The sequence below is a fragment of the Haemorhous mexicanus genome, chromosome Z (genome assembly GCF_027477595.1).
Source record: "Haemorhous mexicanus isolate bHaeMex1 chromosome Z, bHaeMex1.pri, whole genome shotgun sequence".
Lineage (NCBI taxonomy): Eukaryota > Metazoa > Chordata > Aves > Passeriformes > Fringillidae > Haemorhous > Haemorhous mexicanus.
Genome location: NC_082381.1, coordinates 47538938 through 47611026, shown reverse-complemented (window position 1 = coordinate 47611026; position 72089 = coordinate 47538938). Strand labels below are relative to the sequence as shown.

General features: G+C 37.3%; 1 protein-coding gene across 2 annotated transcripts; it reads right to left on the bottom strand.

The window, feature by feature from the left end:
• Positions 1–32194: 32194 nt before the first annotated feature.
• Positions 32195–48724, bottom strand: DIRAS2 (DIRAS family GTPase 2). Of its 2 annotated transcripts, none has more exons than XM_059836586.1 (2): positions 48604–48724; positions 32195–36259 (listed from the first exon to the last, which is right to left on the bottom strand). In XM_059836586.1, exon 2 carries the CDS (start codon positions 36218–36220, stop codon positions 35621–35623), a length of 600 nt encoding a protein of 199 aa, XP_059692569.1. In that variant the 5' UTR covers positions 36221–36259; positions 48604–48724; the 3' UTR covers positions 32195–35620. The 2 variants fall into 2 exon arrangements, with proteins under 2 accessions (XP_059692569.1, XP_059692568.1); XM_059836585.1 differs by lacking the exon at positions 48604–48724 and adding an exon at positions 48383–48556.
• Between the last annotated feature and the right edge of the window lie 23365 nt (positions 48725–72089).

The following is a 72089-nucleotide window of genomic DNA, read 5'->3' as shown; positions in this document are numbered from 1 at the left end:
GTTGTAATTACTGTGTGTTATTTATAAGATAATTTTTGCAGGATTTAATTTTTTGGATACTTTACCAAAGTTCTTCTTACCAAAGTGCTTTCAAAAAATTTAGGACATAAGAATGACTCTTAACTGATGTGATTTCAAATTATGTAATTAAAGAAAAATATTTCTATTCATGGTATACAAACATAAAACTCATATTTTCTTTTTTTCTCTCTAAGCCTGAATTTCAGAATGCATCCTTTTAAAAACATAATCATACTTTCTAGAAGTGCAGTCTTATATCTGTAAAGCAATGAGGAATAAAAGAAAAAGATGAAATTTTGAAAAGATCAGCATATTGCCAGGTAAAGGCAAGCTGATTGTGCTGTATTGTTAAGCTGAGATAAAAGTCATGTGAGTATATATTTGTTTGAGTGGGGTTTTTTCCAGTCAAATTGATGCTTTTCACGCTGGTTTCTGTTACCTGAGCAATACATTTCAGTGCATTGGCTGTTTTTATGGTTTTGTGGGCTGGAAGTTAGGCTGATGATAAAGAGCTCAAAGAGATTCATTTCCTTGCTCTGAGTTCTCAGTAATCCCAGAAAATTTGATAGCCCCTAGCCCAAATGCAATATTTCTTGCTTACTCTCATCCATAAGAATAAGGAATATATAGAAAATAAAGACCATACTCCTTATTTACTAATTTATTAATGTAAGGACTGTAGGGGTTGATGCAGTTCCAAGAGCAATTTTGCTGAGCAGTGTATGCACAAAGATTTTTAAATTCCTTAAATCTGAGTTTTAGCTGCTTTTTTGTGGCACTTGGGTTAACATTATATCTTGATTTGTTAATGGCTTTTTTACATTTTTCTTAGCTTTATTTTCTACAGTTGATAATATCCCTGCCTATTTTTCAAAGGAACACTTCCTCTTTTTAACCTAATGACAAATAGAATGAATTCAATTGCTTAAAGCTCACTCAGAGGAACTCAGCCAATGGAGGGAGCTTTAAGTGACTTGCGTATGAAACCTCAAGAAGCTGACTGTGTGCTGTACAAAGTGCTGACCAGTAGATAATGCAAACAATGCCAAAAAGGCCTTTCCTTTTTCAAATAAGAGACTGTACCTTTTAGAAAGTGGCAGCCACATTTTGCAAAGAGCTTGCATTCCTACTTCCTGTGTCATAGTGCATAAGATTTTAGTGATGTCTTCAGGGAGACAAATAGTAGGGGAAGCTTCCTAAAAGCTCTTTTCTACTCAGAGGCTAATTGATTCAGCTTCCGAGTTGGAAATTTAGCACCGCTAAAGGGCTTCAACTTTCTTACTGGCTGAGTCTATTTAAATGCTTTTCTGATGGGCCAGTTTAGAAAGCCTGGACTTCAGCTTATGCTCAAAAAAGAAAATAATATTTTTCAAAAGTTTGTTTTCAGGATGCTGCTGCATAGTACATCCCAAGTAACAACTCCAGAGACAGCAGCCTAACTTTGGGACTAAGCCATTCAGTCCCATGAGATCTCTGGAAGCCATTACTTTCTATGTACAAAGAGAAGGAACTATTAAGAATGCAGTGTCATCTGACCAGTTTCTCACATGTAAGTTGACACTTTAGTTAGAACATTTTACTAAATGCCACTTCCATCTTTGTCTCTGGTAGTCTCTAAGGTGTTCTGCTTCAGCTGCATTTGGAAAAGAATATTCTTCTCACTTTCACCTCTTTCAGTTGTGAACTAACTGGATTTTACTACAAATACATAGCATCTGCTAGGTTTTTAAACAAATCTCTTCAAGGACAAACAACAAAACAGATCTATAAAGGAGGATGCTAAGCCTGCAGGTTAGGGACCAGCATGCCATGCATGTTGGGAGGTGTGACTGAAATGCAAAAAATGGATTACAGCCCTACATCAGACCAAGCTGGGCTTTCAAATGTTCCTTTCAGATTAATAGTGGAAGTTTCTTCTTTTTTTAAAATAAATATGTTCTGAGAATGAGAAGCATCAAACTCTGTTTCTGAGGGACCTACCTGTTTAAACAGCTTGCATGTGAATGTGTAGTGTACATGAAACCACCTAAACCAAAATTTTGCTTTAATGCTAGAGATATTTCAATCTATGCTCATCAGTTTCTATTAAATGTGTGCTTCTTAACTTATACCTATAATATATTTTCAGTGAATTTAACATGGTCTTTATACCATCTCTGTAAATGTTACTTATTTTAATTAAAAAATATAAACATAAAAATGGAGCATTTAGTGTCTCTAATGCAGTTTTTACTGTAAAATTTTAAATGTTTATAAATTTTATTTAGAGTCTGTTAATTCAATTATATTAGAATTGAATTAAAATTTAATTTTTAAGATATAGAACACTTTTGTCATCTTTTATGATTTTAATCACTCTTCATTGTTAATGGAGATATTTAGTGCTCCTTCAGCAGAAAGATCCTCTTTTCCAATGGATGCACAAAGGATAAGTACATCTGACCACAAAAAAAAAAAATAGAAGGGTAAATAATGGTATTTCAGTACTGGCTGAGTTAAAAAAAAATAAATTAAAAGGCGCATATTTGATTACAGAACATGTCTTTGCTGCTACTGAAATTATGACTGTAACAGGCAGGTGTATTTTTTAAGAGTTTAACTAATTTGGATGGCATAGTGGTGAAAGAATTCATGGCTCTGGAATCACCATGGCTGAGCAATCCTGAAGCCCATTTGAATAAGAATATACTTAGGTAGTTTATGTCAAGGTCAGTGCATCATGTCATCTCTGCTATTGTTTGCCCAAAGCACACACGTTAAATAGCCATAGGAAAACACCTGGGTGGTCTACTTCCAGAGTTTTGATGTAACTTAACCTTATGCTTGAGAAGTCCTTTCAAACATGAGATGACATGGACATCTTCTTTTGGAGAACTTATTTTAAACTAAAAACTATGCATGTAACTTTTCCCACTTCAGTTATTTCCTTCCTCTGAGCAGCATTCACACTTGCTATGACAATCGTTTTTTTTACAGCTCTGATGGAATCAGTCATCCACTCCTATTTATTTTTATAAGTTTACTGCTATGGAATCCATGCTCCTTTCAGTATCTCCTGTGAAAAAATATTCATTCCAATGGGTAAGAGGAGAACTGAATCCACAGACCGAAAAATATTGGAGCTCAGCCTAAGAAGCTTCGGTGGATTTATCTTTCAACCAACTGATATGTAAAGGTTTTGTGAAAGAATAATTCTTCAATGCTGCCATAATAGTACTTTAGGTGGAATAATCCCAACAGTGTGAAGCAGTGTCAATTCAAATTTTGTCAGAAGGTTTTAGCTGACATAGTTACTTTCTTGAAGACTTTTCCCTGTGAATAATTTTGAAATCCCTGTTTCTATTCCAAATAAAATCAGCCTTTAATAGAAATGTGATAAAATGTAAACAGTATCATGAAGAAGAAAACCTGTCAGTATTTAGGCAAGTCTGGAAAGCACTAAAAAAAGAAAGTTTCTGTTGCCATCTCTTACCACAATATTTCTTACTAAAGGATGAAGTCCTTATCAAATAGAGACATTATTCAAGGAGTTCCTACGTGGGACAGAACAATTTCTATCTACCCAATGCTCAAGATGAGAACCATAAGTTCAGATACAGATTTCCAGGCTCTCCTCCACATATTTTTCTGAGTTAAAAATGCACCTCAGAATAAAGGAGCCTTGATCTTTGAGATCATACAGGAATTGACTGGATGTTGTGAAAGACTTCATCATGCTAAAGCATATATGGTGTCATATCAACAGATATTTTTTCATGTAATTTGCTGAATTATTGGTCATTATTGGTTGAAGTACATTTGGTTTCTTTTGAGACAGAGATACATATACAGGAGTGATTTAGCATTGCAAGTTGAAGGTTTTAATGGAATGCAATGGAAATCAGGGAACAAAAGGAGAGGGTTGGAGGAGCTTTTACTTCACACTTTTTTGTGGCTTTTTAAAAGTCAAGTTACTTAATTTAATTAATTGAATTTAATTTTTCATTTTAATTTTATTCTATGATTTAATTAACTTGCTTATTTCACAGAAGGAAAGGTGGTTCTAAGAAATAAAAAGAATGTAGGAAAATATGTGGTGTCTGCAGGGTTTTTATTTTCTTCTACTTTACCCTGTTTACAGTGTTTCAAGAGTAGCAAGTATTCCCTTCCTCCTGACAGTCCAGGCTTCTCCTGCAAAGACTAATGAGATATTTGCCAAGATAATGTGCCATGCTTGATGTCAAGAGTCAGAACAAATCAGTTCATTAGCAGTAAGTTATTTATAGTATTCATACATATGTCATTTCTGATTGCTTTGCTTTCTGTCCTGCTGGAAATCTAATTCAGTTGTAACTAGTGTGATAGTTAGCAGTGTGTGATGTAACCTTTCTTTCCCATTCATTTTGTATCCGAAGTATGTGGGGACGGCTTGGGCATGGCTACCCATTATTTCAGATGCAGTTTGGCTTCAGAGAGAAACAGCAGGAGCAGTGACCATGATCTGACAGAAGTGTCCACTGCTTTCCCTAAAACTCTTTCTGCTGTCAAAACTGAGGTGTACAGGCTGAGCAATTATTGGAAAGGAAGGACAGCAAAGGTGTTTAGATTGAATTATTCCTTATTGCATTGCTTTTGTCTATTGATAGTGTGCTAGACTACTCTCAGGGTCTCGCTCAGCTCTTCCCTCCTGGTTACTTATGATGCAATTTCTTTCTCCATTTAATTCCTTTTTCTGTGTTTCATGCTACATCTTTTTCCTCTCATTTTTCCTTTCCTTCATTTTCACATAAAGTCTCTGAACACCTTCTACCAGAAAAGAGGCAAAGGTGAAGTAGAAGAAAGAGTGGCTCAAAGGTCTGCTTAGTGGTGTGGAAATGCACATGGTATTTATGCATTTCCCTCTAGTTCTGTATATAACAGCTATTCATCAGTAGCAACTACACTGAAAGTAATTTTGGTATAAAGCCAAAATTAAAATTATACTTTGTATTGTCATTTTACATTCTTCTTTTGTATTACTTTAATTAAATCCAAAGATCATCAAGAATTTCATGTTGAATTATTTACTTAAATATCACATAGCTTCACTTACTTCATCTCTCATGTAAGTAGATGTATTTAATGCAATGATTATGAAAGGCCTAAATGTGATATTTGTGAACATACAGTTAGAATTATCTTGAGTGCAAGTGCAATTAAGATTGCACGCGTGCTAACTTAATTTTTATGCAAATAAGTTTTCATGCACAGCCTTAAAAATATGGGCATTGCATATTCCCCTCAGAACTGGGTTGCTCTATACCATACATATTTTAATAAAGTATTCCTGCCCTGAGAAAGTATAATAGGCAAAATTTACACTGAAGACTGTGCATTCCAGTTCCAAATGAAGAGTGGAAACTCCTATATTTCTACATTTATTTTGTATATGATTAATCACGCATGAACACAAAACCCCTAAATGGAAATGAGTCCATTTACTCATCTCACTGTGAGTTTTAATAAAGACAGGTCCTGTGCTTCTGGTAGGAGCTTAGCAAGAGTAGCACAAGTGAGTGAAATTCAGTGAATGCTGCCAAGTGTCGAGCTCAGACAAGAACAGACTGGTTATATAGCACACCAGGAGTAGATGATGGATGGAAATGATGGTACACTGCTGCAGGTCACATATACTGAGACTCTTGGGGCTCTACAAGTCATAGCTGGACCCACACTTCACTCCTAAAGTAGGCAATTGAGCATTTGGCTACATTCAAAGGTAACTGGGAGATAATACATTCAGAACTCAGCTATTTACTAGTTTTACTACTGTCTAAATTAAACAGGTTTTCACAGCAAAAAAAAAAGGTTGCTATTCCTTTTTCCTTTAAAGGGACACATGCCTTTCTGTGTGTCTACACCAAGCTGTCTGACCCATTCTTTCATTTCCTCTAGGAAAACAGGTTCAGCCTCGTCCCTGAAGTTTTTGTAAGGATCTTTCCCATAGAAAAGAGTATTTGGAAGGTGCTCTGTCATGCTGTTTTTCTAAAGTTTGAGTAATTTTTGTCTGTGTTTTTCTCTTATACAGAAGACAAAATTTAAAGAAAGGTCAAAGCCACAAATATGCCTTCATGCATACAATTTCACTAATCACTTAATCCTGAGGCACTAGATGTTTAATCAGAAGTGTCCGAGTGTGGGGGTAGGGAATTTAACAGGATTGTTGCAGCAGAGGCTTTCAGTAAAGCACCCAGTTTCAGTTTCTTCTTTTATCTGGCAGTACTTGCTCTCAAATTACAGAACTGATGGTTGATGGTAGCAGATTTAAGGCCATACCAGATGTGACAGAGCTGATATCTGGGAGTAGTTAATTAAATAAGATGTGGTCTTCTGAAACAGCTCACTATTATTTGAGTTCTGTCTCCAGTGTGAAATCTGAAGCACTGTGAGAGGTAGATGACTCTTCCAGGGGAGAATTTAGCAATAGGTTTGGTTCAATTTTCTGACCCACCTTGTCTCCTGAGAGTATTTAAAGGCAGTATCACAAATAGAAGTTGTGAGGTACACCTTCTACTAAGAATTTTGTTGTCATTATGCATGTTTTGTCTTATGATATTTGTCACTATTTGATCCTTTTAGTGACTGTTTTAATGAGTCAGCAAACTTTCAGCAATTGCAACATCTTGGTTTGCTTTTAGTGGTTGCTTTATTGCAATTATTAATTCAGCAAAAAGTAAGAAAAACAGATTTTTTTAAATCTGTAATTTAAGTGGTGACAATGACCAAAGTGACGTATGGTTGAGGATTTTAAACAGGTTGTATCTCAAGTAGACCAGAATTGATGCTTGCCCTTGTGTCAGGGAGGGAGGGCACTTTGTGCAGTGTGGGCATGGCCGGGTTGTTTTTCTATACCTGGAACATCTTTGCAGGGGAGCCTGGTTTCAGGGAGAAAACTGAGTGCCCACCAAAAGTACATCATTTTGCCTCCTCCTCTCCAGCAGGAATTTCTTGACCCCAGACCCTTCAACAACTGGCTCCTACTGGTGGTGCCCTCCCGCCCCCCAGCCATTTTCTCTAGAGCACAGCTATGACACATGTAGCTGAAAGGGGAACAGAAAAAATGAAAATTCCCACTAGGGCTGAACTAACAGCACTGGCATGGAGCCTGCCACAGGAAAAAAATGGAGGGCAGGGACCCCAGCCCAGGTGAGATGGCTGAACCTAGTGAAGGGAGGCCCAGATGAGCCCAGAAAATCCAAGCTGAAAGGAACACATCAGAAAGACTGGAAAAAAACAGCAGCCACCCATGGGATTGCCCTCCAGTGCAGCATAGTAGCAAAAATGGTGGTGCAGGCACGTGCCTGGAACTGAGCTCAACAGAACAGTGATGTGACTGGGATGACATCCTGACTGGGATGACTTAGATTTGGGGGAGTTTTTTGCCATTGTTTGCCATTGTTTGTCATTGTTTCAGGCTGGGGGCTGGGAAACACTAGCTGTGGGAACCACCCCACCATCCTGCCTTAGGTCCTGATGGCTTGTGTGTGGCACGTGGGGACAGTCGCCGTAATGCCCTGGTGTGGGGAAGCCACGCAGACATGACCTGCAGGGGGTTGTGGCATCTTGGCTTTGTGTTCCCAGCATATTTTTTGCTATTAATACTGTTGTTACTGTGTGGATCTGATTCCACTGCTTTGTGCTTTCAGTAAATTGTTATCTCAACCCATAGTCTCTGCTTTTGTCCCTCTCTTACTGGAAAGGGTGGGTGAAGGGGAGTGGCTATTTGGAGTTTATTTTCTGGCTGGTATTGAAACCAGCACAACGGTAAAATTGGCTCTCGTTAAAGATCTTTTTTTTGTGAAAAAACTGGGAAAGAAAAGCCTATCTGATATTATAGGAATATAATTACATCTTTTATGGTAAAAAAATGGCAAAATAATATGTGATGTCTTTCTCCATGGAACATGAAGAGAAGTAGTTTGAATTATGCACACATATTTCAAAAGACAATAGTGTTTTTTTTTTTCAAGACAGCTTCATTGTTTTTAAATACAGGAATGAGCAAACGGCATACTTTGCAGTGGGTCTAATAATTTAATTCTGCTTCTTTAACCTTATGCAAAAATGAAGTTGTGAGGATAGTCACTGAGAAGGGAGGAAGATCTTTGGAAAATAGTTTTGCAAGGAGTCAGATGATCTTCTCCCAAAGTGTTACTGACATTTCCTGATGTCTGAAAATAATGTCTGTATTTTTTTGCAAATATTAATATCTACACAGATTTTGTCATTACTTGCTGTAGCGGTTTGACCTTGGCTGAATGCCAGGCGCCATGTGCTCCATCACTCCCTTTCTCAGTAGGACAGGGAAGACAGAGATGGAAAACAACTAGTAGGTTGAGATAAGGCAGTTTTCTAAAGCAAAAAACAGGAAAAGCAAAAGTTTGTGCTCACATAAGCAGAAGGAAAAGTCAATCTCTACTTCCCATCAGCAAGTGAAGTTCAGACCCTTCCTGGGAAGCAGGAGCAGCGCACATAGCAGCTGCTCCAGAAGGAGAACATTGTGGAACCACAAAGCCCTGCCCATCCCTCCTCCCTCCCTTGCCTTTTCTATCTGAGCTGGTGAGATATGGTGTGGAATACCCCTTTGGCCAGTCTGGGTCAGCTGCCCTGGCTGTGTGCCCTCCCAGACCCTGTCCCCTCCCAGCCCTTCGATGTGGGGGAATGTCAGAGGGACAGCGCTGCTCGGCAGTAGCCAAAGCAGGGCTGTGCTGTCAACACCCTGCCAGCAGCCAGTGCAAAGCACAGCACCGTGAGGGCTGTGAACTTCACCTCAGTCAGACCCAACACATTTACAAAATGTGCTCAGCAATGAGTTAGACATAGCAGCATAATACGGGAATGATAAAACAGGATAATGGTAGAATCTTATCCATTAAGTCTAATTTATGATAATTTAGCAACATTGTTGCTGGTATTAAAAATACTGTTTATTGGTAAAATAGACATACTCCAAGAAAATTATTGGGTTTTTTAGATATTTTGTGAATTTTAGGGAAAAGACTAGTATACATAGACGGCTATGTGTACATAAATGAGTTTAAGTGTAAACAGAACTTCATTTAGTAATTCCTCTTCAGTGAGACAGCAGTGGTATCATAGTTCATTACAGGAAGAACAGAATTCTCCTCCTCCTCTTTTTCAGAAATTTAAAAACCTTATTGCCACTGATGTTTTATGGCATTTGGCAAAGCTTTCTTTTTTCCTCTCTTGTTAACGTCTTGTAGAAGTTAATATTTGTCAAGTTTCCATTTTCAGAGTTTTTGTGCACCAAAAGCATGCTGACTTAGCATTAGTTATGCACACAATTAATTTGTATCAGCAGATACTAATGCCACAACCTAACGAGCACTGCAAGTTTGTCCTCTTCAAAAGGACCAAATCTAGGTTCACTGACTTTGGAAAGATTCCCACTGACTGAACATAAGCCATGTTCAAGCTGCTGCTGGTTGTTCTTTCAAGATATGCCAAAATCTTACACCACCGACAAAATCTGTCAAACCACCGTCTTGTAAGAGACATCCAGGCTGCTAGAATTCAAGTTGTCTGGGTGCTTTTATTGAAATACAGACTACATTGCAGAGCCTCTGTCTTGGTATGATTTCTGGAGTCATTATTTCTTTCCAAGAAGTTACCCCAAGGTCTTTGAAAGCGCTGATGTGATCTGTCTTTCAAACAATGAGCAGAAAAGAAGCTTCAGTCATTAATTTGCAATTAGTTCTGACCACAAGCTGTATAGGTAACCTCAGGCTTGAGTTCCAAAGAAGGAATCAAGGATGTTTGTGCTGACTTTTACCTAAGCTGATTATAAAGCAGCAGCTCTCAGAGCTGGGATAGGGCACATCTCTCATTTTCTGAAGAGCTCACAGAATTCACTGAGGTACACAGATCCGTAAAAGCTGGCTATCATCTAATACAAAAGCAAAAGCATTTTAATTGGGATTTTGTTGAGCATTTTATTGGGATTTTTGTTGGGTTGTTTTGGTTTCTTTCCTGTCTAGTGGTTAATGTGGAGATGTTTAGAGAAGAGCCCATTGAGATACTCTGGCACTTCCCTACTGGACCTGGCTAAATTCTGGAACTGGCAGTGCTAAAAAATGAAAATGAATAGAAAATAAAAGTTAACCACACTTTTTCATATCTTGGATACGATCAATCTTGAATCTGAGTCATAGGGTAGGGAGATGTTCCCAAGAGAGCTTATCCTTTAAGACACATGAGCCAAGATTTATAGAGCTATACTTTGTAACAGTGCAATAATATTTCAATATTTTATTTTCTTTTTTGCCTTTCTTTCTCTCTTTCTCTAATAGAATACTAGCTCATCATCTATAGGTCTCTTATGTACTATAAAAACCAAGTCTAGAATTTTCACTCCACTCTATAAATTATGGCTACATAGATGTGACTCTACCTGACTTCAGTGACACTGCTTCAATTTAAAACTTGGGGGAGGAAGAACGCCAGATCTTTTTGTGTTTGCTGAAGAGAAATCTTCACTTCCTTTTACACAGCAAAAAGTTCATGCTGTATTATTTTCTTTATTCCCAAAGTCCTTCTCATAATCAGACTTCTATAAGATATTTTCTTAGCCGTAGGTGTGCTTCATTCAGGGGAGAAAAAATCATGAATTTGATCTGTACAGAAAACAAAATTAAGTAGAACTGAACTAATCTTTCAATAATGTCTTTGCTGTATGATGCTGCTGTCATGATTTCAATGCATTAGTCCTGCTTGAATTTGTAGCTGAGATGTGACTTTATATGAATTTATATTTTCTGACACGGCTTTTTCAGATTTTATGTTTTGGTTTATCTCTCATCATGATTTTGGAACTTAACTGTTCAGGGGACAGACTATTGTTCCTTAACTTAAAGAGCCTAAGTAAATAAGTCAGCTCAAGTACAGAACTTATGACCTGTTAGAAGTATTAGGTGACAAGGTTTACACATTATTGTTAAATATAATTTCTTGAGGAACAGTAATAACTGAGGAACTTAAATTAAGAAATACAACTTAAGATCCACAAATAATTTTTTTTCTGATATATACAGGTCATTTTTAGGCTTCCTCTACCATGACAAATAGATTTAGAGTTGAAGAAAATATACTGAAGTTTACTAGGGGGTGGTGATTCATAACTGATTGTCTCAGAGTTGCTTGTTATCAAATTATTCACTCTTGAAATGCAAACATGCTGTAAGAGAATTTTTTTTTCTATTTATTTTTCCTCATTGCTGCAAAACAGTCACAGCTTAGCCCTACTCCAAATCTAAATAAAATAAATATCCCAGGAAGAGGTATAATGGTTTTAATTTTCTCAGAGTCATAAAGAAATTGAAGCAAAATGTAAATATATTATATAATTAAAAAGCATTCAGCTCTAAATCAACTCTATCTAGTGCCTCATAAGCAAATACTGCACTACTTCCATAAGGTATTTTTATACCAACATGTATTGCTACTAACAGCGGGCAAATGTCTATCTCATTGTTAAACAACAAATTCAATTTTTTAGGAAAATTACAACTACAAAGCTTATAGTTCATTTCTTATAGTCATGAAGCATCAGTGCTGCTCAAATTGAAAGGAATATTTGCATGAAAGAACCTCAAGTCCTGTTCCTCAAAGCTAGTACTTCTGTGGTGATGCCATATGCCTACACTCTGTTCTTTCTAGAGCAAACAACTAATCATTAAGATTTATGAAGTCTATTAGTCTTAAAAGACAGGGAATGAAAATCTTTAGAAGCTTCAGCTAGAATGATCCATTAACTTGTGAAACTTCTTAAGAACAAAAGATGAAAATTAATTATGCTAGGTGGTTACTTTTCCTAATTTTGCTCTAAAAGATTTGAATCTGACCACCAGCAAATACTTAATTAATTTTTAATTATTTTTCTTAGGCATTTATCTCCTAACATTCAGTATTTAATAGTTCCTTTATAGAAGAGTGTACAGATTTGCTACCTATTGTGAGTTTACTCATACTTGTAAAAGATAGATACTTGCGATACTATATGACTTGGAAAGAAGGTATCACAGTGCTTGAGAGCAGAGGGGAAAAAAGTTGGGTTGTTTTTTTAATTTTAGGTAATTTAATTGGTTTTATGCATATTTTTTTATTTCCATCCAAAATTCTATAATTCTATAATTCTATAATTCTATATTATATAATTATATAATTTTTTTTCTATTTATGGATATTCTTAGTTTACCTCTTCAACTTTGTTCTTTTCACATTTTGACTCAGTTTTCTTTTTAGTTTTTTTCTTTCAGCCAAGGAAGAAGATGAATACTTCTTTCCAGTTTAACTATTAAATAGCACTCAGAAAAGACAGTTATCTTTTCCTTATTTTCTGAAGCACAAAGCACCATGGCCTTAAGTACTGCAAGGATGCACAGGGACATTTCTGAAACTTAGGGTCTGTGGGGTCGTGCCTGCTCTATAAAACAGGAAGGGAAATATTAAGGAAGGGGCAGCAAGAAAAAAGAAGAGACAGGTCAGTAGCTAAGTTTAAGAGGAGATCTTGCACCAGAACCCATCCACCAATTTCCAGTATGGTGGGAAGCTTGGGTAGCACTGGCCAGGTCATTACCCCAAGATCTGAGGGAGTCTTGCAGTAAGAGCTGGGGTCTCCTTGGGAAAGGCACTGTGCACTTGCCATCCTGAGGAAAATATGCTTTTTACAAACTTTTAATTTTAGTGCTATTCATTAATTTCAGAATTTTGGAGTTCTCCTTGCTTTGTAAAATTTCATTAGGTAAAAGTCAAGCTTAAAAGCCATTCAGTTACATGGAACAGATGTAATGCAACAGATTTATAAAAACCAAAAAGCCATTTTGCAAATGAAAATTTGCAAATTTTGCCTAAACATTTATATTTAGGATTATTGTTCCCATTTTATAACATGTATCTTTATAAAACTGAATCTAAATTACTCTTTTAGCGAATGGACACAGCAACCTAATTCTGACCTAACAATGAAGTGAAACTGTAAAAATTGAACTGATCATCTCAAGTTGGCACAAGCTTTGGTTTAAATCCAGAATATTAAAGAAATAAAATCATATTTCAGGCAATTATTTAGTTGAAGAATTAGTAAAAATGTTCTTTTGTCTTTCACAGGAGGAGGAACTATTTATTATGACAAGATTTCCCAGATAATCTCCAGTTGAGCTGCTTAAAGTGTATCAAAGAAACTATTACATAAATCTCTTAACCTTAATACCACATAAAAGTAAAGAATAAAGCAGTAGTTACTAAAAAAAATTTTTAAAAAAGGAAATTTTATGCTGCTTCACCAGCCATTTTACTCCTTCCACAATGGAGTGAAGGGGTTTTGATAAAAAATGTATCCTAGTGCGTAAGAAGAGGATGCTACTCATTCCAACTGAAATGAAGCCCTCTGACAGATTTCTAATGTATGCAAAGGAAAAAAAAAAAAAGAAAAAGAAGTGTTCTCACTATTATCAAACATGACGGTTGCATTTAGCATGGACAAGAATAAACAGCAAAAAAATAATTAACCTAAAGTAAAGCATATCACATTGGAGAAATTAAGATTATTTGTTTCTGATAGTTTTTATTACAACTGAAGCATTTTGTTAATAGAATGTGCTTATTTGTCCTCCAGTAATTTATTCATTCTTTGTCACTTCCAGGAATTTTTTTGTTTTTATGGCAGCAAGAAATTCAGTTTTCCTAACTGAGAAGGCATTGCAAGGGTAAAACGTGACATTTAGCTGCAGATTAGGAGAGTGATACTTTCTCTATAGTGAAGTAGGGCTGTGTTGGGCTACTGCACAATCTTAGCTAGAGCTATTTGCCTTTTTTCAGGTTTACAGTGGATGACATTTAATGACGCATTGCCAGGTTACATCACATTATTGTCAGAATTAGAGCTTTTATGCTCCCTGCCTGAGGAGGAATATCTCCATGGCATTTCAGAAGTGTATGACAGAATGAGCAACAATGGGCAGAAAAGAACAGGGCAGGTTCTCAGTCACATTAAAATAAGGAAATGCTCAAGAGCTGAGGCCATGCTACAGAGACGAAATATAATGACATTATATGTCAAAGAGTCCCGTCTATTTCTGCTACCACAAGCTTGGCGCTCATAAGCCTTAAGGTGACTTGAGTTCATGAAGTATTCCTGCATAACAACACCCAGATAACTTCCACAGTAGATTGAAAATAATTTTTCTGTTTCTTGTCTCATGTAATATATAAATGTTCTGTTGACAAGCAGGGTTCACTTCAGCCACAAATTGATGTTCACATCACAATCTTAAATTAGATATTCAATAACACAGTACTGTTATACAGATATGCCTGCTAAAAGATAATGAAGGGTTTTCCCTGAGAAGTTATGCCTTTAATTTGCTTTTGAATCGTAGAATTATTTTAAAACTTAAAAAGATTTTGTACATAAAATGTATGTCTTCAGTTTGAAGTCAGACCTGAAAGCAGGTTTTTTGGTTGGCATGACCATAAGCTTTTCTGATTCCCCCCCCCAACCCCTCCTCTGGATTAGATGAATAATAAATTTAACATCTTCTGTTTCTTCTAGAAAGGCTGTTAGTTGTGAAAAAAGCAGGTCAAAGTCCTGGAATTGATACTGTGCTCTTTTATCTTTTTTCTTTTTTCTTGCTCCTGAAACCTTATGGCTTCTATAAAAGAAGAAAAAAGAAAAAACAGAAAAAAAAAGTAAAAGGTAGTAAAATACTAAGGGGAGCTTTATTATCTTTATCTAAAAATTATATTATTTCATCTATCATATCATTCTGCAAGGGGATTGTACTAGATGTGTGGTAAAATAGGCATGCTGTAGGGAAGGGATACAATCCAGGAGAACATCGATAGGCTTGTGAGTCAGGTCTCAGAGAAGGTTCTTTCATGAAGCTTAAGAAAGCCAAGTGCAAGGTCCTGCATCGTGATCAGGACAATTACAAACATAATACAGGCTGGGCAGAGCACCCCTGATGAGAAGGACATGACCCAGCCATGGGCACTCCCAGCCCAGAAAGCCAAACATGTCCTGGGCTGCATCTAGAGCACCGTGGGCAAGCAGGGCCAGGGAGGGGATTCTGTCCCTCTGCTCTGCTCTTGTACCTGGAATACTGTGTGTAGCTCTGGGCTCCTCAGAATGAAAAGGACATGGACCTATTCAAGTGAGTCCAGAGGCAGGCTGTGAAGGTGATCTGAGGACTAGAGAGCCTCTTCTGTGAAGAAAAGACACAAGACCTGTTGTTGTTCTGCCGGAGAGAAGAAGGGTTCAGGAAGACCTTATAGCAGCCCTCCAGTACCTGAAGGCAGTCCTACAACAAAGCCAAAGAGGGAAGGCCCTGGAAGTGTTCAGGGGAAGGTCAGATGGGGCTTTGGGCAACCTGATCTATTGGCAGGGTGGTTTAAAGCAGATGACCTTTAAAGGTCCCTCTTAACTCAAACTGCTTTATTATTCTGTATAGTTCTGATATATTCCAACCTCACATTCACCTCTTTATTATTTCTTTGGTTTACTTAAATGAAGATTTACAGTGCTTTTCTCACACTTAGGTATGCTAACTGCTTCCCACGTGGAATGAAAATATTTCTCTGCATTTCAGTACACAATTTCATTAAAAAAATTAAACATTCAAAATTAGTGTGCCTTTGCTTTGTGGCAGGAGACTTCAATAGCAATTTGGCAGAAAAATCTCTGATTATGGTATTTGGCTATTTCACACATTCCTTTCTCTGCTTTAGCCCATTCCTGCTCTAGAGTTGGCTGGTTTAGACAACTAATTTTTGGAATGCATGGTGCATGTGTCAAAGCTCATCATGTTGCTCATTGAGTTGCTATGTTCCCCTTACTTTGCTGCCCCAGTAAGATCAGTGCTGTCTTTCTGGAGTCATGTCTACAGTACAAAATTTTTGTATGAGTGTAGACAACACCGTCTTAAAGTGAACATTGATGTATAATTTTCATGGTTATTGGTAGGGATCCTAAGATGAAGTCTAAATATTTAGATTCCTCTATTTAATTGAAGATAATATTTATTTTGGTTATTGGTTGGGGGTTTTTTTGAGTAAGTATTTCATGACAGCTATCACTTCTAAAAAGTAGTTTAAGGATCCCTGGTCTCCTCAAATTCCTTCTTGGCTTTCAGGATTTTGGCTCCTGGGTCTACAGTGGACTCTCTGGAAGTCCTGAGTGACCTAGATCCTTCTTGAAGGACCAGAACACTTAAAATTCCCAGGACAGAGCTTTCTTATCCTTACTAGGGTGTATATTTAGACTGGATTCTATGAAATACACACACATATACAAAGAAAATCTTCTGATAAATTGGGTCAAAACTGCAAACTACTGAAATGAGTTCCTTGCAAACTAGAAACACCATATTTCATCTGTCTTGGAAGACTACTTTAATGGATGCTAGATGAAATTAAATTTCTTTTTTTCTAGTGAGCTGTTACAAACTGCAGTTAGGGAAAAAGAATGTTATTTTAAACAATGTTTAATATTGACCCTGTAAAACATTCTATCCTAATTATTCTAATAAAATGTGAATCATATATGCCAGCAGCACAGACTAATTGTGCAATAGTAATCCATGCAAGCAATTTTGTAATTTAACTGAGGGCAGTGATGGTCCAGGTTTAAAATTATGGAGTATAAGGGCAAGACACCCCTTTCAGAGCAACTATGGGAACACCAGCATTATTTGAAAAGAAAGAAAAAACTGGGTAGAACCTAATCTTGAAATCTTTTTCTAGAACTTTTTTTTTTTTCAGTCACCAGTCTGGGCTCCAAGTGCGATTCAATCAAGTCAAAAATTATTATAAGATTTTTAAATTTTGTTCTCATCTATATAGTATGCCTTGCTCCAAATTCTGCACTGAAAATACACCATCCATCAGTCAGTATGTTAAAAATGCAACATGTACAGGATGTGAGATCACTCTCCTTACGAAATCTCCTCATGGTCATGTAAAAATTATGCACTCTTTGAGGGAATTGGAATGTTGCAAGATATAGAGAATCAGAGTAACTATTTATACATTTCAATGAAGTGCAAGACAGCAGCATTTAAAAGAGAGATTTTAAATCCAAAACCCAAAGAAGCACTTCCATGATTTATGGCCTAAATCCAGTTTGCATGAGCCAAGCCAAGTAATTCGGGAGAGTACTTCTTCTACCTAAACTGAAAGAAGTACTTGGTCATATATAGCTTAACCAGCGTGGTATAACTTGGCCCAGAGGGGGAATTCTCACTGCTCTGGATGCATCTTTAAGGGCATTTTATTTGCTGGCTCCTTGATGCACCTAGCTATTGGAGCACGATCAAAGCACACAGTTTAGCTGCTGTGTTAGAAGGAAATATTAGGATACCCGGATTTTAATTACATGCTCCACTGCATCACAGAATCTCTGCCCGTAAAGCATATATATTCAAAAATAATAAGGCTGGAATAGTCAGCCTAGATTTATAAGGGGCATCATGTATATGACCAGCCTTACTGCCATTGCTTGGTGTGTTTGCTAACAGGTGGAGAGCAGCAGCTATTTTTAACCTTCACCGTAGTTTTTCAGAAGGGTCCCTCTCATGCTCATAACCAGGGAGAGGTACAGACTGAATGAATGGACTGCTGGGGAGTAAAAAAGTGGCAGGTTTATTATGCTCAAAGGCTAGTGCTGACCAGCTGGAAAGCTGGTTACAAATGCTGTCAGGCATTTGACGGGCTGATCCTGAAGCCAACACTGTTTAATGGCTTTAGCAACCCACTTGATGGGATGTATTTCCTTGGCAAGTTTGCAAATGAGACTCATCTGTGTGGAGCAGTTGACAAATTAGACAGCAGTGCTGTTTAAAGGGACAACTAATGTCAAAGGGAACTCAAGACTATTATCTGAGGAGAAGACAGGAATTGCAAAATGCAACAACAATTGCAGTCTTGTCCATGCAGTGAACAAATTCAGTACAACCAGATGACAGTTCATCTTCAAATGGACTTTGAAGAAAAAGTTTTGAGGTCCTAGTGGACAACAAATTGGAAGATGGGTCAGCAGTCTGTTTTTGCAGCAATGAAGGCCAACTGCACGCTAGGTTGCACTGGCTAAGTGTAAGAAGCAGGTTTAAGGAAGTGGCTGTTTGCCTCTATTCAGTTTTCATAAACTTCAACTGGATCATTATTCTGAGTTTCGTGCCTTCCAGTTCAAACAAGATATTGACAAATTTTAAGATGCCCACCAAGATATCTGGGGAACTGGAGTACATTTAGTAGGAAAGACTGAGAGTACTGGGTTTGCAGAACATGTATAGTGAGATCCAGGCATGCCAGGAAGCAGAAGTATGCAGCAACAGGATGAAAGGTAGCACGCCAAAGTTACTGCAAGGGAAAAGGAAAAAATTTCCATTGTAGCACTTCTAACCTAGGAGATGTGGAGATTTGACTGAGAAAAAGTTTTATTGAACATAATGCACCATTGATTTTTTGCTTTTATCAGGAGATGTGACTGGGTGACCACCAGAAGTGCCTTCCAACCGATGCTTTCTGTGACTATGCACTGCATCATGCTCAGACCAAACTCCTAGTGCTACAGACAGTGGCTGTCTGGATGAACCAAAATTTTGCTCATATCAGCATTTCCCTATCTTCATCTGCTCTATCCATCTCACAGACTTCCATAGCTCATGTGCTACTACCACTTGTATGCTGTGACCATCTTCAGCATTGCAGTGGCTCCTACCAGCCAAGGAGGAGGTTTTCAGAAACAGATGGGACCATAAATTATGTGATTTCATCCTTTGTCAATCTCTATACAAAAATGAAGCCCAGGAATCCCAGCCTTCCACTTGGGATACTAATTTCTGAGGAGATGCTTGTACAACTATGTTGTACAGAACTTACAGACTTAAAGCAAAGAGCTCTGAAAAGAGAATTCTTCATTTACCTGTAAATTGTACCTTGAATTCCAGTTCCAAAAATTTGCACTTCTCTCTTAGCCTTGACAACTTTTTCTCACCTTCTACCTTTTCTTGAGTGTCAACACTTACAAAAGACTAGGTTTTGCATGATTAGCACAGGCAGCTTTCACAGGATTAACACAGTTTACGGTCGAAGGCTAATTAAATCTCAGAAACAAAGCTCAAAGCATCTGCCTCTGGGAGCCATATTTTTTGGGAGATAAAAATTTGTGGGACCATAGTCCACCCAGAGCTGGACAGTGGCTGTAATTTTCTTTTATTTTTTTCTTTACCGTTGTGAAATCAAGTACAATGTGCAAGCCTCTAGCACAGTAGCTACATCATATCAACAAAAGTCCCGCCTTTGTTACAGTTTGTTTGTGTCAGCTGGTCCTCTGCCCAGAGGACAATAACTCTTTTTGAGGAAGGGTAATGGGGAATGGGGCTTCTCTATTCTGATTACATTCAGTAGAAAGTGCTATGAGAGTGATATTGTAGTAGCATTCTATATATCTTTGGTACATATGCACTTCCTTTTTTTGCTAATAGATGCTTAATAAATTGAGCATGTCTGTATGAGTATGTCAAGTACTTTTTTAGACTTTATTTTCTTCCATCCAAATTGAATAAAAAACCTAATTTTTTTCCCTACAGCTAAATTCTCTGACTTGTGTTGCAGACATCTGAACAAAAAAATGGTATCAAACATAAAGGATAGACTGAAAGGTGGGGGAAATAAAAATCTCACACACACACTACGCTACAACAGTTTTAATCTGAAAAACACTATGTTTCTGAGATGGTTTTTGATCTTGTTAGACTGAATTTTTCTTCAGCTGATAGCTGTAGCACAAAATTTATGGCCATGTCGTGGTTTGACACAAAAAAGTCTGCTGGCAATATTCATTACACTCTTCTAGATTCTATGTCAAAATTCTTATCTACATTTCTGTAGTTTTAAGGCTGTCCCTGGACAGTCAACAATATGAACAAATTGTTGTGTCACAAATGCAAGCATATTTTAATCTTAAAGATATTTAAGAGGGAAAAATTAATCTGAAAAATATTAAAGAAAGTGATTTTTCTTAAGAATGTAGCTGAATTATTTTTTTTCAAAAAAGAAACCTTATCATCTGTATTAAGTATATAGAAATATATTATTCTGAAATATGGGAAAAATCTAAACTAAGCTGATTATCATGTGATTTGTCACTGTGGGTTTTACAGTATTTTTTTAAAAGCAATCTGTAATGTAAGGGAGTGTCACTCATTTCAAATGTAAGAGAAAATTATTCTCTAGCCTTGAAGCTAGAAGTGGTGAAGGCAAAGATTGTCAAATTAAAATCTTCAAAATTTATTTGCCATAGCAACTTTTAAATGTACTTATTGGTGCATGCAGTATAGGACTATTAATTTTAAAAAGGTTATGCAGCTTTTTCTTCATTTTACTTAAAATCCTTCAGTCTGTAATCATCAATAATCTAGGATTATACCTATGTTGGATTATCCAACAAGCTTTCTGGGTATGGAAATTAATTTTTGCTATTACATTCTTATGTCTCATTTAAAATGACGCTGTTAAGAAGACCACTCAAATTAGTTAGCATCACTGTGAAAATGGAAGTTAAACTTCTATTTCACTTAACTATTGCTCATGTTTAGGGATTGAAAACTTTTAGTCTAAACCTTTAAGCACATTAGTAATACTGTACATCTAAGTGAACACCTCATTTTTACATTTTACATAAAAATATGTCTGATTTTGCTACATCAATTAAATCCTGGGATGTCCTTATTCATTCTAACAATTTGAATTATATAAAAATTTATTTACTGTGAAATGAACACTTGCAAGTACCATATAAAAGAACATTTTCCCCTGCATTTCTTGACCTTGTTAATTTGCTCTTGATTTTAAAGTTGTCAGTTTAAAAAAACCATCATCTAGACTTTAATATAAAAGCAACAAAGTAGCATGATCCATTTTAAGAAAACAAATGGAATTTTCCAGTGCCAGACATTTTCGCACTGCTCAGATAAAGTGATAAAAATCTAGGACAAATCACAATAAGAACTAAACGCAGTAATCTGGTCTCATCAAAGAATTTATACATACTAACAACAAATACTTCCAATATTTGTGTTCAATCTTTGATTTTAATATTAGTGCTGAGATTTGTACATAAAAGTTCCAGAATAAACTTATTCTGCAATAATCACACTTTATCTTTTCAACAACTTGAATGTGCAAGTCCATTGACTGCGTATCCAGAACTATAACCACAGTATTATCTGAAGAGCAGTGAAGCTGAGTAAGGATCTAGAGGGCAGCTGCAGGAACTAGAGATGTTTATCCTCTAGAAAAGAAGGCTGGGAAGGGATGTTATTGCTCTCTCCAACCACCTGAAAGGAGAATGTTGCCAGATAGAGGTCGGTCTTTTCTCCCAGGCAGTGAACGACAGGATAAGAGGAAACAACCTCAAGATGCAACAGAAGAGGTTTTTATTAGATACTAGAAAAGGATTCCTCACTGAAATGGTGGTCCAGCATTGGAACAAGCTTCCTAGGGAGGTGGTGAAACAGCCTTCCCTAGGAGAGTTTTAAGAGTGTGTAGGCTGGGGCATTTTGGGAAGTGGTATGACCGCAATGAATGACAGTCAGGTCTTTGTGTGCACATCCCTACACACACCTTCTGCCAGGGTGGGAGGGAGCTGTGCTGATTGGGATTGACATTAGCAAATATCTGCTTGCAGGAGGGTGTACAGTGCTGCTGGATATTGGGCAAAACTGGAACAATTGTCTCCAGAAGTTGCAGGCATCTTCTGTGTGGGTCCTCTCACTGTCAGAGTAAGCCCAGGATGCCTTTTAAGAGCAGCAGACAACACTATTTTGTCTTTATATCAGCAGTATTTATATTATCTCACATTGCCTCAACCCACTAAAAATAGCTGCGTTAAAGTAAATCTATTAAAACATATTTAGCTGGGTGATAACAATTATGTTCACACAATGTATTTCCCAAAGATTTTGGAAAGATGACTGGATGTCCTTGAGTGTTAATACTACCTTTCCATGTGATACAAGAGATTTCAGGTTTATTGTCTCTTTTTCCTGACATTTAGCATCATGCTTTGCTGGCCACAGCCTTCTGCATGTCAGATATTGTCAGCTCTCCACTTGATTTGATGCCATGTAATTGAACAGGACATGATTTCAAGTGGTAGTATCTTTCAGACAAACTTTTTATAATTGCATTTATTCATCTGTCAGTAAATGGGTCTTTAGAAAATAAATAGTTGTAAAGTTTTTACATCTTGCAAATACCTAAAGTTTCATTACTGGTGCAGCTGCCTCTCCATTTCTCTCCTTCCCTGAAGAAGTCCCCATTCACAACTTGGGATGTGGGATGGTTTTCAAGAAGAAGGCTCTGTAAAGTTTCTTGAAACTAAGGTGTATTTACTTCCCTATGCCAGCAAGGAACTTGCTGTCCTGGTAATTGCTGCAAGTGTCCCTCAGCTCTTCAACCTCCTTTGGCCATGTTGGCAAGATAATTGTATCCCATCAAGGATATCTGGACAGCAACTGGATCATGAACTTGCTGATTTTCTTCAGTTTGGAAGCACATTTTTCCTTTATGAGGAGAAACTTTTAAGTGACGCCTGTCACCCATGGTGCAATACCTTGGCTTCCTATTCATTGCATCCCCAGTGAAGGAATTTAGCAGGAGCTCCACAATAGGAAAACTGGCTTATCTCAGATTATGAAGAACACCTGTCAATGAGCTAACAAAAAGTATCATCACTGACCAGTGAAAACAGAGTGCAGAACAACACAAATTCTTGCTTGCTTCTTGGCAAGGCTGGGCTTGCATGAGACTGTTATCTCTAACGTGAAATTGGGATTCCTCTGTGATCCTCTTTTAAAACTTATATTTTTAAGGATTGCAAAAGAGCATTCTTCCAAGAGCGTGACAGCTGTTAGCAGTGCATATTCTGTCACTGACAATAATCGCAGGAGAATATATTGCTGACTGGGTTTGTTCACCCCACATACAAGTGGTATGCTTCTCTGCGTGGTAGGACAGGTCAGCTACATCTGATGCTGTCCAGAACTGTGAATCTAAATTTAGGAAGACAATTCATCTAGTCAGATTCAATTACCTCATCTATAATTTGGACCTAACTAACCAGTGCAAAAATCTCAATTTTCTGCTAAATTGTATAGAGTTTGACTTTTTTAGTTTTCTTCTGCTTTTGTGAAAGGTTTTTGTTTGGTTGGTCTGTTTTGTTTTTTGGGGGTTTTTGTTTGGTTGGTTTTTTGGTTGTTTGTTTTGGGTTTTTGTGGTTTGGTTTGTTTTTTTTTTGTTTGTTTGGGCCTTTTGTTTTTGGGGACTAGGGGGTTTGTTTTGTTTTGTGGGGGTTTTTTTGTGTTTTATCTTGAAAAAATTCTCATAGTAATACTGTGTAGCATCAAACAAAAACAGCAAATTGATATTTATCTAGATGAAATATTGTTACCTACATTATCAGTGTATTTCTTGATTATCAGTTAGTGACTTTTGAAAAAATATTTGTAAGATAACTCCTCAGGTAATTTTGAAAAATTCTATGGCTATCGTCACCATAAATCCTCAAAAAGTTGTGCTTTTAGAAGAGTTGAATTTGGCTATTACACAATTTTGCAGTCTGAATAACTGACTAGAAAGTCTGAATTAAATAACATGTTTGATTTGTACTTGAAGCTGACACTTTAGGCAGTAGTTATTTCAGAAAGCCCTGATATTACTAAACTTGGAAAAGCAATTGCCTTTCTCTCAGACACTCAAGAAACAGTGAATAAGAAATCAAGAACCTTTGAGCCTGATGATCCTACATGTTTATCTTCCTGGTTCTGAGTCAAGTAAATCTTCTCAGCTTTGTAGTTATATATATATTTAAAATATACATATTTTAAAAATGACCTGGCCATCTATCCTTCAGATAGGCAGAAGAGCACTGTGAATGCTGGAAACAATCATACGTCTTCTGAAAACAAAGCACAGGAAAATGAAACAAAACCTGGATACTAATAATTTTCTCTCTCTTTAGGTATCAATAATACCTCATGTAATATACACAGAAGCTTCTCTGTATTTTATATATGTAGAGGGAACCATGGTACATCTCTAATTTTTTGTGAATTTTTAGATAGTGCATTTAAATCTGTACCTTAAAAAAATACTGTCATTCTAATAGCTACATTACTTTTCCATAGCAAACTGACTTTCAAAAGTACTAGGTAATTATATTTAATAGCCCACTGTCACTAAATATAGGTAAAAGAAAATGAGTTTTAGTAGGAACTAATAACAAATTTATGTACTCTAGCTTTTATTGCTCTCTATAAAAAAAATTTTAAAACTGCTCGAAAAATCTTTAATCTGAAATCCTGTAAACTACATTGGTTAGCACAGTCCCAAGTGGAGTAGTGAACACCTCAAAGTATCACATGATGTGTTTGAATGCACAGGCTCATTAAAACATAAAAGGCACATATAGTGCTGAAACGAGACTTGCCCTTTTCAAGTCCACAAAGAATTCTAATTTACAGGAGAGAAAAAAGAACTATTGCAACCAAGCCAGTAAATCAAAACTTTATTTTTTCGGTCACTGAAATATAGCAGAATTTAAAAAAATTAAAATGATCTTCATCAAATTCCATTAGATCTTCCATGCTCCTTCCAAGAATGCTTGGAGATGTTAAGAAATGAAAGAATAGTTTCACAAAAATTATCAACACATTTGAGAGACATTCAACTTTCTAGATAGGTTATTTTGTTGTTTTTACAAGCTTGGCTTTTTTTTTGTGCAATGAATCTCTCATGATTAATCTCCCTTTGAGATTGCTTGCAATACTAATCATACTGCCCATATGGCGTTAAAGTAATTTATAGAGTACTATGATTCTTATTCATCCATGCTTCATATTTCATAAAATAAATCTGCCATCATTTTTGCTAGAAAACACATTTGAGATTCATAAATGACTAAATCCAGTCTATTTTTACTCATATCTGAAAATACAAAAGATAACAAAAAAATCCAGAAAGTAATCCTCTGGCAGATACTTCTTCTCTGCGCAATGATGAACTGAAAGATAAAAAAATGCAGCGTAGGAGGATTTTCCTGCCACACTGCTGCCAACCTGGCAACCTCTGTTGCCAGGTGAGGATTTTTCTACTTTATCACAGTATGTCCAAAAGCCAGAAAAAGCCCATTAACATGGAAACTGTAATACCTGAAGAAAGAAACCTTGTGTGTATTATCTTTCCAAAGTTTAGCTGTAGAGTGAGTGAAGAGAGATGGAAAATAATTATGAGCCGTTACTAGGATTTCCCAGGATCTTCTCTTTAATTAAGGTAGAATCAAAAGGACAAAAATCCAAGCAACATGAACTTAGTTAAAAAGAAAAAAAACACATTAAAAATGCAGTCTGAGAGTTGCCTTTCTCTTTTTTTTCTGTTTTTATTTTTAACAAAGTCTAAACTCTATTGCCCCTGGCATTTGGAATTAAGGGAAGAAATCCCCTTTCAGTTTTTGCTTCTCAAGACTGAATAGGCCCAGCTCCCTCATTCTGTCCTCACAGTGATGCTCCAGTCCCTTAATCATCTTCTTTGCTCTTCATTGGACCCACTCTAGGAGCTCCATATCTCTCTGGTATTTTGGAGATCAGAACTGGACACAGCACTCCAGCTTTTGACTCCATTGGAGAGAGAGCATTACACTGAGAGAGAAAAGCTGAATTACATCTGACCATTCACTAGTTTGCAAACCAAGACCAAGTCTTTGTGTGATATTTTTCCTAGGTGTTAAATAATATAAATTTTCTTGTTAGTCTTTTGTTGTAGAAAGTCTTATAAAGGTATTTTTGCTATTCAGGTCTCATTCAACTATAGCAACAGAAATTGCTGATGTCTGATATTCTCATGCAAATGGAAAAAACTGAAGGGAAGACTTTTGATATATAATTTTCACTGAAGGTCGTTGGCCAGTGTTATTCCCAGAAAGAACACCCATTCAGGTTCCTTCATTTGTCTGTCTCTGAAAGCCAGCTCTATGGATGTGTCAAAAAACACTGAAATTTTTCCCAGTGCATCTGGTAAGTTCTACTTTTGCTAGTTGGAAATATGATCTTCCAAAAATAAGGCAAGCTGACCTGTTCCCACTAATTTGGGGATTTTCTATTTATAATCCTGTACAAAGTCATAGGGTAAGAGAAGAGGAGTGGTACACATTAATTTACTTTTTTAAAATAGGCACTTTATCAAAAGTGAAGTGAGCTATTGGTCAGTAAGTGCCCATTTCCAGTCAATGAGCAAATCTAAACCAATGACTGCTTAACTTCTCTCTACTTAAATACTCTCCCATATTGAACATTTACAATTTACAATTTGCATCACAATTCTAATGGGAATATTGCCTCTTTTCCCACATCTCTTTTCATCTCCTGCAGGGAATTTTTACCCTTCAGTTGCTTTCTGGCTTTCTCACATCATGGTGCAATTAAGACATTTTGTCATTTTAGCCTTACTTCCCATATGCAAAGCCAATCATGCCAATGAAAGCAGAAGTCAATAGGTTTCTGTCATTTTTTTTGGGACTTATATGAAAACTCTTTTTTTCTCAGCAAAGCTATCTTCAAATGAAAGCTCAAGAAAGCTTTCATCTAACATGGCCTTTCATCTTTTTATAAATTTTATTTTTAAGACAATCTTCTGGAAGGAATACCTATATAACGCCATATTTTAGAAACTAAACAAAACTTGAGCATGAGAACCATGGGAATAAGCACTGGTGTATCCAGAGGGAATAGATTTTCATCCTGTGCTGAAAGTTTGGAAGACATTATAGACTTTGAAAAATTGACACATTTCATAAAACAGTATTAAAAGGACATAGAGAAATACAGTTTTCATTTTATATGCTTTGTACATTTCCTGCAACTTCAAGAACAAAAAAAACAGTTGCTACAGTTCTACACAGGAGGAATTTGGATACATGGGTATTAGTAATTTTGCTATAGTTCAAATAAATTTTGAATTAGAAAACAGAAAAGAAAAACATTTCCTAGGAGTCCTCTAATTGTAAGTTAGAGGTTTATCTGCCTCTTCCATTGTGAACACACCAAATACAGTGTTACTGAAAACAAACTAGAAAACTTCAGGACACACTTATTACAAACTCAACCCAGAATAAGTTTCATCCCTAGCATTTAGAAAAATGCAAACTTGCACATACTTCTATGTATTTGAAAGTTACAATACAAGCTAAACCTGTTCCTATTCAAACTTCTGGTGGAACTTCTGGTGCTCTAAAATACTTGTTTTAGTGATATTTTAAACCATAAACCATATTTGGGGGAGAAAAGGATGACTAATACTGTCTCTACAAAAGACTGTTAAAAATTTCTGTTGAATTACAAATTCTAATTGACATTTAATATAATTTAAAAATCTCTGGCTGAAAATAATGTTGATATGAAAGTTTGTTTTCCTAACCTAACTCACATTAGGATTCAGTAGAAGAGCACTAATTTCAAGCTTCTGAGGAAACACAAACAACATGTTAAAAATCACACAATAAATAGAATATAGTTTCAACTACTAGCTTGCATTTAACAATACATTATCTCCTACATTTACATAGTGCAGAAAAATATGCTTTCTTGACTACAAATGATTCTTTAAAATTAAATAATTTGGCTTCCATAAATAGTTAAAAGTGGTGCTGTGTAACAGAATGGACCCAATGATGTTTAGACGTGGTAATTTCTGAGAGATGCAGACCTATGTCTTAATGCACAGCCAGCAGAGGCTGTACCATAATGCTGAAGTTTAATATTACTTTTGACTCACATAATTTTTGAATCCCCTCACATCACCATACTTGCCAACATTATACAAGCATCACTTATTTATACCACAAATGGTGTTCTTTTGATTTTTCTCTCTGCTCTATAAATCTTTTCTGGCAGAAAAGTAGGTGCTTTGGCTGTGGTGAAGGCAGTGCGGCTGGCTGCTTTTCCCAGAGCATGGAGAGTCAGGGAAAAGAGACAGACAGATGCACTTCCCTGTCCAAGCCCCACCTTCCCTCCAGCCTGCCAGCCCTCCCCTCCCCCCCCCCTCCCCCCCATCCCACCATAATAAAATTCTGAATTTGCATCCATCTGGCTTTCATGGTATTTTACAGATCTACAATCTGGGCACACTTTATGTGTGGTTACATAACTGATAGGATTTTTTTTCTTTCATGGAAGGATTTAACAGAGTGGTTGCCTGCTGACCACTCTTATTACTTTATTAATACATTATTTTGGACTGTTTTCTAGTAAGGAATAAACAAATTTAAATTGTTCTCTACCACAGTGGGGTAACTTGCTGTTTTTGCAAAATGGTATTCAGATTTTTTCACTAGGCAAACAAAAAGATGATGAAGCAATTAGGTGAAGATCAAACTTACAGCATGAAGCAGTCTTAGACTCACATTTGAGTTTGAAAAGAAATGGGAGAGCAACCATGGACAAATATGGTTATGGCAGTAAAAAGGAAGGACAGAATTTAAGACTGTTTCTTTTACCCCAATCTTTTTCTAAGGTTCATATTAATTGCTCTTGCTCCGAGTGATTCACTTGTGACCTAACAGATTTTATCATTAGGATAATTCCAAGGATATATTACTGACTTTTTCTCCTTTTTTTCAACCTTCTGAAATATTACCACTGAATCTAAACACATTCACCTTTTCTCTGCATTCAACATCCCCTGAAAAGCCATTGTCTCTAATTCTGCCTCTATATTCTAACAAAATGTTCTACCATTTGTTGGAACATGAACATGCACTTCCTAGAGCTACATATAAAGATACTATTATTTGGACACTTACAAACATGTTTCTATAGAAATACCTTGTTTTCCTATGCTGTTTTATTAGACTTTGTTTTTCCAGGTGGGTTTGTAAAAGGTAAGCCTTGATTCAGTGTGAGGTTTGCAGAAGAAAAGGGCGTGGTCATCTCCTTCCACTGCGGATGACAGCTGGTCTCTCTCCATGTCACTACATGGAAAGATGACTGCCTAGACTAAATAGGTATTATGGCTTAGCCCCAACACAGCAAGGAAACTAAGTACCACAGCAGCTGCTTCCTCACACCTGCAACAGGTGGGATTGGGCAGAGAATTGTGAAAGCGCAAATGAAAAAAATCATGGGATGAAATGGACAGTAACGGGTTGGTAGGTAAAGCAGAAGCTGTGCATGCAGGCAAAGCCTCTCAAGGAATTAATTCAGTTCCTTCCGTGGGCAAGCAGGTGTTCAGCTATCTCCAGGAGAGCAGGCCCCCATCACCTAATAGTGACTTGGGAAGACAAGCGTCATCGCCCCAAATGGCCCTGGCCTTCCTCCTTTGTCACCCAGCTTTATATACTGAGCATGATGTGGTCTGGTAGGGTCTGTTGGGATCAGCTGTGTTCTCCCAGCTTCTCGTGCTTCTTGTGCTTCTTGTGCACCCCTACCCTCTTCACCAGCATGCAGTACGAGGAGCAAGAAAGGCCTTGACCATGTGTAAGTCCTGCTCAGCAATAACAAAGACATCTCTACATTATCAGCCCTGTGTTCAGCACAAACCCAAAGCACACACCCCTACCAGCCACTGTGAAGAAAATTAATTCTAGCTCAGCCAAAACTAGTGCAAGAGGAAGAAAAAGAAAACAGAAACCCTGTGGCTATGGAGTGTGTTCTCCTACACAGGCATGTAAGTCAGCCATCCAAGGTAAAGCTGCTATTATAAGGAGTTAAAGATTTGATGAGATCACTGAGGGAGAAGCAATTGCTCTCCTTGTGGAACCTCCTGTTGTGATGTTCCAAAGAACCATATTCATTAGTGTAGCTCAGCATGACCACTATATATTGCCTCTTCTTTTGAAAATACTTTCAGGATCCTTGCTGATCTCAAATTTTCTGAGAAACAGTAAATTCTGTAAAATGTAAAATTTTCTGGTATTTCCATTTTCTTTGGGCCTACCTCCCCTCCTGAATTATAATTCTTCTACTTTCCTCTGCTTTTTTACAATGACCTCACCGCACAGGAGACACCTGACCTGCAAAAAAGATCTGGAATTAAATTCATGTGCCTAAGCATACAGCATTATTTTATTGTAATTAAAAACTAATAAATAGGCCAAGAATAATTTTTTAGGACCATCCTGGTCGGCAGTAAGACCTGAGCCAGATCTAAAGAAGGGAGGCAAATTCCAAAGGCAAAGTATCTTTTCAGTAGCACTGAACAGAAGTTGCAGCAAAGCAGATATACATTGGTGTGAATGCCCCTCAATGGTCATCCCATCTCTCTTTGAAAGATAATGTAGAAAAATCTTTCTCCTCTTACATATTAAAAAAAATATTTGCCATACATGCCTTAGAGAAGAACACCAATTCTGCTTCTTTATTTGTTGCTTTCTCTACTGAAATAACACAAATACAATGGTAATTTCCATGTGACAGACACTGTCAACCACAGCTTTTAAAGCACCAGGTATGGAGGCTGAGAAGCTGATTTTAGGTTTGGGGTGGATTTTGGTGCTGGATCCCTGCCCTGCTCTTTCCCCTTGCCAGCTGCACTGCAATCTGAGAATCCAAGAATAGAGATGCTCTTGTAAGATCCACTGTGGGCCACTTGTTGGCATCTGAGTGTGAAATAAATACTGAATAACAACTGGAATAAAGACTGAATGACAACTTCTCCTTTGAACTTCAGGTTCATTATGATTTCAGTGGGACCCCTAGGACCCGTTATGAAATAGTGTACTCAACCAAGATAAATTATTTGAAACAGAAGAGTTTTAATGCTTTCTTTAAACTGCAAATATGTCTGGTTAATTTACAGAAGAGTCTGTACACAGACTCTTCTGAGTTCCTTCACGAGGAACACCCATTATGCATTTTCAAAGCTTGGCTTTCCCTCTTTGCAGTTTAGTGGAGTTAAACTTTATACACACTTGACTACATGAAATAAATTCGTGGATTAATAAGAAAATGTGCTTCAAAGGTGGGTGAAACATGTCAGTTAAATTACCAGTGAAATAAGTGTGGCAGGTATTCACAAATTTGAATGAGGGCATGAGTTAAAAATGAAAATATTTTCTGTTGGGAAATAGGAGTAGTAACCAATGGAAAAAATATTAAAAGCAAGGGAATTTTGTAATGTTTCTGGTGTTTTTGTGGAATATGATAACATCTATAAAGTAATTTGTGACTGTATTGTGTAAAACCCAGGACAATGAATTGGCGCATCCACAGCTTTGCCATAGACTGTGTCAGAATCAGGACCAAGAGCAGTAACTGACAGCATATTGAAAGAAGAAAAAAAAAAAAAAAAGAAGAAGAATTCATAAGAGCACTCCACTAAAAATAAAAAGCTTTGTGTGCTGACAAATGCAATTACTTCTTCACAGGAACATTAAATTTACATTCAATGCTCAATACTTCATCACTGGCTCAAGTGCCTGTCATTGTGTCTGTGTACTCAAGATTGTTGATCCCTTCCTCTGTTGAATATGAATTATTGCTTGCATATGGAAATAATTATTTAACTGAACAAATATGGAAATAATTATTTAACTGAACTGAACTGTGGCTGCATCTTCTGAATTGCAAGAAGTGATAAACTATTATTTTTGACATTTTTTGCAACAGGTGGTAATATAGAAAGCAATAGTAGGAAGTTTTGCAAGAACATCAGGAATTTTTTTTAGAAATGAGCAGGAATAGCAGGATTCATACATTAAATATTTTTCAAGCATACAGATCTATCTGCCATTATTTTAAAGCAAATATTAAAATATAGACTAGAATTATTTTGCTTCCAGAATTATTTTGCTTTATTTTGTCTAAAAGGAGCACCCACTGATAAGCTGTTTTGGTTTGGTTTTGTTTGGTTTGGTTTGTTTTTATATGGAGGTAGATTTCTTTGCGTGTTTGCCAGAGTATAATAGAAGAAGTATTAGGTCAGGTAATGCTGCTCCAATTCTCTTGGAAATTATTTGTATAGCTGAAGACTTCAGGACACTGCCTAGCATGTTAGAGAATGCTTTGATTTAGAGAATTGCCTTTGCAATTTCAAAAAATATATAATATGAATTGAACAAATGCAGGCAACAACAAGACTTCTTCCAAACTTGTGTTATGATTTAAAACTTTATTTTGAATGTTTAGATCACCACAAACATGGAAACTAGTAGACACAAATGACTTCTTATTCAGTTTTAAACCAAAATATTTGCTAAAGAAATTGCAACAACACATTTTCATGACAAGAACATACCTTAATATTTCATATCTACATATAAAAGTCATGCATTTTAAAGATCTATTTTGGCTAAGTTTTCTGGGTGCTAAAATTCACTGTAGAACTTACATGTTTTAAATATTTTGCATGTACATTTTAAACAGGCTATTACAGTCATACCACATTCCCAAATAAAACACCAAATGTAATAAAGCTTTATATTTTCTTGTTCTACCTTATTTTTTCCATATTAAAAAAAATAATTCTATATGTAATAGCAAAACAAATATTTTAAACCAGCTCACATGTATGCAAGATATGTAAAATCTAATAGTAGAAACAAGAATGGCAATGCAAGGGTATAAAATATGCTCTCTTTTGAGTCTGTGGTCCTTGAGTAATATTGCTTCTTTTCTGGCCTTGCTTTGATACATGCAAGTCCATGAAATACTTCATGGCTTATTACATAGCAGGTGAGGAGTCAGCTGGGAACTAAAGGAATATGGTCCTCAAGCCTAAATATTGGCAAGTACTTGTTTTATTTCCATCTTTGCTATACAATTATTCTATTCTTGCTATGAGGCACATTCAAAAAAAAAGTCCAGGGCTAAATTTCAGCCTGTAATATCTTTGCAGTCAGTACATTTTAAGTAATTTAGATCCCCTATATTGTACTTCTGCAAGATATTTTACTATGTAAGTAATTCCTTCAGTTCAAGCAATAATGTTAAAAGGTTCTATACATAAAAGCTTTTATTTTTCTCTTTGAGATTCTGTCATAATTCTATGCTGGCTGCTAAGGCATGTGCCACACATGATGACCTTTGGCACCGGTATGTTAGCATCTGAGGGCAACCTCTCTGCTTTTGACCTCTGTATGTGACCCATTATGCCTTAACGTCGATAATTTTTCTGATTTTCCAGCTTCATCCATGGAATCCATTGCTGTGACGTTGAGCATCATCAGCAAATTTTTTTTACAAAGACTAAATGTATAAACATTTATAAAAGTCTTACTAAACATAGTGCTTTTAAGTGTTTCACATCCCTGATGTGGAAATATTTTTTGATCTATTGACAGACTGTCAAGAAAGATGCACTTGGCTGTATAGGTCAAACCAGGCTTCTTTATGTGTTTCAGGAACTATTTAAGAATGTGAAGAGAGAGTCTGACAAAACACAGAAAGAGCACTGGACAGTGACAGAGGAGATCTGCTTTTGTTCCTGGGTCTGTCACTATCCTACTAGATGATCTATGTGCAGTTGTTTCCTCTCTCTGTGCCTCACTTTCACCACCTGAGAAGTTAAGAAAATGATGTCGTCATTTTTGCAAAGTGCTTTGAGATTTATGAAGAAAGAGTGTTGTGTAAGAGCCTGGAATTTACTGTTAATGAAGAGCATTAGCTTTTCCATGCTCTTTCCAGTTTTCTCTTCTTAATGCAACAAAATAAACACCAAAAAAATTGTCTCTTTGAAATCAGTAGGAGTTTCACATTCAATTCTACAGGTGCCAGCATCTCTTCCGACTGAATGACAGAAGTTGTGCTCCTTTCTAGACAGTGCTAGTACCAATTCTTGTGTATGCTATTACTCTAACTCTGAAATATCTGCACATTTGCTAGAAATGTGGAAGATAAGCAAGCAATAACTTTGAAAGGAACAAGGTAGCAAATTTTAATGCAAACACTGCATTTGAACATCCCCTGGAAGATATTTATAATGCACTAGCATGCAGGCTAATAGTATTAGTACTCAACTTCATTTTCCCACGTTTCTTGACATAAACATTTACTAAAAATATGGTAGGCTCTTTTTATTGGTTCAAAGCAGTTCCTAAGGTACAAATTGAGAGTTACACAATTTTAATATGTCCTTTAAAAATTGTATGTGCTTATTTTATCTTAGATGGCCTTTGTCATCACTAGGATACATACTTCAGTCATTCATATAAGTTTTTTAAAAAGCTTTGGACAGACATCCAGGAAAGCTCACAATTTTTACTCTTATTCCCCTTTCAAAGGTTTTGAGAAGAACAGTTTCCCCTGACAGGATGTTTTAAATAATGTGTTTTCTGTTCTGAACTTTGTATTGCATTATAACACAGTTCTGACTGCAGAATAGTTCAGATGCTGTAGTGCTTATCCCAAAAAACCCTCATTTTAGAGACTCTTGTGGGCATTAATTTCAGATATAGATTTGGTTCTATGAATAGTCACAGCAGTTCAAATCATTAGTTTAAATGGCAAATATAAAATACTTCAGACAATATAAAGGCAATAGATCTTGCAGGGCATGAGCATAAACCCTTCTAACTGGAATATAGTAATGCAAAGAAGTATCAGTCAGCTAATATGATAATTTGTATATTATGCCAACCCCAACCCAAGGGTACAACCAATTCAAAAGACATTCAATTCATTCACCAACCACACCACGTGTTCATCTAACTGGCAGCAGCATTAGAACTGAGTCTCTCCCACAGAGGCTTTCGTAGGCAGCTACCCAGCCCGTTCTGTCTGGGGAAGCTTTCTGGTTTTATATGCACACAATTCCATCTGGCATTCTCCACAAATAAATGTTTGTCCTTCTGAAATATATTTGGGCCAGAAACTCGGGTCATCCTTGAAACAATGAGCCCAGAAGTGGTGATCTCCAACTTACAGGAACTGGCTTTTCCACAGCTGTCAGTTGAAACTCTGCATCATCCTAGAAAGAAGTATCATGCTGGAGGCATAGAGACAATATCTGTCCCTTTTCACTGCTATCCCCACACTTCCTTCTACTGTGCAACAGTTCATTTATTCAGGCGATCCAAGACTGTCTTATGCACACTCTCCCACCAGTCAGTAATTACAATAGAATTGTTCATCCACAGTGTTCTTGAAGGAAATGATTGACACCATCCAGCATGTATTTGTATGTTCTAGGTTTCTTCACTACCATTTATTTGTTTTTCTTCTGTTATTATATATTGTTTCCTCTTGTGATTATATGTAAATGCAGATAATATTAAGTTGATTTTCCAGTATTTCATTTTATGTGAATGATGACAATACTTTTTTGTAAATCACAAAATAAGGTATTCTGGCTCATCTTTTGTTTTCTTCCTGATATGCTTTAATTGAATGTGAGACTACACATATTTTTATTTTTCCATTTTTTTCAAAGCAATCACAGTACGTCATTTTTTCAATTTCCAAGTATTTCTTTTAAAACAGATACTAATAAATAGGATCTTGCATGGTTGTTTGCTGTCTATGGGTTTACATGCATATCGTCAGATGAGACTTCACAGCTGATTCCTGACAGTGCAATTTCACATCACCACACATTTTCCTTTCAGCTTCTCCTTCCTTTTCTGTTGCTTGCTTTTTTTGCCATCAATTTGCAAACTCACAGTCCTGCGTTTCTCCAGGTTTAGCAATTCTTGGAATAACTCTTTCACATTGTGGTTCGTCTTGGCAGAGGTCTCCATGAAGGCACATTTCCATTTCTTAGCCATGGCTTCTCCTTCACTGCTTTCTACCTCTCGATTTTGGTTCTCATCATTTTTGTTCCCCACCAGCATTATTGGAATGCTTTCTATGTCTCCTTTAATCTGACATATTTGCTCGTAGATTGGCTTGAGCTCCTCCAAGGACTGTCGGCTGGTGATAGAGTAAACCAAAATAAAAGCATGTCCTTTAGAAATAGAGAGACGTTGCATGGCTGGAAATTGATGGCTCCCTGTGGTGTCAGTTATCTGCAAAGTGCATATGCTCTTATCACAGCTGATCACCTGCCGATAGGTGTCTTCAATGGTAGGGATGTAGCTCTCTCTGAAAGTGCCCTTCACAAATCTCAAGACCAAAGAACTTTTTCCCACTCCTCCAGCTCCAAACACGACTACCCTATAATCGTTGCTTTGCTCAGGCATGTTTCTCTGTGTGTCACTTGCTCAGCTAAGGGAGAAAACCTAGGAGAGAAAACAACAAACACAAGGAAACAGGCATAAGTACAGGTACAAGTGTGAAGTGCATGCTGTGATATCTTTCCCAGTAAGAGAAAAAAATGTAATGTAAGTGATGGCATACCAGTTGTACTAATTTATTAGGTTTTGCAGGGGCTTACAGAATTATTTATTTCAGTAGTAAATTAGGGTTTGCAATCCAGTCTGGACTAGTAGCAAAATACCATCTTTCTCGCCTCATGGCTGATTTTTAATTAACATCATGTGTTTCAGTACTCTTCCTACTGGACTAATACTCATAAAACTAAAAAGTTGCATCTGGGAATTTCAACAAGGTCTTGGCCTGAACAAATTGCAGAAAGGAAATGATCCATCTATATCTTAAATAGATCTAAAATAATAGTCAAAAGTGATCACTGTACGATAGGAAATTACTCTGAATATTTCAGCTCTTCTGAAGTTAAGGAATTTATCCCCACTATGACTGGACTACAGTTCTAAATGACAGCTAAAATGTATTTGTGGATTATTCAGCGACAGCACTTTCTGACCTTTGTTTTTAACTCCATGGGAGCATGTGTCCCACTTCAGTGTGTTTTGCCACTGGCATTTCAGGTCAAAGAGTATTTTGATAAACTCAGATTGCTCACATTCAGTCTGCCTTTTTATTCCAATATTAATCTTGCAGCAGATGATATTTGACATGAGGCTGGCTATACTTATCAGAGAGGTTCTGCAGACATATTCATAACATTTTTAGTGGCTTGTATTGCCAAGGTTGGCAAGGGCATATGTCAAAGGTCACAAAATTCTGTGATTCCTGCAGTCAGCATGAATAATGATAAAACCCATCTGTGTATAGTAGGACCAAAAATATGGAAATAATTTTAAAATAACAGAAATAGTAAAATATTCATATGTTTACAAGCTGTAGATGTTTTAGAATTCATTTAAATGAAGTGAAGAATAATTTGTCCTCCTATCAGTAGCAGCTCAATAGATACACAGCACACCAGTGCACACAGTCTTTTTATATTTAGTGAGATTCAAGCAAATAAACTCTTTAAAAATGAACCCTAAAAATTGAAGAAAACACAGGGTATTGTGACTCTTCAGATCAAACTGATATATATATAAAAGGGGTACATGCGGAAAAAAAGGCAAAATCTGCTGCATCTGTATTTGTCCTGAAAAAAATGGGCAGGCTTTATAGGGAACTTTTCCCAAGAGCCTTAATGGCACCAAGTGATTAAATTTGCCTGTTGTAATTTTGCCTGGGTAGCAATAAATCTAGAACAACCCAAAGAATTTCTCCCCTTTGAAAAGCAAGCCTTCAAGCTATTTCTTCAGTGCAGCGGAAGGAGTCACTGCATTGCAGGGGGTGATTTTAAGTTACCTTTTACTTGTCTAGCAGCAAGAAAATATTGATGCTTTAGAGGTGTGGATCTTAATGGACCTCCCATGCCCTTATTCCAGCTGCAAGCTCATGCCAAATTTTCTGTTTCTGCATTTTGATGCAGTTACCTATTTTGCCAGTTAGGCTTAAGCTACGGCAATGCATGCTGCACTAATGTCTTCAATTTGTCGTTCAAGCATATCCTGATGTAGTTATCTTTATTGTACAGGGCATGCTATAGTGTCCTAATTCCAACGCCGGAGTAAGCTGAAAACATCTCTCCTTACATAATTTGTTGGATGAAGGAGTTGTACTTCCTCATCTGCCACAGTATAGGCAGAACAACCAGTGCAACTGGGGATGCTGATCCCGAGGCAAAGAGCAGAGCTGCCACAGCTCTGTCTACCCAGCCTGGCTTCAGGCAGAAGGCAGCTTCACCCCTTCATCTCTCCTGTGCTACATTCACTGTCACTCTGAGAGGCTGTTTAAGTATAGGAAAGATTGATAAATAAAAGTGTTCATCCTGAGGCAGTGAAGCAAAATTGTTTTTCTGTCAGCAGAATTCAAGGAATGGAAAGAAAAAGTAGCCTCTGAAAAAATGCTCATGTATGTGTTTATACAAGATGCAAAACCCTCTGAGGGACAAAGAAAATGAGTGAGCAGCTCATTATGTTAAAAAAGAAAGGAAAAAACATAGCTGGAAAAAAAATGATGAGAAGAAGCTAGCATAATGCTGTTCCAGTGAGAATAAATCTGTATGTAAGAACTGCAGACATGCAAATTTGGAACAGTCTTAGAGCTTACAGCTATGGATGAGTGCACAGAATGAGTTACCGTAAGAATTATAGCTTAAAAATTTCTTGTAAGTAAAAAGGCAAGAGAGCAATATCTGAGCATTCCACTTCAGAAGCAGCTTAAGCATTGCACAGTCATATTATATGTAGCCTAGGAACTACAGGACTAGGAGAAGAAATGCCCTATGAAAACTTTTACTAAGAAAATCAGTGAAATGTGGACTAGAAAAATAAAATTTTAAAAGCTAGTTGAGTGTACTCCTGCTCTCTTACTGTATACTCTAAGTCTCCTAGAAAACTGACACATATGGTAAGACAAAAGATAGGACAAACTGAAATGGGGCACTTAATGGCCTGAAATATTAAGAGTACAGAAAAGTTCTAAGGAGTCCTGAAATAGCAAGGTAACAATCTTCAAAACATAGCAAAAACATAGCAATCTTCAAATATGCAAAGATGGAGAGTATAGTGGAAAAAAAAAAAGGTTATGTGCTTGCATTGTAGAAGAAATCCACATTAGACAATAGGAAAACTTCACAGTAGTAAGAGTAGAAGATCTAATGTGCAGGGAGATTTTGCAGATATTCTTTAGAAATTTCCATAGTATCAAAGCATAATTCCAGCTAGTAGAGACCTGAGTGGTTTCTGGTCCAGACTGCTTATCACAGACATGACACCAGAGAAGGCTGTCTATCCTGTACAGACGTGAAAATCCCCAGTCTTTCCCACAGTCTCTCTGGGAAACAAACTTCAATGCAAAATTACCATCAGGATGATTTTTTCCCTCTTATACCTAATAAAAGGTACTCTCTCAACCCATACCTCTTGTCTCTCCTCCCATCATCTACTGTTGTGAAGACTAACTCCACCTTCTCGATAACTTTCCTGTAGGTGTTGAGGGCTATGCTTTGCTGTCCCTCGAACTTTGCCTTCCCCGGGCTGAACTGGCCCTGGTCCCCCAGCCTGCAGGGCAGGACAGTGCCGCAGCTTTGGACCCCTCGGTGCCCTCGCCTGCCCTTGCTCCAGTTCATCGGCCGTTTGCCGGCTGGGGGTGCCCAGACCGGACAGACCGCATTGCTGCTGTCCCGTGAGCGCTGAGCACAGGGGGATTATCACCTGCCTCGGCCGGCTGCTGCTCCTGTTCCTACAGACCAGGGCACGGGGGATTTGCTGCAGCCGGGGCCGCTGCTCAGCATCACCATGACCATGACCAGGAGCACCAGGGCCTTCTCTACAGAGCTGTTTCTCTGCAAAGGAGCAGCAGCCTCAGGCGATGTTTGGTCTGTCAGTCCTGAAGATCCTTGGTTTGGCCCAAATAAAAATTACGGATTTTCATACATTTTTCCTGCTCAGGAACTGAAAGGAAAAAAACCCAAGAGAAAACAAACAAACAAAAAAAGCTCATACTAGTTTTTACGATCACACTGGAGAAAGGATTCCCCAAATGTTTTTTATCAATTTTTTGTATTCTTTATATGGATCTGGTCACAGAATTTCCTGCAATGGCAACCATTCTATATGAATGTGGTGCACTTGCATACAGGTGTTCATATGTTAATGCTTTTCATACCACCCTATTACCTCACTGATGTTTCTTTGTCTTAAAATGCGTTAACTGAAACACAAAGGAGGACATAATAAAGTATGGCATTATTTAATCAGCTTGTGGCATTATGGCCAGCGAGGGTATGGAAAAATTAACTTTAAAGAATTCTGACTTTTCAGATGTACAAGATCATTTCTGATTCAGAAAACCAGTCTTTCATAATCTGCGCAGAAAAAAATAGTTGATTTTTACATGTTAGAATGCACTTATTCTGTAATGAAGCCTCATTTGCGGCCTTTTCTGCTTTCATAAACTGCAACAGTGAAAACTTATTATCATGCCCTAAAGTGTCAGGTTATCAATATTACCCTTATTCAAAAAGCCAAAGCAATTTTCATAGCATACATGCATGCCCTTCATTTTGAATTGTCTGGTTGCAAAGGTCAGCAATGAGTCTCACAAAACAGTGAGTCTGTACCTCTGCTGAGGTATACCTTAGCTATGTTTTCTGCGGATACTCTGCTAGCACAAGGCTGGAACTTCTCTACAAGGCTCACTCTGCAGGTGAGCTTGATGGGCTATTCACTGGGGCAGCATATTTAACCACTGCCTCCATTTCAAACTCAGCTGCAAACCTTTGTGTTAGTCTGCATGCTTCCCCTAGATATTTCTGACACACCAGGTGAAAGAATTTAAACATTTTTCTGATGGATACAGTTCAAGATCTGAGTAACTATGACATAAAGTCACTTATTTTTTTATTAAAAATATGCCTTTTAAATGTTTAAATAAAGTACCTCATGTTACAGATTATGCTCTTCATAGTTTAAACTCCTAACGTTCCTTGGCTGATTAATTAATTACATGTGAGTATATTAGCATTTATGAAATCAATGTCACTGATCCTGTGCTTGGCCACTGGGTCTCCACTGTTCTGTCTTATCTTTAATTGGGTTTTTCACAGTCTAACTTTTTCTCAAATGTATTTATGACTTGCCTGCCATGTTGCTATTTAAACTGTAGATAGCATATGCAATAACAGGCAAAAGGTACAGGAAGCCTGAAAAATAACTTCTGAAAACTAATCTGCTTGAGTACTCTTAGAGCAATATGAGATTAGAATCTCACAGCCAGTGAACTCTTAACAGTTTATGCTTGAAAATAAGCACAGAAAAGAAATCAACCTATCTCCAATGTTTCCAGTCTTGGGTTTTGTTGCAAAAGATTTTCACCATGTTTGCATGTCACAAATGTAAGTTTAATGTCACAAATTGTAAGTTTAGTTGATATTTTTTTACTAGATTATATCTCTTAGTGTAGCATTCATTTTACAAAACAGTGTGATGTTGCCTTTGCTTTCTGGAGTCAGAGGCTTTGATTGCATCTTAACTGATCCAGTTTCTTGAGGTCTTATGATGTCCTACTGAGATGTCAGTCTGATATGAAATTCAGCAGTCATCAGATGCTGTGTATTAATTTCCTGATTTTTTTTTTTTTTCCCTCAGGTAAAACCATCTCATGTCCATCATGGATTTTTTTTTTCTTTTATTTTAAGCTCTAAGGCGATGTCTCTGCCTATATTGTGAAAAACCAATAAAGCACAGGCAATGCATTTAGTTCAAAATCTTGCCTCAATTTAAATTAACAGTCCATGAGGCTATCCGGTGATGACACCACTATACAAAGATATAAGGTGCAAGGTGAAGATTGTAGCTATAGATAAGATGGATTTCAGCAGGAATGTAAGATCAATGTCCATTTCCCAATATCAAAGGTGAAAAGTGTCACATTATTTGTATGAAAGAGGGAAAGAGAGCTCTGCAAGGATCTTTTTCTTGTTGTGCATATAAAGAGGCATTTCTCAGGGAGTATTTTCACCATATATGCTAATGAACATGCACTTTTGGAATGGGGACTTTCCTACTTCCAGTACCTTCATCTTTTTATATAAGACTTGCTTTTTCATTCTATTCCTTCGCTTGCATTATTTGGTCTTCTCAAGTCAATGGAAAGTTGGACACATTTGAAGACCAAATGATAGCTGTTAAAACAACTTTTTCCTACAACATGAGGGTCTAATCCATATGGAAAGAACTTTTATATCCTCATGCTAAACAAAATGTTCTTTGAAAGTCTGCTTCTTGATGATCAGCTAGTCTAAATCATGATTTTTTTTTTCACTGCATAAATGCAGTAGCACTTTTTATTTATGTTGTTCTCAACTACAGTTGGAGAGAAAAGCATGTATAGCTTTTCTTTCCAGCTATAGAAAGATGACCAGAAAGATTTCCTTAGAAAAATGGCGTCTTCTTCACAAAAAAAGTACTGTCGAAAACTTGCTGATTTTATCTGACACATTGTCCTTATTTTAAAATTTGCTTGATTGTCTGAAAGGGATAAAATCAGACATTTTTATTATTCAATGTACTCACAGAAAGCAAAAATTCAAAATAAAAATTCAATTTGTTTAAACCAAATCAGATTATATTTTAGAGCTAAATTCTCTACAATGTTGAAAATGTTTCAATTTGCATGGAAAATGTGTAACTGAGAATCTTCAAACTGAAATTAACATTACAAAGTCTTTCAGAGAGTTCCCTAGGAGGTTTTGTGGGTTTTCTTCATGATCCTGGCATAACATAGAAGAGAAATAGAAAGGACAGGGGGCTTTCAGATAATTTGTTGCATTTTTTTTTCTGTATTTAGAGGAGACTATTGTCTTAAGAGCATCTGTATGTAAAGAAAGTAGAACCCAGCCTCTGTGCTGTCCTGTAGTCACAGGTGCTGTTCTCTGCTTCAGCAAATTGTCATACTGTCATCACACTAATGCTGAAAATCTCATTCCTAAACAATGCCTTTTCAAAATAGTTTGAAACCCTATGAAACCCTTGGTAAAAGAAAGAAATCCCTCATGCACAGTTGTCACTGCAAGAAAGTCTTTACTCGCTCTTTGGCTAACACATGGCCAGCAGATGTTGTGGCAGAAATAGTTTTGCTAGGCAGGAAAGAAGTGGAAAATAGAAAGCCAAGACAAATAGACAACATTTCCTGTAGGAACAACAGATAGCATGGATTTCTAGAACTAGGCTTAACTAAAGTGGCATTGCTTGTTGAAGACGGCAGGACTGGTGGCAGAAGAATGAATGACGCAGTAGCATCTGTTGATTCCCCTTCCTGATGAGGGTTCATATGCAGAAAATGAAGAAGGTGCTGGACCTGATCCAACAAAGAGCTTTACACATAGGGATACACTGAAATTGTTTGCTCTGTTGTTGCCTGAGAGCTGTGTTGCCCCAGAACTAACCCTTTTGCAACAGATATGTACTAATGAACCATTACTGTAAAACAAGATTCAGCTTCATTGAACACTCTCACCATGTGAAAAAAACACCTTACTTTCAGTTGGCATCAGAAATATTATGCTAAATTTATCCAGGACGGACAGATGAATACATTTACCACATTAAAAAACCCCTCACTTTTGTGTAGAAACAGAAATATTATTCTAAGCTTATCCAGGGTGCATAGGTGTTCTATTGGTTGTACTTCCTATTTAGTGGCTCGGGTAGTCTTAAAATTTAAAAGGGAGAATTTCATGACAGTTCCCGTCTAAATTCAGGCTTTGCTTTAGGCATGTCAGATGCTTTATTGATTTATCTACTTAAGTATTTTGGTTGACCAGTGTCTTAATCTCTAAGTGCTTATCATCAAAACTCAGAAAGAAATTACTCAGAAGAATTCCATAGGTGTAGTTAGGTAGTCATTAATGCGCACAAAGAAATAAAAATGTCAAAAAACCAGAATTCTATTTAGTTCCGTTTGGAACTGATTTTTTTTTTTAAGTTTTCTTCCCAAATTAAGTAACCAAATACAGTAGTTTTTCCTCAGTTTTCAATTGATTTTACTTAACCAAATAAAGATGGAAAGATCAACTTAAAACATCGTATGTGTGCCTTTCAACAAGTAAGACATAATGCCATTGGGCAGAGCAGTATGATTAGAAACCAGAATCTGTCACTCCTGCAAATGCAGGATTGGAGACTCAGTATGAATTTTCAGCCCCTCTGGTTTCTAATAGTAGAATCATTTTTGAGCAATGACTTCACATGTTGTCGTGAACTTCTGCTTCTCCAGCTGTACACTGGAAAAAAATAGGTTCTGACTTATGGATCTCAGTATTGTGAGGCAAAAATCCCAGCAAAGACAAAAAGCTACTTCCATATAAATATATATATTTACACAGAAGAGTTGTACCTTCATGGAAGACTGTTTTCCATTCAGCAGAGGAAACACTGAAGACCGGTGGCCATTTTGCCTATTACTGTCGTTCTAAATTCCATAATGTCAATGTAATTTGGGACTACTTATGTAAATCTTCTGTAGAAGCAAAATTATTAAAGGTTAAGTATCTTTTTATGATATAACTCCTGTCATTAATTTTCCTTTCCTGGTTGGGAAGGATAGCTAGATTGCTATCCTGACCACTGGAATATTTCTGATGCTCTTTCACAACCCAAATAATATTCCATTCAAAGCAATGGCTTAAATTTGAACAATTTGCCCCTGGTTTGTTGGGAAATAACTTGGGAATAGGTTAATGCAGTGGGTTTCAGGACCCGAAATGATCCCTGATAATTAATTAAACAATGTAACACAGTTGTTGATATGTTTCCAGACACTAGTAAGAAGCCTCTTCTCCTACTGAAATCTTTCTGCAAGTCAGAGTATTTTGAAAACCAACAATTAAATTATAACGGTGGAGTACAATATAGTAATAGCATCTTTCTGATTGTTTATAAATGTTCCAACTTGCACTACTTTCAATTCTGAAGTAATACAAGTAGGTTTAGCCTTAAGAGAATTTTTTTCTAGATACGTTTCTTTTCCTTGTAGTATTAAAAAAATTATAAAAATTATATTTTGAAGATAAAAATGTACTGAGTAACACATTTTAGACTTTCCCTGTACAGACCGAGAAAGTGGTAATGTTATTTATTTGGGTTAACTGCAATATTTTAGTTACTGATAGTAGCTAATATTTGATTATTTAAATAATCAACTCTTTCAGAAGAGATAAAATTTGTCAGCTAATTTTTCAGGGAAGAATATAAAAATAATCAAGTAAACATAAAATAATGGCAAGTGTTCTTTTTTTAGCTTCAGATTAATTATAAGTAAGAACTACTGGGCATTTTGGGAAGGAAACAACTCCAGTACCAGAATGGATTTGCCCTTTTCATATGTTTTCTTTAATATATACATATTTTGAATGAGGAAACTGAAAGGCTGACATAACTTCACTTTTGAGACACCTTTTCAGATTCAGCTGAAAACCAATTTCATTACCTGCAGTCAGGCTGATGCTGACTGGCTTTTCCTGCCATAGCATATTGCAGACCTGCATAGCCAGAGAGACTAAATTTAATCTCAGATAGAGAAAATCAACATTCAACTTGCAGTTATTTCATCAAGAGGAAGTGTTCCTGACCTCAGGGTGAGTCAAAAGTGCATTTGTCACAGACTTGACACACACTTTTTCATATTTTCTTGTCTTTCTTTAATACCCATCTCTGGGTATCAAAGAATTATCAAAGTAACCAATACTTTGTTATTGAGAACGAATCAAAATTTCTATTCTCAAGAAGGCAAATTAGAGTATTTTCTGCTTCAATCAGTATGCACACCTGCATAGACACTCAGGTGGTCTTTTCCACTGCTCTTCCAGAAGTAAGGTAAGATAATTTAATGCATGTTTTAATTTTAATGTCACAATAAAAGTACAGTGAAAGTATCTGTTTGCAGACACTTGGAAACATCTGTATTTAAGTTAAAATACCAAATGGAAATATTTTCTCCTAGTACATTTTTGGAAATTGGTAATTTCCAAAAGAAATTAATATTGCTAATATCCATGTTTTTTAAAATGGCCATTTTTCTTCCTCTATCTAATACTGACTATTGCTCAATTTGTGCTAGCAATATAAAATGTTAAGGGGAAATTTATAAACATTTGGAATCAGCCTAGATACCAAATGAAATGTCCCACAGTGTTGGGGGACTCATGTACAAATGTCCTGATACTTGCACTAAGTGTGGGAGAGGGCACATTCAAATGCAGCTCATTATGTATTACAGAAGAATTACTGAGGAACACTGTGAATTGAATGAAAGCCAATGTAGAAAATAAATCAAAACCATAAAAAAAAGAGATAGTTTATAAATGTAAATAAAGAGAGGAAAAGGAATATGAAATTGAATGCAGTCTTTCTGTAGGAGCATCTTTGAACCAGAATATTGTTCATTGCACATTTATTCAAAAAAAAAAAAAAATCTAATTTTGGGAGCAACAGCATGTACCCTGTCACAATGAAAGTCCAAGTCTGATTTTTCACACATGATGCTGGGATCTCTACATGGGCAGCTGTGTTGGTTAGCAAAAGAGAAATCCAGAAAACAAAGTTATCAGGTTATCCTCAAAGGAAACTAGAGACTTCAGGAACAGCAGTATCAGTTTATATACACTCCACTATTTTTATTGGTACTACAGAGACTGCAATGCTGGTGTAATATAATCATGACCACTTGGCCAGAAGGAGCCTCTGAACTCCAATCAACTTCCTAAGAGCTCTGGTCTGCACTGTGAGAAAGTGATATTACTCAGCCTGAGGTTCATCAGCACTTGTGAGTCTGCTGGTGTAAACAACAGTGCAGCACAGTGCAGAAATATGCTTTCATCTGACTGATGTGAGATATGTGGAAACTGTATTTCCGAAGATCTTCACTTGCTTGCAAAGGGACTCCTTAGTTCAGGCAACTCCCAGAGAAAAGTAAAAATGGTATTCAGTACTGGAAGAGACTTTCTGGATTGTCAAATTCAGTTCTTTGCCTTTGCAGGCAACCATTTCACATAATCTCTTCCATCAAGCTACAACTAAAAGGTATTTAAAAGGTTTTCTCTGTATTACTTCAAACAGAATTTAATTTAAGAACCTTGCTTCTCTAATGGTTTGAAATCTTCCAGCCTAAGCGTATTCACAGCTCATTTATACCAATTCATTCTCCTCTCTTACCAGGAATAAGGATAAATAGCTGTACATCACAATCATTCCTCCAGATCCATGGGACCATTGATTGCAGCTGTGAGGTTGAACTTGCTCCATGTTTGTACAGTTCTTCATGCAAGAGCCTCAGATATGCTGTGTGTGGTGTGAGAGAGAGCATGAAGCCTGGAGGAATATCACATTTCACAGCTCCAGAACAATGGCACAAAACCCATTCTGCATGAATTGGGCACTACTGCATTTAGTAAGGACAGATGGGCCCCAGAGAGCCACTCCTGAGAACAACTGAAGGCCATTAGTCAGAAAAGTAAAAAAGGGAATGGGAGGAGGGCAAGTCAAGATAAGCCCTCTAAAAGCCAGAATTAAATATGGTGAGACCTGCAAACATTCTAGATAATGGTAAACTGTAAAGCATGGCAAAGATACAACAGCAGTCAGTTTCATCTGCCTCGTCTGCCTCAAAAGGAGTGGGGATGTACATAGCTGTACACAGCTTACACAGCTGTGTGTGTCTGCATTTATAAACAGGCATATGTGAGTTCGCTCACTAGGTACTCATGAGAACAGGACATTCAGAAAATTCTTCAAAATTAAAATGCATCCAATTTTGTTGCTCCATTCTGTGGTCACCCTTCTGTGTCTGAGTGGTGCAGCATACAGAGCATCCCACATTTCATGGAGAAGACAGAAAGGGATAAAGTGTTATCAAATCTGAATTCAGCAGCACTCAGGCACTTGAGAATGGTCTTTCATGATTTATTTTCTTTCATTCAGTTCGGAGAGGGACAATCTATTGGAAAAAAAATCCTGCCGTCAGTGGTTTGCTGCAAAGTTGTATCTGTCTTGGAGAAAGAAACACCTTGTGTTATTTTATTCAGACTCCACTTTTTTATATCCTTCCATCAGTTAAGTTAAAATGTAGTTTTCATTAAAAAGAAATAAAAATTTTTTCTCTCCTTAAGCCACTGCAGTGGCAGTCCTACAAACTAGGGCAAAATTCAGCACATTGAGTTTTAATGAAAGGCAGCTTGAGAAAAAGGTCATTACTAGCATCCCAGCACACAGAAAAATGATAGTTAACTGGCCAGTGTGTCTATGACCAGCCTCTGACTTCCTTGCTCGCCCCAGTTTACAGCATGCCATGTTCTCTACATGAGATATTAGCTTAGAGCATATCTTGCAGTTGTAACTCAGGCAAAACTCTACCGACTTCAGAGCAAATTCTGCCCTAGTGAGCATTGTGGATTTTGGCTGAAGGAAGACCTCGAAATTCAGCGCAAAGCTACGCCTGTTGTGCAAGGTAGGGTAGAAAAACAATGGAAATAAATTTACCTGTGTAGGAACAGAAAGCTTCAAACGCTCTTCAGTTTCTGCCTGTCATTGCACCAGCTCTTCTCCCTTTCTGCCCTGGGCTCCCTCCACCAGAAAGGAGCCCCTGTCTCAGCCAGGGGGGCTGCGGCTCCGCCGCCCGCAGCTTCCCTTGGCGCCCTGGGCTGGCTGCTGCTCGTCCTCTGCTCCCGCCGCTCCGCTCCCCTCCCGCCGGCCCCCGGTACCTGGGTCCTGGATAATGCTCCTGCTGGCTGGATCGCAGCCTCCCTCTCTCTGCTTTTACGGGCGCACCGACTCCAGCCTCTGCTAGTGCTACTGCCTAAATGGCGACTGCAAAGCCCATCCAGGCTGTTAACTGCCACCTACTGAATTATTGTGGAATATGTGTATGCATGGGCATGTACACACATATATAAGCGGTAATGTTCTGGTTCTCTCAACCAATGTAGTAGATTTTTACAATTAGTCTCTCTAGCCTCCAAACACGCTGTAGTTTATCATTTAAAGCTGTAGATTACATTAACCTGAGCTCACAATTCTCCATTTCTTTCAGCTCTGAAACAGAGAACAAGCCTGTCTCTTTAAGTTAAAAAACCTTACAAAGCCTTTGGTGAGGCTAATCCCCAGGGCAAAAAACAGCATAGCCCTATTCGACCAATGGAACTGTGCTGATTTTTATTAGTTGGAAATTTATTCCCTTAGGTCTTATATTTATTCACAAAAACCCCAAACCTCCCCCCAAAAACCAAACCAGTAGAAAGAAAAACTTGTCTTTAAAAATAGCTTTTGTCCAATATAGCACCTCAGAATTTCACTCATCTGAAACAGATCAGATTTTTTTCTTTTCTGACAGCACTGTAAAGCAGGATTTCGGAGATTTATGGATAAAGATAAATTACGAGGTTTTCTCCGGTTTTAATGGTGTGGAAGATTTTTTGTGGGTTTGTTTGTTTGTTTGTTTGCTAGGGGCTTTTTTGTTAGTTTGTTTTTGGTTTTTTTGGGGTTGGGGGGGGGATGTTTTTTTGGTTGGTCTTCTTTTTTTATTTTGTGGAAAAATCCAAAAAGTCCAGTGTCTCCTTCAGCTGTTTATTTTTAAAGCAGCTTCTAACACTTTTCTTTCTAGGCTAAAAGTGAGGTCCACTGGAGGTCTTTGAACCATCACTGCAGAAAGGAGGCATTAGAACAGCGTCTCTTCATGAATCTGAGTGGATCTCCAGGGTCTGTGTGGACCCCTAGATCTGCTCAGCTGGTGCTTTGAAGACTCTGGGTTCAATCCCTCAACAAGTATGTTAAGAGTTGGACTTGGGGATACTGTGATCTGTGATGTGCTACCTCTATAAGCAAATAGCAGGGACTATGGCTCTTCTAAGCCAGCTGCCAACATGTAGCTGAGTTGTGACATAGGAGGGCTCTATGCCCCTGTTGGGGAGCATTGCCCTGTGGAGGGCTGGTGGCACTCAGAACCTGGTACAGCAGCAGGGAAAGGATTCAGTTTTTATGCTTGCTGTGACTGACCAGTTGAGCAGCTAGCTTCTTACAGCTGGTGTGGTAATTTTTAAATGGCACCTTCAGTGGCATTTAAAATATATTTAATTTGCTTTTTAAAAATGGATTTGTTTTGGTTGCTTTTATGAAAGGTTCATTTTATTGTGTTAACGCTTTTGTTGAACGCAGAAATAAAGATGTTTCCCTCTATGTGTGTTAGGATACATGATGACGTGCAAAATATGGCCTGAGGAAATAATTTGCATTAACGTGCAGTTCTGCTACAGATTAATCCTGAGCCCTGTTTCCACAGGCTCCCAGGCAGCAAGCTGTGGAGCAAACCATGAGCTCAGGCCTGCTCCCAGAGCCTGACAGCAAAACCTGCCCTGCCTTTGTCACAGCTTGTCGGCAGTATCTTAATCCTGTGTGCATGGAGAATTACCTAATCTCTCAAAAAGAAAAAATTGTACAACAAATTAAAAATTGTAGTATAATTACTGCAACACAGTAAAGGTCAAGCTATAAAATTTACAATATTGCCTGTGATTTTTCCTGATTCTGCCCATGGTAACATGGGTTCAGAATCCAGACCCATTTATTTAATAAGTCCAAGTTCTCTTGTATTTACTAAGAATATGGCTTCACAATAATTTTCAAAGGTTAATAGATTTTAGTCCTCAGTGAGTGCACCCTTATTGTGAATACATCTTTCAATTTTCCTTAAAAACAGTGCAAGCATCTGTAGAATTTTAGAGTCTTGACTTGTCACAACTTTCAATCACTCAGTTCATATCACAAGTCAGGGAAAATCTAGTTCTTGCACTGTATTCTAACAGGATGGATGTTCAAACTTGGAAAACATACTTTTTCAAAACAGAAATTATATCAAATAAAAGTATAGGTATAGCCTGTCTTCATTCTTTCCTTACCTGTCAGGGGAACTGAAATTTTTCATGTGCAGGTTGCAGATATGTACCTCACTGAGAAACAAAATGTCCAACAATTTCTACATCTTCCACCGAGGCTCTATTCCACCAAAACCACCATGATATTTTTCTGATCAGAAGCACAGTACTGAATTGTCGTGCTATAATTCACCATAAAAAAGTCTTGTGTGGGATTTCCCTGACTATCTCTGATAAAAACTAACATGGCAGTTACCACTCTCAGTGAGGGTTTTGTAAAATTTCTGCTTTAAATGGCATTGTTCAGGTGTGCCAGGCAAGACAGACATCCAAAATCTCAGGCATGCCTCACCTAACAATATTGTTCACACAGGATCCCAGCAGAGAACCCCACAGAGCTACACCCAGGTCAGTTCCACACAGGCCAGCACAGGCACATTGATAGATATTTTCCTACCCTAAGCTGCAGGGAGGTTGCATTGCTCTGGGTGCTGATGCATGTGAATGTGGGGCAGAATGGACTGTGTCTGTTTGCAGCGAAGGTCTCCCCTTCTCCCAGTGGCACCAGAGAGCTTCACTCTATAAAACACTGTGTGCATCATCTGTTACTGCATAGAAGGGAAAGTGCAGAAGGCAAGGGCACAAAGCTCTACCAGAGTGTTTCTGTTACAAGCTCTCCTCACGAAGAAAAGTCTCAGGCAAGCTGTGTGATTGTCAGGTTTCAGTGCTGCATCCGAGCTAGAGAGGGCATTTAAGGAGCAAGAGATCTGCTTAGTTAGCAAAACATGAGCTGCCTAAAGCTTGAATGCACATTTAGCACAAACCTGCATGAGTACTGAAAGTGCAGCTTTTGAGTCAAAATTCAATCCCCGGCCTACATACTGCATAGGAAAATGAGAAAGTCTTCAGTTTCCCTGGAAAAGTTTAGGATGTAAAACAGTGGCTCACGTGTAAAGATTTTCTCTCTTCAAGGCAGAACAAAATCTTGAAAAGAGAAGCCAGCAGAGAGCAAGGACTAAGCTCAGATTTTTCTGTTCTAGGATGGTTTTCATCCTCTTAACCTGGTTCTCTGGAATGCTTTCACTAAACCACAACTGGCTAAAATATACCCCTTTTCTCCCGCATGTTTGGGAAGTTACTGTCTTAGTTATGCAAGATCATAAAGAAATTTAGTTCTTCTTTCCAACCATCCTTCAAAATGGCAAATAGTTAATGTAAATTTATAATAATACTTTGGTATCTTCCTATGCTGTATTTAGTTGTAATAAAAAATTAGCTAGTCTGTTGTCTGCGTCATCAGTATGGAGGACATTGCAAAAGATTTTAGCATCAGAAATATTTACTGGAATTTTTGTCCAACAGGGAAAAATTAGTCTTCAGAAAAAAAATATTATTAGGAGTGATTCTCCAGGACAGCAGATTGTCAGCATTAGATCTTTTAATGCTCTGTATTTGGTGCAGTAATTAGACTCCTGCTCCTGCCATGATATGGCCGTAGGCACAAGACTGTGTTTAGTATTTGAGCCCAGGATATGAATACCAGGCAACTTCCACCATTTTGTAAATGAAGCAAAAAACTTCCATGGTATTTTTAGTGCCTGGATACTGCTTAGAACCTGTAAAACTCAGAAAAAAATTACAGTTATCAACTAACTTATGCATATAATTAAAAATATATAATAATCAAATTATTTACTGTACTTTTGCTATTCATCTAAGTATATTTATATACTTATTTTATATACTTATATACTTTTATATTTTATATGTTTATATACTTATTTTATATACTTAAGATACTTATATTTATATACTTATATACAGCCAATTTATGATGCACTGGAGGTGCAGGTGACTACTTCTGGTAGAATTACATCTCATGTATAAATCAAACGTGATTAAAACATATGTAGTATATCAGGCTGTAAGTGGTCTACAGCCAAACCCTGAGATGATGTGACCAAATTCCTCCAGGGGTAATCGAGGTTCTCCTTCATTTATGTTGAAGGAACTCCAGACTACCTCTTGATTTTATTGGATTCAAAAAGTGGGTCCTTAAATGACAAAGTTTCACCTGACAACCAGCGTTGTTCTGTGTTGAAGAGAAAGCAATTCTTCTGGAGAGGGACATCTTATACTGTATTATTTTCAGGCCCTGTTGGCAGATAGATGGAGCACTGCTTTTGCTAGATATAGACTTTCAGGACTTTTATTTGTTTTGGTTTTGGTTTTTCATTTGTGGGTTTGTTTGGGGTTTTTTGGGGGTTTTTCTTTGAGTTGTTTTTTTTTTTTTTTTGCAAGGAAATTTTGTGTTGCACACAAAAGTTACACATAAATTTAAAAATTATTGTTGCAATAAAATCCTGCCTAGCTCTCAGCTTGCAATAAAAGTAAGCAGCTAGTCCAGCAAAATTGCAAGATGTCATTCTTTACAGACTATAGATGAAATTGTTAGTTTGGAGAAAATATCGTCAAATTTCAGAGTGCTATTTTCTTTTCTGCTGGTTTTCAGGGTCTTTCAGCCAGTCTTTCTCACTCACACCTCAATAGGGTGAATACAATTGCCATTAGACACCTCTCTGACTTGCAATCTCCATTACTGACTGTACTGTTCTGAACCAAAGCTGTCTAAGTTTTAACCTGATTCCTGATGAAGGGAATGGAACAAGAAGACATTTTTACCTTATTGTCTGCATGAGGGTCACATTTCCAGAACCTGCTTCTGAGCACTTGAGAGCAAGAGATTTGCTGCTGATTTACAGGGAAAGCTACACAAGTTATAAACCTCATTGGTTTCTGGGACGTCAGATATCATAAAGGTGATTGAAAGAGACAGACCATTGAGTGCACTCTCTAATATCTTTCTGGGCTATGCAGGGGAGAGTGTAATCGTCACTGAAAATTGATAGCTAACTGCTTTTAACCTGATTTTCTGTGAAAGGGTAAGAGAGTGCAGCACTGCTCAGTATTTAACATGATTGTTTAAAAAAAATTATTGACGGCATTTATAATAACCAGAAGAACAGAAAATTTCTTTGTTCTAGGCATAAAAAGGGTCACGTTCAACTTATTTTAGTAACTAAGCTTTGTTAGAAATCCACAAACCACATTTACTGTTATTAGGGATGTTATTAGAAGTGGGTGAAATCTCTAAATTCAGGTTAAGAACCCTTTGACTTAATAAACATAGATTAACTACATTAACATTAACTACATGTCATTCATTGATCTTAACGCTGTTGCTCATGGCTTCCAGTAAATTAACAGAGGTGTTACTCACCTCTTTCTTGAGGATATTCACAGTGGGAAGTAGAACCATGTATCTGCCAATGGCATCTGCTAAGTCGAGCCCTGTGGTCTTTCACTGCTTGATCTTCAAATGGATTGCTCTCCTCACTGTGTCATGAAATGTCAAATACTACAGCAGTGTTTGACACAGTGAACAAACCTTTTGAGATCAATATCAATCAGAAACCAGACCCTGAGTAAGACATCTGGTATGAAGCAAGTTTAAGAACATGTCTATTGTTTTTTCATTGTCATGTAATAGAGTGATAGACTGATGTGCTTCACTTTCCCCATCCCACCGTGTCAGCCCTTTACACCACTGAATTAACACTCTCATCAGTATTGCTGTTGTTACAGAGATCCTGTGTGTCTCTAGAAATGTTTTACCAAGCAGTGTTCCATCAGCTTGCCAAGAATAGTTGATGATTTTACAGGTTACCCCCTCTCAGCTAGAAGAAACTCTGCCCTTTAGCTGTTCAAGTGAAATGAATTTTTACCTGTCAAGGCTGAAAGAGAGATATTGAATGCCACAGCCACCCGTCTGTGTTCCAGCATGATGGCCAAGTCTGCGACAATCTCCTGGGTGACTAGAACATGCAGGCTAGGACAGCAGCTCTGACAATCTGTGCAGAAAGTATCTTGTGTTCTTTACTGCTTCTGCAGGGCAGCTTGCTCAGCTAACACTTGTCAGAGAGAAAGCTGAGCAGACTACTCCTCCTCCTGGCATTGATCAGGAAGGTTTGTATTAGCAATGGCAGGAACCTCTTGCCACCTCGTGCTACAGGGACCCACCCCTTCCCCTCTGAGATTCCTTACTTGCCAACCAAAGTCAAGGAAAAGGTTGCATTTGTTTTCAGCCATGAAAACTGTGTAAATAATGGGAATTAAAAGCCCTGTGAACAATATTACTGTCAGATTCCCCTTTGTCACCTTATTGCTAAATTTTCTGTGGGGCTCCACATAAATGATGGAAATATTTCTATCTGCCCTTTACTTTTTGCTGACTTTTCAGTTTTCTCCATGATCCTTACTACATATTTCTCTGTGCAGTGTATTAGCATTTTTACAGCCTTTGCAGGCTTCTATCTATACTCTTATGCATTATCTGTAGAGCCATATAAAATGTCATGGCATCAACGACACCTGATCCTTCTCACCAATTGCCATTGCTACACGTTCATCATGTCACTGTGGACTCCTGTAGAAGCCAGCAGGTCAGGTCCATTTATCCTCCTTGCAAACACAGTCTCTCTTCTGAACAGCTCTGCATGTTCTTTGTAGTACACAATCTTGAGTAAATTTGTTAGCCACACAGAAACATGGAATTGCCACAGTGGAAAATCACAATAGACTTGAGTAGCTTGATCAAGCAAAATTAAATAGCATGATGAAGCAAACCAATAATTAAAATATTTACTAATTTTTTCCTCAATTTTTTATGAATTGTCTTAGAGAATGTAAAGTGAAGGTTGCTTAGTGGGTATTACAAAATTCAAATCCAGTTTTGCAACAATGTTAGCCAATGCATCAGGAAAAAACATCCCCAAGGACATTTTTGGGTAGGCAAAATTTTTTGGCAGAGATTTTATTCATTAGGAGTGAATTCTATTCATTGACAGAAGTTACTTACCCTTCTAATACATATGCCAAGTAACTGAACCTATAGACCTTCAATTTTTAGAATACTGCTCAAGTTTGAAAAGACTATAGACAGAGTTTGCATGTTCTTCACTTACCCTGAAACATGAACAATCAGAGGGGCTTTAAAACTTTCCCAATTACATATCAGATCATAATCCAAGGACAAATAGATGTCACTGTACTTTAGTGGGTAGAGTAGAGGTGAATTCACATGTCCAAGCTCACCTTCTCCTCAGGTAGCACTGCTAAGAATAGACTTTGCTGAGTCCCAGAGAACTTTCTGATCACTAACCCTTCCCAGAAGCTATGGATAGCTCTCTTGAATACGTGTGTGCTGCATATCAGTTGACAGTAAAGACAAAACCTAAGCCACATGGAAAGATTAAAAAAATGCCTAGACAATTCCACCGCCCAGTGTTTAGTGCATTAAAATGTGTGCATTTTTATGAATCACAAGGTGTGCTTGTTTTCTTTTTTAGGTGATAGAGATCTATCATTCAAACACCGTGAAATTTGTAGTCTTTTATCTCACTTTGTTTGGGTGGGAGGTCTTTACAAAAGAATTTCCATGGTTGTGAGAGCACCACTAATGAACTGCAGTTCATCATAATGAACTCCAGCTTCTGTAGCCTTGAAATGGAAAGAGACAGTGAGGATGAGGAAGAAGGGAGTTAACGAGATGAGAAAGCAAACATAGATTAAAGATGTGGGTGTAGGTCTGCCATCTGCTTGAATCCTTGCATAACTACAGGAAAAAGGGCAGGACTTTTTCCAGAGAAAGAGAGGAGCAGCTAAGGCTGTATCAAGGTCCAAAGCACGATGAAAGGTCAAACACTAATAGAAAATATTGAGCTGCCACCTCCCTTCACTGCTGTGTTAATACTTTTGGAAAGCCCCATTACACAAATCCCTGCTCACTGGGCTGAGTTATGCCATTGGTAGCTGTCTGCTCTGAATGAAGCTGTGAATCACTGATTGTATGTGATGAGGCTTCCTGCATGCAATTCATGGTACAGTTACTGAGTATAACATAGAGCTTTCTCTCAGTACAAAATATCCCAGCATCAAAAAGCAGAGGTACCTGTACTTGTAAGCTGTTCATGGTTATTTCGAGATGCCCATTTATTCCAGCTAGTTGCCTGTTGGTCTGATATCAATAGAGAAGAAAAAATGTAGATGCATCCTGTGGGATGTCAAGAATGTGACTGTAATAAAAATGTTCCCTGCTTGAAATATAACAGCCCTTTTAGAGTAATTTGAAGGCCTGCTGTTCATTCAAATTACCTACTGTGTGGGCTGTGTGCCATTATACCATGCAACATGTAGGAATAGACAGAATTTGCTTTCCCCGAAAGAAATAAATGTTACCCTGCAACACTTTCAGAGGAACCTAACCATATTTATCTAAGAAAATTAGTTCTTGAAAAATAAAGAAAAAATTAAAGACTTATACCACATATGCAAGTTGATTCTGCCCTTTTCTCTGCCACTCTTATTGTAATATTTCTTCTTATAAATATACAAAAATATGGCTTTGCTTGGAGCTCTAAAAGCCTCAAAAGACCTGGACTGTAACTGCAGTCCTGAGAGTCTTTGTGCAGATACCAAACTAGGCACCAACTAAATCAACTCAATCAGTTGTTTGAACATTTCTGTTGAAGAAAAATGGTAGAATTGGATGGTGAGTGTATGACTACTGTTTTTAGGCTCTGGCTCATTTAGAGTTTGTCTCAAGAACACATTTAGAGTTTGTCTCAAGTGTGGAGGTTACAGAGAAACTTGACCTGGTGCTAGATAAGCTAGCTCCAATGTCAAAACCAGTGCAACTACCTTGGCTCATCAGTTCTCTCAAAGTAATTCAATCTGCTGAAAATCTGCAACACCTTCAGTAACACTATGCTTGCATTCCTGAGACCTCTGCTAGTGCCCGGATCCTGTGCTGCACAGATGTATCCTGCATGCAGATGTGTCCAAAGAGCCCAAAGGCACAATGACCAAAACCTTCAAGGTTTGCCTTGCTATAAGTAAGAGGTTTACTTACTGTGTAGCCATGCAAGCATTAACACTACTGCATTCATTCTGAGGGAGTCATTCAGGTATATAAATGAACCTAAGAAAATAATTTTCCTGAAAACCCCACTTAACTACTAGACAGAACTTGTCTAGTAAGCCTTTTTTTTCTGTAATAGAACCTGCTGAAAAATTAGATTTCTTAGAATAAAGTGAAATTGTTTTGTAAGAGATAAAGCAGACTTAAGCCCCACTTAGTGGGTGATAGCCTGTCTTCTTCAAAACTGGACTTCAAGATGTACTAATTAGCACAGGTGAGACTTGGAACCTTTCTGAGTAAGATTGTTCCAAATAAATGAGCCCTCTCTATCCTGTAATGCTGCCGCAGTGTTGGAACAAGGATGAATGCAGGTATATTCTTCCCAAATCATTTGTGCTGGCATAGACAGAGAGAATACACTTGCATTAACTGCTACCACTTCATCATTCTGAGAGTAAAACAATCTTACTAAATCTAGCAAATGCTCTTCCCTTGCTAAATTTGCTGATATCTTGCAGATAAACTCTAATTCATTGCTGTATAGACATTAAATATTTCATTTTGTAAAATACTCCTTATATAATTTCAGAAAGAACTGTGTTGATGAATACAAATTGGAATCAGGCAAACATTTTATTAAATCAAATTTTGTCTGGAACACTATGCATAGAAATTACTTGCTTAGAGATTGATTCTTAATCTGTTTTAGTTAAACACAAAGGCTTCTCCCTAAGGAGGAGAGCTACCAGAGAAAGCAAGAAAGAAGAACAGTTTAAAAGATTTCATTGAAGCTCTTTATACACCTTTTAGAAAAAGAGAGAAACTGCTCCTTGTAAGCCTGCAATTTGTTATTTCAATTGAAGCAAAATTTTAAATATACATGTCTGTTTGGTTTGGGGAATCTGACTAAATTCAGTATGCCCGCTTCCTTTCTGTTGTTTTGGGCATATATCATTACTTTACAAACCTTCACCATGATCTTCTGATCTTCAATCACCACAAAATAACCCCACACTCACTACATTTCTATTGGCAAAAGATTATCTGGATATTTTCACGGTTATGAATCCAATAATCTCACAATTGTTTGTTTGGGTTTTTAAAATAAACATTAGCCCAACAGCGTCAGATCTGGGGACCTTGTCATAGTGTCAAAAGTCAAGAGGTGCTGGCATTGCTATTATTCCACACAGTAAAATCTAGAGCTCAGTTGAAGAGTTTGAGCAAGAGTGAATTCTTGTCAGCAAGAACTTCCAACCTCACCCTCATGAGGTATTAACATTGAAAAACAAATAGCCTGGTCTAAAGACATTTTTTTACCTACTGTTTTATAAAGTATCAAAAAAATCCCCCCCAACACAAAAAATAGAAAAAACCAAAACCAACAAAAACAACAACCAAAAAAAAAAAGAAACAAAACCAAACTAAAATGTTGCTAACTACCTTTAAGTCTTTAATGAGTCAGCATCTTTTACCAAGGAATTACATGTGGTCATGTTGTGGCCTCATTTTATTAGTGTAGGGTTATTCTGTGCTCACTAGCCTTGCCTTCTTTGCTCACTTTTGTATAGGTCTGTGTACTTCACACCAGTCTCCTGACCTCATCAACACTCAAAAGTCTGCAGAAGTCATGCACATCTGGTGTACATTTCCCAAAAGTGCTGCATCAATCAGTACTTCAGTGAAGCCTCTATATGACCTAAATTTTTATGAGGTCCTTACTATTGCTCCACTACAAAAGAAATAAACTTCACCACAAATGGCCTGAGCTCTTCACAGCATGCTTTTAATAGCTGAAAACAAAGATTTAAAACACAACTTCTACAATTAAATATGCCAAACTTTGTATAGCCTCAGTACAAGTGTGGCATAACATTTGTACACAGAAAGCTTCCCTTCCCAGCTTGTTGATTTTTCAGGATGGTATGAACTTAAATATGAATGCCTTGTGTGATCCCTCATGCTATGAAAAAACGAGAAAACTCTTTCACAACAGGGAAAAGCTGGCCCCAGCATCTGAGTGCAGTCCTGTTCTGCTCAGGAGAGCCAGCTTCAGCACGATAGTTATGGCCACCTTCATTTGCACTGGAGTCTTTTTATGCAGGTTTTGCTGGACATGGTTCAACACAAGTTGCTCTAACTTTTCTGTTAAAGGAATTTCCAGAAGCCCAGCATCCTGGCATTTACCTCAAGAACCTTCCTATTCCTCAAGAATCGGGAATAGGAAGCCTCTCAATAAGATTACCAACATCATTTTTTCAAATGCTGTTATGATATTCCTCTGTTTGTGTGAAAATTCAGTACAGAAAGCTATACTGAGAGAAGCTACAGTCACCAGAACTGACTCCCCCCTAATCAGTCTCTGAAGAAAGCTGTGTATAACATGTCTTAGATTACACCTTATTAGAGTTCACAGAGTGAAACTTCTCTGTCCCATTTTCAGCAGTTCATCAGTGCCTGTCTAGCCAATAATGACAACCTTGTGTTGCAGTGATTAAAAAAAATGTGTTGCAGTGCTTTAATCACTGCAGTGCTGCAGTGATTAAAAATATATATATATTTGAAAATATCTCAGCCTGAACAAGAGTAAAACAAAGGGAGATTTTTTTTTAATTGCCAGGTTATATTTGGGAAGATATTAATTTTAGTTCTACCTCTACCTTAAGAAAGGATTAAAAGGACAATGTTATAAACAGTTAAATTGCAGCTTTGTCGAAACCAATGGTTTTAAAATTTTTTATTCCAGCAACAAATTTATCCTTCAGCACACACAACATAAACAGTTTTTAAAAAATATTACCCAAAAGTGTAATTCTTATTGAAAAGGCAAAATGGATCTTTATAGAATATATCTTTTTATCAAACTTTCTGTATCGTTAAGACTATATCTAATTTCTAGTAGCTTAAAAAAAGTTTGTGGTTTGGTTTTTTATTTAAATTTCCACTTTTTCTACTCACGAACAAAAGCACTGACCCTGTCTTAGAAATCTATGAGACAAATGAATGATTCACTAGGAGAACAATGAAGAAAAATACTTTTAATCAGAAAAATACAGAAATTTATTGCTAAAAATTACATTAATATGATAACTTCTTGCACTGTCCTATATGACATTATGGTGTAGTACAAGTTATACCAGAAATATTTCTCCACTGCCTCTTGAAAACATTGAAGTGTCTGGTAGTTTCATAGAAATTGCAATATTCTGAAAACTCATAGGAGTAATGTACTACAGCAGTATGCTGGTGAATGTTGGTGAAAATTACAGAAAAGGAATTTGAGTGGCCAGCAGAAATGATAAAATAAAAATGTACTAATTAAGATAAATATGAGATGCTTTAAAAATGTTTTTGCTAGGGAGATTAAATGAGATATAGAAAAAAACTTAAAGGCAAATCACTGTCCACCTTTTCTGAAGAAGGTATTTTTTGACACCAGGCCACCATACTATCACCAGGATTTGTAGCATGTTCATATGCTTAGATTTTTCCAGTAAATAATGGTTTTGTTCCATCTTTTAATAATTGTGTAAATTAACTAGAAACATTCTACAGTAATAAAATTTTGAGTAAAGCTAAGAAAGTGAAGACAGAGGTCCATGTGCAACAGATCACTAGCACTGCGCTTTGGCTCAGAGTTTCTTGGCATATAGGTGCAGATTTCCACACGGCAGAACTTCCTTCAAACTGTATTTCACAAATATCTCCTTTCAATTCAACACAGCATATCAAAATCTGATTCTTCAGACCCTGCTTTCAGGAAATTTCTGTTTGACTGAATAGCCTGAGTATAAAACAGAAGCATATCATATCTCACAATAGGTCTATCATGTATACAAGCAATGTGGGAGTGAAAAGTTGTCCCCCATCTGGTTTTGGTCCAACACTTTGCAAGGGGGGACTCAAAAATGGCTAGAATACATTTCATGACATCCGTCAGTGCCAGGTCTGTGCCAAGTGGAGTCTCCCCCAGCAGCTGGCTTTGGCTCTGCAAGGGGCACAGGAGTGCCATGACTGTATTTGTAAGCCTTGCAGACTGCTAAGTTCACAAAAAAGAGCCCAGCCTGACCTCAGAATAGACAATGCCAGGGTGACCCATGCTGATGTTACAGCTCGTTTCTAACTTACCCTTCTGAGCAGCAGGGCTGACTGGATCATTTGTCCATCAAAGTTTCCTACTTTAGGCCTTTTATGATGCCTGTGATGGATCTTTTGGGCTTCAGATGGGACACTGGTGACCTTGCTGTCCCTCTTTAAACCACCACTAAGGTGTTTCATCACCAGGCCTATGAGACACCAAGTTAGCGCTACAGCTTTCTCTTCTCACCACACAGTAATACAAGATGTGAACTGAGGCCAAATATATGACTCTAGGACTCCACTGATATTTTTAGTAGTATTTTTAAAATATTATTATCCAGGACACTTTTTTTTTTTTCTGGACTTTTTCAGTGTGGTCTCTGTAAATGCAGCAGTCTTTGTGAAATCCAATACATGTGGCTAAAGTCAATATTACATTTGTTGTCTAAAATTCAGGCAACACTAGAAACTTAAACTGAATTTACTAATATTCAGTGCTCTGTTCTACATTTCCTTGGGTGGTGTAGAACAGAAAAAGGAAAAAGAACAGTTAATGATTCAAAAGATTGTTTATGGCATGTACTACTTGGTGAAGTAAAAACAGCTGACCCAAAAATTCAGATTGTGAATTGAGTACATGTTTTACAACAACAAAGACTGTGAGCACCTCCACTGATTTCTGGTCTTTAAGAGGTGCTGCCTACATTAATGCAGAGGTTTGGTTTCGATTATGGTGGTTTTGTTGTTCTGGTTTCTTCTTTTTTTTTCCCCCCTGTTTTGTCTTCTGCATCCTATTTAAAAAATAGTAAATTTCAGCCAATACTGTACTCATTTGGTCTTCCAGTGATCCTTCCACTTATTGTTCTGCTGTGACAACTCTGGCCTTGAGAACTAGGAATAAACAAAGCCAAGAAAATAAATCAGGTCTGTAATTTGTCAGAGTGCTTTTTTCATTTTAGCTATCTTTAATTTGCCTTTTCACATAACAAAGTACCTTAGAGTGGAGCAAGTTAAACCAGCAATCTTATCAGAGCTCTTTTCATTGACAGAATATCACAAGAGTTTTCTGTAAGTATGCAGCACCTCTAATACTGTAAGTGATGGATAAAGCTTCATCATAAAATTTTTATATTAGTTACAAAAATTATTTTTTGCGTCTAATTTTTCCATCCACTTTGTTTACATGTGTAAGGATTTTAAGTGTACATGAACAGAAATAGTCAGAAGCTATTAAATACAACCAACTTTCTGCATAATGGGAAAAGGAAGGGGGGCTGCTGGGCAGAATAAATTCCTTCAAACAGGGTAAAGTTTCAGGATCCAGCTCCCAGAAAGACCAGTTTAATGTACTGAACAGGAGGACATATAATAAAGGGCAATCAGAAAATGGAATAGAAATGGGAAATGAAAACTACTGTATCTGTAGCCCTTTGAGGGACAAAGAGTGCAGGAACAAAGTTAAAATAGCATCTTTGACCTGAATGACGTGGTAAAGGTCATTCTGCCTCTAACAGAATGTATCAAAAGTGCATTAAATCAGAGATTACCACAATTTTAACAGATGATAAAGAAATACTTTGAAAAGACCCTGGTATAGAAGCTGTCTTTTTTGATTACGCTGCAGTGAAATCTGCAGGCCAAAATAGGGAGCATTTGTTTTATTGTAGCTAGAATTCCTCCATAATTGTCTGAATTACAGTTTTAGGTGAACATAGCATGTCACCAAGCAGATTTGTACTCTATGTTCCTCCAATTTCCTTGTTTTTCAGAACAGACTTATTTTTCACATTCATGTATTGTAATGGTTAGACATCCCAAATGCAGTAACAATAATTTCTTCATATCTATGTGATTTTGCCATTCAATTATACTGCATTTTAAAATTATGCATTTATTTCTCTGTGCATATGTACGTTTCTGTATGTAGCTATATGTAAATATACAAATAAATTTATTTTCTTAAGACATAGGTTTAAAGCTTGAAAACAGATTTTTGATTTTGGATACCAGTACATATAACAGAAATCAACATATCAGCCAGATAATTATTCTGTGTATCTAACAATGAATACCACAATGTCACTGGTACTACAGTACATTCAGGCAGTAAATAGAACATACTATGCTCAAAATGCTGTACAAAAAACCCCACTTACTTGTATTCATGGCTACTTTGCCAGTTCCCTACCTCCATTTCAAAACTCAGGGCAGACAGAGACATTGAAATTAAAGGATCTGGACAGATTCCCAGTGTCTTGCTCATTCATTAAACACATGCTGCTGCCTGTTTTTTTGGAGAATCTCAGCTGCAATGATCATTGAATCTACGTAGATTACTGGCCACATCACACTGACTGTATTTATTGGAGAGATTGCGTACTGTGCAGCTATATATTCAATTTCCACAGCCCAACCAATGAAGATGTCCCACATTTTGAAAGGATAGTTAATGCAAATTTTTAAAATTGTCCAGAAAATGCAATTAGTACAGATCTTGCAGTCTTTTCATCATCTGAGAGCATGGTACAAAATAAGAAAATGCAGTGTTAAGTCTTTTTCTGCTTCAAGCAGTGCAACATGGCAGATGTAATTGAATTGGAAGCCAGTGGGCTACTGCCAGCCATGTGCTTCTGAAAGTGATCACATGTGAACACTACTAGGAACTGAAACCCACATAAGCTAACATTCCTAAGGGTTTGGAAATTTGCCCAGTAAATACAACCAAAATAAAAAGCGTAAAAAACAAAGCAAAATAACCCTAACATGTAAATAAATTAAAAAATCAAACAAAAGCAGCCCCAAAACCAACCCTGCATAGGAGATGGCTAAGATACATCAAAAAATTGATTTGAGTATTTTTAGGTTAGATGGTACCAAAGCCCACCACCATGATCTTCAAATACCAAGCCTACTTATGAGTATGGAACAGCAGAAACCCTAGGGGAAGAACAGGATTTCAGAAACTATGATGATGATGATGACGATGAAGATGATGATGATGACGATGATAATGATGATGATGACAAAGAAACACTTAACTAAATGCTTTGCATGGGATATTTTAATTTAAAACAGCTGCTACTTGTGTGCCAGAACTCGCTAATGTACTGCACTTTCTATTTAAGCTAAATTTGAACAAATAATAAATCTGTAAATGTATTACTCTTTCAGTGGTATTTGCATATTTTGGCAGAAAACATTTAGAGTTTTTCAGTCAGTCTTGAAAAGTCGGGTGGGAGTTTGAAGCACAAATTGTGCTTTTCAGTTTTCATCTCATCATCTGAGGTTACTGAAGGTGAATACTCTTTCAGAGCTGGAAAGTTAGCATAGCCTTAAAGTGCATCAGGCCAATTCCTCCAATTAATTGTGAACATTCTGAGAAACTCTGCTCTTTGCCCACCTACAACTCCAATTCCTGGACAATTCTCAGGCTCCTACATGGCATTTAATGGTACTGCTCCCTTTCAGATATAGTCAGTGACCACAATAAAATGTACCTATCCTGCTGCTACAGGGAAATCTTAAACAAACACCTGCAACAGGCATGCTTCAGATTGAGTCAGCTGTTTTGCACATCTCTTTTTATAGCCATTCCCATTACGTGTCTGAGTTGGAGCAAGCATTAGAAATGGTTAGAAAAAGAACCAAAGAATCTTTGAATTCTCCAAATTAAAAAGATCAAATTGTTCAAGTGGCATGATAGTTAGGATATATTTCTCACCCCGTATCAGTGAGCTCAGTTATGTCATGCTGAGTATAATTAAGCTGGACATATAAGTCCTACTGGTATCCTACAGAACCAGAAAGGATTGTGTTCACAGAAAATGGAAAATCATTAATTCTAACAAAATAAAGTGAAGAAATTATTTTATGTATTGATTTCCCTTCTATTTCAAAACAGTTCTATGATTTTCTAATGAATAATAATTCATAATGACTTGTGATTGAATCTGTAAGCTGGTGGAAGAAAGGAAATGACATTTTCTCCCAAAATTAAAGAACATACAAACAAACGAAAAATAAAAAAATTGAGACCAAGAAAAAAAAGAAAATCTATGTCTCTGAAAGAGCTGTCTTTAAGCAAGACATCAAGTTGCCAAAGTGCTACTTAGAAATTAGTGATATTTTGGAAAACTTCTTTTTTTTTATAAAACAGGTCAAATATAAATCAAGATGTAAAAGAAAAAAAAGTCTCTTCATTCTCAAGAAAATATTAAAGAGGAGTCATAAATATGGAACAAATCCATCCTTGGCTCACCTGTTACTGACTCAGTGCTAATGACGAAAGACAGCCAAAGAGAAACACAGTGAAGTAACATTTTACTAACCCAGAAAGGGAAATGAACTGATTTTATTTACTTCCACAAATCATGAGTGTTTTGCTTGCTGTTGTTGTCAATAATTAATAGCTCTGTTATGGTTACATCCCAGCCTTATTCTGTTCACTGAAGGAAGAGTGAATCACTTCAGTCCTGAGGGTGTGAATTTCTGCCCAGTTCCATGCACAAAAGCCTGTTACTGATTCTCAACATTTTCCTTCTGCTGCTTAAAAAACCCCAAAACCCCTCAAAAAACAAAAGAAACAACTACCACAGAAAACTGAACTTTTACTTCCCCTTCTGATTATGAGAAGAGAAAGGGATTGACATTGAATCTGTTGCTTCATCTGGTAAAAAAAGCTGTGAGGAAAGTGTCTTGTTGACAAAGATATTCCTGTCTCTGACCCTGGATTAATGGCTGTGCCACTGCAGATTGTGAAAATGCTCTTGTTTCTCCTCCGTCTCCTCCCTCTGCCTAACACACTGATGATGACATGGCAGGACACTATACTCAGTGCTGAAAAATTGCCTACTAAGACAAAGACCCCTCAGTCAACATTACCTTCTGATCCTTTCTTGGCCGTGGCAACCAGTATCTCTCCACTGACATCCTGGAAATAGTTGTGGGAGTGTTTTGCCCAACAGAGATGCCATAATAATTGCAGGTCCCAAAACTTCTTCTCAGCACATGTTATATTTAGGAAGCAGAGGAGACATACCAAAAAGTACTTTTTTGCTCTCAGCAAAACACTGGAGCAAGGCTGTGGTACATCTTTTCATCCTCTGTATTCCCCACTGTCTAGTGAAATACTGATTAATGCTTTTATGTCTCTGTTTCGGCATATGTGCATAAAATAATTTGGACCTACTCTTTACTTTCATAACCCACCCAATGTTTTTGTAAAATCAAAGCTATCTTTTCTGAAGATCTCTGACATCTAGGAATGAATTGATTGGCATTTCAATTCATAGAATTGCTTGGCATTTCTTCCATAAGCATTAAAATGCATTAGATGAAAGGCATGGAACTAGTCACAGGATACTTTAGTCTACCATTGATCCACAGATTTTTGGCAGGCCCTGGCAGAGGTTATGGACATTGTAGTTATCTGATTCTATCTAAGAGAGTTTAAGTGGCATGAAACCAAGATAGATAAATAGAAAGCCAACTGCCTCCTTGGCTGCATCAATAGTAGCCAGGAACCAGGAGGTCAAGAGAGGTTCCCCTGGGAGTACTGCATCCAACCCTGAGGTCCCCAGCACAAGAAGGATATGGACCAGTTGAAGTCAGCCCAGAGGAGGCCAGCAAGATGACCAGAGGGATGGAGCACCTTTCCTATGAGGAAAGGCTGGCAGAATTGCAGACACTGAACCCAGAAAAGAGAAGTCTTCAGGGTCACTCAATTGCAGCCTTTCGGCACCTGACAGAACTTACAGGTGTTGGAACTCAGGACATCCCTCTGTCTGTCCAGAATGGCCAAGACCCCAGCCAGGGGGCTCAGAAACCCTGGCACGGAGCCCAGAACACCTTTGGTTTTGATTATGACCTGATTTGTGGAGCAAATTACCAACCCTATATGAAGACCAGCAAGTCACAACAGTTTAATAACAGTAGCATAATAGTGAAGTTATCACAGGGCGAAAAAATGGGTTTTTGGGGTTTCTAGAACGGGGATTTCAGGGGCAAGATGGAGGGATTTGGGCGTGTCCAGCCTTTCTTCTTCTTCTTCTTGGCCTCCATCATCTGCTGTGATGTTTGCACTTTTAGATTGGTTTAGAGTAGAAGCTCACTGTCTAACACAGGTGATAGGTATTGGAAAGTGATTGTAAACCTGTTATACATAGTTTTTAGTATAAAGAGATACCACCCTGGGGGCAGGCAGAGTGCTTGGAACTGTCCTGCTGAGCAGACCTCAGCTGGGCAGGAGAAAAATTTTTATAGATAAGATGCAATGAACAACCTTGAGACCAAGAACTGAAGAGCTCTGACTCATTCTTCAAGTGTTGGCTGGAACAGAGACTTTTAATGTATCTCAGGGTCGTGGTGACCAGCTAAAGACCCCGAGATACAGGAAGAGAGCAAATAGTCACAAAAGGCTTGGCATGAGTATCTAGCTGTTTGCAAGAGCACATACTGGTAGAAGAAGGGAGAATGGCTTGAAACTGGGCATGTTTAGATTATGTGTTAAGAAGAAATTCTTTACTGTGAGCATGGTGAGGGACAGGAACAGGTTGCACAGGGAAGTTGCGGATGACCAACCCTGGAAGTGTTCAAGGTTAGGTTGGACAGGACTCTGAGCAACCTAGACAAGTGGGAGGTGTCCTTGCCCGTGTCAGAGGGCTGGAACTGAATAATCTTTAAGGTCCCTTGCAACTTAAGCCATTCTATGATTCTATGATGTTTGTGTTCACATATGATTTTGGAAGGTAACTTCCTTGAGCATTCACCTAACTATGTTCTTGAGTTATATATTGCTGAATTTTAGCAAGCCATAATTTCATGTTCTTTAAGCAAGCAGCTCTTCTACAGGCTAGTCATTGGCAGCCTCATGACAGCATATGAACTAAATCCAGTTCTGGCTCTAGCATCCTTCACCTTTAGCATTTAATTAAGCCATCCTGTTAACTCTCGGAGTAGCCATCTGGACACTGATTCTTCAGCAGATGTATTTCTTCCTTCACATGGGAGTAAATGATTGCAAAATACTTTGAGAAATTTTCATGGTCACTGATGAAAAAATACCCCCAGGAATTTTTATGCCTCTTTTCCTCATCTACATTGTCCTGGTTCCAGCTAGGACAAAGCCAATTTTTGCAATAGCCAGGAGGACCCAGGGATTATTCTATACCATCTCACATCACTTTTTGGGAATGGGGGAAGAGATCCCTTCTGGGTCATGCAGTGTAGCAGAGGGAGCAATTGGGTATTCCCTATTGTCAGGTGTTCCACAGTGAGCAACCAGGTGTGAACTGTTCCCCTTTCTTTGTACACTCTGTCATTAGTATTGCTGTTGTTGTTCATTGTCTCATTTCATTGCTGTTTCCAGTAAATCTTACTTTTCTCAGCCCATAACCTTTACCTTTTGTGCCTCCTCTCTATCCCACTGCAGGGGCATGCAGGGAGTGGGGAGTGATGGAACTGTGCATGGTTTGGAGTAATTCTGCAGTGGGGACACTAAATTGTGTCACCATTCCTAAACCAAAATATATATTTTAGTGTCAGGGCGTTGAAAAGAGCAGCATCTTTGCTTTCATACTTTGCTTTAAAATTGCATTTCTCTTTACATGATATGCCTTGAACAATTAATTTTTTTTGCACTCAGTTCTACAAATGCTAAAATTATAGATTTGGATTCCAAAAACTCCTTTTTGCTTAGTCAAAATAGCCATGGAAACAGATATTGACAAATCTCTTTGAAAATTTCTGTAATATCTCTACACTAGATAACCCTCTTTCTAGAATTTCTACCATTTCATTTTTTAATTTTCTTCTTTTTATTTTAGTTTTTTTCTCATTCAACCTGAAAGAAAAAAGCCAACAAAATGTGAATAATTCTATAGACAAGTAAAAATAATTGTTTATAATTATACTAATTATAAAATGAATTATAAAGTCACTGGAATATTCTGCTATTGTATTGTGGAATGGAATATTTCTGTCATTTTTCTTCAGTGGTTTTTGTTTTAATATTTTAAGAAGTCAAGAAAATTGGCATTAATGGAGCAGAGAGTTTGGCTTCCTTTCACATATTTTTTAAATTGGCAGCTCCTGACAGCAGATTTGGCCTTTGACAAGCATGTCTTTTCTGACTGAAGGTTGCACAGAGTAAGATTTCAAAGAACTCTAATAAAGTTAGCACTTGGTAAGTGCATGCAATTCTTCTTTAAAATCAGAGGAGAAGCAAAGAGCAGCTGCACTGAAAGGGCAGGGAGGCTGCACAGATGGGGGAATGAGGGCAGGACAGGCAGTGGCCTCCCTGGCCATCAGGAGAGCAGGACAGGGTAGTGTTGGAAATCAGGATCAGCTGAGAGCCTGAGAGGCCATTGGGCAAGTCACAGGCTTGTGACACATCCATTCAGATAGGCATGGGCAAAAGAAGATTTGTATGCAGTGATTGCATCAGTTTGATGTTTGAAAATGTATCTAAATTGTTATCAATGATGAATACTAATGTCTATAATTTTATAATGTAGAAATATGAGAGGAATCCTTCATTCATTCATCTTGAACCATATTGAGTTCCTTCATATTCATGTTTTTTTTACTAAATAATCAAAGCTATGATGAGTTGTTTCCTCCACAGCTTGAAAGTAATTCTTCTGGCTTATTTGAGAAGCTAGTTTGACATTGGTATCAAATAAATTAAAAATCAGCTTAATGGTGTCAAACAACACAGCAGTAGAGACAATAGCATTTGAACATGTGCATAGAGAAAAGTAAAAGAAAGAAGATTAAAACATCAGCACAATGTGGGTAAGGATCCTTTCACTTCTTTGTAATACATTATTTAATGGCTTTATGTGCTATGATTTCTAAGTAATGTGGCATATCTGATGCTGAATCTGCATAGTCAACCCACCCTGCCATAAAAAACTGCTTTTGAAGGTTAGTCTAGTCTAGAACCTAGACTACATTGGAACATTCTAGTCTGAAGACTGCTTCTAACAGCCTGACAGACTGAAAGTAGGATGTGAACACAATTGAACACTTTGGGTGCAATATAAGAGGAGCAAATAGTGATTTTAAACTGGAATTGTCAGGGAAAAAAAAGAATTCTTTGTTTCATAACATACAAACTCTGAAAATATGATATGAGTATCAAGAGAAGATATGATATAGAGGCTCCCCAATCAAATTATAGTGAATAAAAAAGCCAATAATAGCAGCAAGAAACTAGAGTTTCTACAGAATGCTGGCAGGGGAAAAAGTCTGTCCAAATGATAAAACAATAATAAAATTTATTGATAGGCTTCCTTGCATGAAAACATCTATATTTTCTTTCAGTGTTATAATTCAAACATTTTCTTCTGTGTTCTCCAAAGTCTTATTTAACACCTAGCAGACAAAAAGATCAGGAAAATGAGATACTAAAAATATTGTTTTCAGCTGAAGACTGTAAAGTGATGTACAAAAACACCTACCTACTCCAGCAACTACTAAAAGCAACACATAACCCCTCCCCTATTCAGAATTTGAAATCTCTGTGCTAAAAATCCATCATGGTGTATTTTAGAGGAGAAAAACTCACAAAAAAACCCAGAACAAAATCAAAAGCCAAAACTGAAACAAAAATATCCTGGGAAAAAACAAGAAGGTGCTTTTTAATTTATGAACTTTGAAGAATTAGTAACTTGATTTTTCACAGTGTGTTTGAATATACTCTATCACATAAAATCTGCCCATGATTATGTTTTCAAACCCCTTTTCAACACATCAAAAATTTCCATTTCAAAATTTTACATGATGAGTTTCCTTCTCTCTTTATTATTACTTCATCTTGAGTTTCCCCCTGAAACAGAGATGTTCACAAAAAAATAAAAGGACGAAAAGGACCCACAAAATCTTGCTTGAGTCTTACTGATGAACTTGCTTTGCAAATTTTCCTCCTGTTCCTATGTTCTCCCTTATGCATAGTTAATGTGATTCACAGGCTCACAATGAAATTACAGTGAATGAAAAGGACAATTAAAATAGCCTTAAAATAAAGAAAAAAGCACAGCTTTTCCTGTTATCATTACCATTCCACAACAGTCTGCGTGCAAGATGTTGCAGAGGCAAACTCATGTCTCTGATCGAGGGGAGCCTCCGGACAAAGCCTTCTTGCTCAGGCTAGAGGAGGTGTTACACTTGCTGGCTCCTGTCCTGCTGGGGCACTTCAACCACCCTGACACATGCTGGGAAAGAGGCACAGCAAGCTGCAGGCAATCCAGGAGACTCCTGG

What these genes read in the sequence shown, in the direction of transcription:
- DIRAS2 (XM_059836586.1), bottom strand. Translation starts at nt 36,220, where the DNA reads ATGCCTGAGCAAAGCAACGATTATAGGGTAGTCGTGTTTGGAGCTGGA.